Genomic DNA, 70,185 nt, shown 5'->3' on the forward strand with positions numbered 1-70,185 from the left:
GACGCCGGGGGCAAACAGTGGGAAGTGACGGCCAGACAGGGCCGCCTTAGAGCAGAGCCCAGGGCTGCCGTGCTGCCACAGGCTCAGGCTCTGAGACAGACTGGCCCTGCGTCCCTCCCCCGGGAGACTTAAGTCTACCGCACTGGTCCGTTAGGTAGCTTAAGGTGGGATCTGTCTAGGTATCTTCAGCTGCTTGCTTACACGAAGGCTACTTGGCCTGATTAAGGTGTGAAATGAACACTCTTCTTCTTGTCCAAGCAGATGAGCAAAGAAACAAAAATATAATTGATATAAAACATGACAGAAGGACTCGCATGATGAAGTCGGATGGAAATGACACTAGGCACAATGTCCTCTCAGTCGGATGGGTGGTCTGGGGAGGGGACCAAGCCCCTTCCTCTGACCCCTGCCCCTGCTGGGGCCCAGCCAGCCCCCCTCGTGCCTGCCTCGCCTGTGGCCGGGAAAGCCGGGGGACCACAGTGGGAAGGGCCTTGGGGTTTTGTTGTGTGTGTGCGCGCAAACAAATGAAGTTGAGGTTTGGGGTTCAGAACTTGGGGACACCCGGCCCCCTTGAAGGGTTTGTGCTTGGGGCCGGGGCACGGACGGGAGCGCGTGGCGGGGAGGGGTCAGAGAGGCCGGGTGGCCCTGCTTACCCGTTTGGCCTTTGGCCGCGTGGGCGTGTCCTGCGAGCAGTGGGATGGCACGTCGGACAGGTAGACCTCCACATCATCAGGCACCTCTTCCAGGAAGTTGGAGGGCACCAGGCCTTTCTGCCCGTTCAGCTCCCCCTACACACAGGGCAGAGGCAGGGGCTGGTCACCCACGCACGCTACCCACTGGGCTGAAATGTGCAGCGCGGGGGGGCCCACAGCCAGTCAACTCTGCTTCGGAACTGGTCAGCCTAGAGAGGGCTGTGTGCTGTGTGCTGTGTGCAGGGCTGCAGTGGGGAGAGGGCTGTGTGCTGTGTGCTGTGTGCAGGGCTGCAGTGGGGAGAGGGCTGTGTGCTGTGTGCTGTGTGCAGGGCTGCGGTGGGGAGAGGGCTGTGTGCTGTGTGCAGGGCTGCAGTGGGGAGAGGGCTGTGTGCTGTGTGCTGTGTGCAGGGCTGCGGTGGGGAGAGGGCTGTGTGCTGTGTGCAGGGCTGCGGTGGGGAGAGGGCTGTGTGCTGTGTGCTGTGTGCAGGGCTGCGGTGGGGAGAGGGCTGTGTGCTGTGTGCAGGCTGCGGTGGGGAGGGCTGTGCTGTGTGCAGGGCTGCGGTGGGGAGAGGGCTGTGTGCCGTGTGCTGTGTGCAGGGCTGCGGTGGGGAGAGGGCTGTGTGCTGTGTGCTGTGTGCAGGGCTGCGGTGGGGAGAGGGCTGTGTGCCGTGTGCAGGGCTGCGGTGGGGAGAGGGCTGTGTGCCATGTGCAGGGCTGCGGTGGGGAGAGGGCTGTGTGCCATGTGCAGGGCTGCGGTGGGGAGAGGGCTGTGTGCCGTGTGCAGGGCTGCGGTGGGGAGAGGGCTGTGTGCTGTGTGCTGTGTGCAGGGCTGCGGTGGGGAGAGGGCTGTGTGCTGTGTGCTGTGTGCAGGGCTGCGGTGGGGAGAGGGCTGTGTGCCGTGTGCTGTGTGCAGGGCTGCGGTGGGGAGAGGGCTGTGTGCATGTGCAGGGCTGCGGTGGGAGGGCTGTGTGCCGTGTGCAGGGCTGCGGTGGGGAGAGGGCTGTGTGCTGTGTGCTGTGTGCAGGGCTGCGGTGGGGAGAGGGCTGTGTGCTGTGTGCCGTGTGCAGGGCTGCGGTGGGGAGAGGGCTGTGTGCTGTGTGCTGTGTGCAGGGCTGCGGTGGGGAGAGGGCTGTGTGCTGTGTGCAGGGCTGCGGTGGGGAGAGGGCTGTGTGCCGTGTGCAGGGCTGCGGTGGGGAGAGGCTGTGTGCCATGTGCAGGGCTGCGGTGGGGAGAGGGCTGTGTGCTGTGTGCTGTGTGCAGGGCTGCGGTGGGGAGAGGGCTGTGTGCCGTGTGCAGGGCTGCGGTGGGGAGAGGGCTGTGTGCCATGTGCAGGGCTGCAGTATGGAGAGGGCTGTGTGCCGTGTGCAGGGCTGCGGTGGGGAGAGGGCTGTGTGCCGTGTGCAGGGCTGCGGTGGGGAGAGGCTGTGTGCCATGTGCAGGGCTGCGGTGGGGAGAGGGCTGTGTGCCATGTGCAGGGCTGCAGTATGGAGAGGGCTGTGTGCCATGTGCAGGGCTGCGATGGGGAGAGGCTGTGTGCCGTGTGCAGGGCTGCGATGGGGAGAGGGCTGTGTGCCATGTGCAGGGCTGCGGTGGGGAGAGGGCTGTGTGCCATGTGCAGGGCTGCAGTATGGAGAGGCTGTGTGCCGTGTGTAGGGCTGCGGTGGGGAGAGGCTGCGTGCCATGTGAGGGCTGCTGTGAGCCTGTAGTGAGCTGGCAGTGGAAGAAGTAGCCATGGGTGAAGTGGCATTTGGCGCAGGAGGGCGGCCTGGCAGGGAAGGGTTCCTGCTGCTGCCAGTGGCTCGGGGGGCGGGGGAGCAGGAAGCACTAATGAGTCTACACAGCTGATTTTACTTACTTTAGTGCATGTTTGAATTTCTTTCTTCCTATATGAAAATGTTAGCTGGACAATTAATTTTACTCAATATATAGGGTAAAGCCCATTGTCTTGTAACTGTTTGGACATGGCAGTTTTGAAACAGAGCATCAGAATGTGTTAGTTTGGGGCAGTTTTATCCATGGGAAATCTCCCCAGTGGAAACAGTGCAGGCGGCGGAGGGGTCCCCGTCCAGCCAGGCACTGTGCACACACCACGTCCTGCAGCGCCCCAGTACTCACGTAGTAAAACCCGTCTTCGTCAATCTCCCCAAAGACGGCGATGATGTCGCCTGTGCAGAAGGTGAGCTCGGCCTGCGGAGAGAGGCGTGCGGCTGAGCAGCTGTGTTCTGGACCGTGCCCTCTGGGGTTACCCGAGGCTCCGGCCTGTCCTTTCCGTGGAGGAACAAAGGCACAAGGCTGGCGGCCGGCTCTGCTCAGAGCAAGGGGAGCTGCCTCACACAGGGTCTCCCTGCCCAGCAGCAAAGCCTGCTGCCCAGGGCTGGCCGCAGGGCGTGAGCTGATGCCAAAGGCACAGGCCATCAGGATGTGGGTGCCCACACAGCTGTGGCACCACCACCTCCTGGGATTCTGCTTGGTGCTCAACCCAGCCCCAGCAGCTGCAGCAGCACACAGCACTTCCCACTGCCCAACCCAAGAGGGGCGCCGCCCCTGGGCAGCTGCCTGCGGAGCACAGGTCTGAAGTTGCTGCTCCCGCCCGGGCGGCAGCGGCCGCAGTCCTGGGCTGATGGCTTCTCGGGCAGGCAGCATGATGAGGAGGTACGGGTGGTCGCCGAGGAGAGGCACATCCGCAGATGGGACCTCCACGGGGCTGTGTGAGGGGAACGCTGGGAGGGCACAGGGCAGTGTGTGGGGGAGGCTGTGAGGGCACGGGGCTGTGTGAGGGCACGGGCTGTGTGAGGGCATGGGCTGTGTGAGGGGAACGCTGGGAGGGCACGGGCTGTGTGAGGGAGGCTGAGGGCACGGGCCTATGTGAGGGCACGGGCTGTGTGAGGGGGAGGCTGGGAGGGCACGGGGCTGTGTGAGGGGGAGGCTGTGAGGGCACAGGGCAGTGTGAGGGCACGGGGCTGTGTGAGGGAGGCTGAGGGCACGGGGCTGTGTGAGGGCACGGGACTATGTGAGGGCATGGGGCTGTGTGAGGGGGAGGCTGGGAGGGCACAGGGCAGTGTGAGGGCACGGGCTGTGTGAGGGAGGCTGAGGGCACAGGGCAGTGTGTGGTGAGGCTGTGAGGGCACGGGCTGTGTGAGGGAGGCTGAGGGCACCGGCTGGGCCTGTCAGCAGTGAGGTTTCCAGAGGCACGCTGCGTGGTACAGGGAATACTGGCTGCCGTACCTCTGCGTCCACATTGGGCGAGCTCTCTCTGGGGTCGTAGTCATACACGGCCACCATCCTGCGTGTGGACACAGAACGCTGCCTGCCGCTCCTTCTGCTTCTCTCTGTGGGTCACAGGCAAGAAGACGCCGAGTTACGCAGGCAGCAGCCGTGGCACTGAGCCCCTTATAGAGCAGCCACAGGGAGACACGTGTGACCAGGACTGGCAGCCTGTGGCTGGTTGGCTTCAGCATGGGACCATGCAGCCAGTTGAAGGCTGTGACTGTCCTTGGGCGAGGCCCGTCTCAGGGCTCCGAGAAGACAATAGTCGCGTTACTGTTGAGACGGAGGGCAGGCTGCTCACCAGAGGTGCCAGCTGAGGTGAACACTGCTCTAAGTGGGTCTCCCACACGGGCGCAGGGCCCAAGCACTTGGACCATCTCCCTGCTTGCCCAGGCACATTAGCAGGGAACTGGATTGAGAGTGGAGCAGCTGGGACTAGACCTGGTGCCCAGAGGGGATGCCAGCACTTGCAGGTGGAGGATTAGCCTTTTGAGCCCCAGCATAACTGTTTAAACTTTGGACAATGCTTCATGTGACTTTAGTTTGTTATGGGGAGAGTGTGACCCAGGGTAACTCAGGGGTCACTCATGGGGAGGCTGCCCTTTTCTCTGCTGAGCTGCCTTCTTGCCTCACTCAGGAGCCACTGGCCCTGTCCCTGACCAGGCACCATGTGGCCTGTGTCCATGTCTCCTAAACACAGTTCATCTCCCCGCAACAGTCACCTTGGCCATTCTTGCTCCGTACACACTGTGGAATGTGCTTCCTGGGGATGCATGAGCCCACGCCACATTCTGATGGCATCTAGTTACTGCAGAGCCTGTTCACTGGCCACACTGTGCTGGGCACACCTAGCATGAGGGCAGGAGGGACCACAGGCAGCTCCTGCCTCCTGCCCAGTCCAACGGGGCAGTGTTTGGTGGTTGCGCTTCAGGGGTGATATCCCAGGCACTGATGGGCAGAGGCCCCTGTGCCCTCTGGCATTCCACCAAACAGGAGAATCTGCCTGATGCCCAGCCCTGCCCAGGGGCCTCCAGCAGCCGGAGAGCACAAGACGGCCCAAGGCACGAGAACAGAGAGGTCACAGGCCGAAGGCTGGCCGTGGCCTCACTGCCAGGTGTCCAGCACTGTGTCCTTGATGCTGCCTGTGGCGGCTGACGTGGGCCTTGTGTTAGGCCCTAACTAGGAGCAGCCTTCCCCACAACGGTGCAGGGGAGAGGGGAGCTCAGTGTCTTGCACCTGGCAGAAATGGGAGCCCCCAATGCAAAATTTCTTTGGAGTTTGCTCACTGGAGCCCATGAACGGGCCGTGGATGGACCAAAGCACCCCATGCTGTCCATCACAAAGGGCAGAGGGCACCCATGCCAGGACCCTTCACCCGAGATGCTTCTCTGGGTAGTCAGGCTTCCAAGCAGAGAATAGATGGTGACATGGCCAGGGACCCAGGGGCATCTCTCCTGCGGGAAGCCGCAGCTGTCTCGGGGCCTTAGGCTGGGCAGGCCAGCTCGCACCTGCTCTCTGCACGGGTGTGCTCAGAGGCAGGAAGCCTTGCCGCAGCAGCTGCTCCATGGTTTCCTCGTCGTCCGCCTGGATCTCCGAGACCATGTTGCACGGGATGAGGCCCAGCCGGGCACAGGTTTCCCCACGGTAGAAGCCATCGGCGTCTTTATCACCATAGACCTAGAGCCGTGGGGCCAAAGTGAAGCCGAGATGGGCCGGGTCAGAAAGGGGCACGGGACCCGCTTCTGCGTGCTCGGTCGTCCTCATGTGTGCCCCACCATTCCCTGAACCCTCCCCACTGTCCCCACCTTGATGACCTGTCCCTCTTTGAAGGGAAGCTCCTCCTCCGCAGCGTCCGGGTTGGGGGACATGGTCAGCGGGTCGTAGTCAAAAAGAGCCACAAAGATGCGGGCTGGGAGCTCGTCGGTGCCGGGGTCCGTCTCTGACTCCTCGCACAAGTCGGGGGAGAGGCGGCTCCTCCCTGCGTACTCGTCTGGCACATGTAGGAGAAAGGACGGGGCAGTGAGTCTGCAGGCAGCCGGGGAGCCCACACGCGCGTCAGAGCACCGAGCACAGGCCCGGATGCGTGGACGCACATGTTCTCACGCAGCCCCTCCCAGGAAACAGGACAGGCGCTGGGGAAAACAGAATGTAAGACTTCCAACTAGAGCTGGGAGGCGCTGTGGCTGCGGGGAGCCTGTCTGGGACATAACTCCCCAGGCCCTGCATGTCCATGCTCACGTCTTCGCTGGGAGCCCACAGGAAGCCCCAGTTTCTCTTTGCCCCCATTCCCATCAAGTGGTTGCAGCTAAGCAGCCATAGGAGTCCCCTGCATTGCCATGTGCTGGCTGTGTGCACCCCAAGAAGATGGTGTTGAGTGAGGGGGAGTTACTGGGCACCCAAGGGACAACGGCTGGCAGTTACCCCCAGCACTCAGCACTCCACAGCCATGTCTGAGGGTGAGACTGGGGGCACCTGAGGGCCATGTGTCCCCTGCTGCCCCTGTCCCACCCTCACTTCCTGTTTAGGGCGAGGGCAGGCTGAGTGTGGCAGACCACTGCGCTTTCTCAGCCGGTGCCCTGTGGGCCAGGGCAGCAGGGCGGGCGGGGAGGCTGAAGGCAGTGCCCTCGCCGTGGCTGGGAGGGGGTCAACCCTCTGTGATGGCGGCCTCTCCTGACCACCACCAAGTGCCCAGAGAACCACCAAAGCTTGGGCACTTCTCGGGAGTTGTGGGCGCGAGGCTTAGTCAACAGTGTGGTGTCCAGGCTGCGTCCCGCTCACAGAGGCTTGTGGGAGGCCGGCTTCTGAGCTGTTAGAGTGCTGCTGCTCACCAGACAGGGCACCGTGAGGGCAGACACGTGCATGCCAGCGCCTTGGGGCCCTCCTCACCCTGCTCTCCCATCTCCTGAAGCAGCAGGCGGTGCGGGGGGAGTGCACACACAAGGACCTTGACGTTAGCCGCGTCTTTCACGTGGCTTGTTGGGCTGCTGAGAAGTCAGCAGAGCGAGGTCTCCCGTGCGCTTCTCAGCACGTGCGCAGGGCCGCGTCAAGAGGCCAGATCTCTGTGAAGGTCCTGGCACAGAACCGCGCTGCCCCCTGCACGTGTCATGGACCCGGAGAACCCCACCCAGTGTGCTTCCTGAGCCCTGCCAGCTGGCTGCCCTGCAAGTCTGTGTGGGGAGGGCGGGGAAGGGAGTGTTTGCCCCTTGGTGGCTGTGGCGAGTGTGTTCAGTCTTGGTCATAGGAGGTGGGAACCTCCAGAGGACCCATCCCACACCTGCAGTGCACTGAACAGGACAAGCTGCCCTGCCAGAGCTGCTCAGACACTGGAAGCGGGGTGCTGGGCCAGGAACCCCATCAGCTGGCTCCTCCATCATACGTGTCCAGCCATCCCGCCACAGACCCATGTGTGTCCTAAGGCTTGCTCAGTACAGGCGCACAGCCTCCTCTCCCTGCTGTCGGCACGTTCGGTGGCTTGCGGCACACAGCTGTCTGAGCCGCCTAAGGCCCACAGGCCGCTGCCTCTCCTGACGCACCATGTGTGTGTCACTGGGCCTGCCTGCATGCGTGGCAGCCCGTGGCAGCCGAGCAGGACGACCCACCCCTGGCTCTGCCAGGCCCTCTGCATCCAGGCGAAGGGCACCAGGCTGGCCTCGGTGGGGCGCCCTGGCCTTGGGCATACTTACAGAGGGATGCGTGGACCTGGTGCTGTCCTGAAATGGTATTCCCAAGGGCCACGCGGTCACACGGGGCGGGAGAGAGGGGGGAGAGCGCGGCAGGACACTAACCGATGGGCGAGGCCGCCACGGGCCGCGGCCTGGGAGGACCCACACCACCTGCGGGGAAGCGCCGCCCGCCGTGGGCCGCCCGCCCAGTGGACGCTGGGTTTCCTAGGATCTGGAGAGGAAAGAGGGCAGTGAGCACCCCGTGTGGGCACGCGTGCGGGAGCGGGTGGCGGCGTGGCCAGGCCGATGGAGTCCAGTCAGAAGCAGAAGCTCTAAAGGCAATGAAACTAAACTTTTAACTGAAAGGTTAGCTGAGCGAGCGGAAGAGAGGCCCACGTCCTGGCCCCGGGCTCAAGGCCTCGCTGCCGGCTGCTGGAGCCAGACGCGGGACCCCGCCGCAGCCCCCACCACGCCAAGCATCACTCTGGGCTGGAACGCGGGCAGCAGGCCAGCCCACACCTGGACCCCTGGACAGGTCCCCGCTCTGTAATTTAAAGTTGGCTAGGAGGCCTCACAAAGGCGTGAGGCAACCCTGGAGCCGGGGGCCTGCCACAAAGTGCCGGAGCGCAGGGCCAGGTCAGGCTCCCCTGCGTGCTCGGTGAGGCGTGCCACAAGCCAGTGTCCCGGAGAGGAGTCCGCCCAGAGCGGTGCCTGCGCTGGGCACCCCACGGCTGGCAACATGGCCCCCGCTGCCAGCAGCAGGCTCGGGCACAAGCCCGGGGGGAACCCTCAGACAGTAAGTAAAGATGGGCTATTTTCTAACCCTTAAGGATGAGGGGTGAAGGCTGAAGTGCCAACTGGAAGGACCCCCGGGGCGAGGGGATGCCTTCGCCGACTCACAGTCGTGGAGGGAGTCCCCAGTTGCCAGGCTCGGGGCGAGGGAGATCGTGGTTCAGCTAACCCTTAATTAAAATTTAGGCTCAGTTGTCCTTTAAGCCAAGCAGCCATGACCCTCGTCGATTCTGGGGGGCGTCATTGCAGCAGGGGACGGAGGACGGGGTGCAGGGTGGAGGGCGAGCAGTGGCAGAGGCCCCGGCCGCAGACACCAAACCCGAGCCAGGGAGAAGCCAGCAAGAGGCTGCAGGCGGGGAGGGGGCCCGCGCACCCAGGGGTCCCCTTGCGAGCGGCCGTCGTCGGGTTCCGTGGGCTCGGCCCAGCCCTGTTCCTGGGGCTGGGCTCGCGCGGGCTGGGCCGGGGCCCACCTGCTCCTCGGAGTCCTCCTCGACACTGCTCTGCCGGGTCAGCGTCCGCCGCCGGGCCAGCAGGGGCCGCGGGCTCCTCCTGCAGGGGCAGCGGCCGGGGCCAGGGCTGCACGGGGCCGAGGCATTCCCAAAACTGAACCGCAGCTCTTCCTCTTCGCTGCCGCAGTCCAGGCCGCTGTCCGGGCTCCGAGTGGCCCAGCGGCTGAAGCGGCAGCCCCTGTCCTCCAGCAGGAAGTCCTCCAGGGGCTGCCCGGGGAGCCTGGAGCCCTGCGGAGCCCGGGGGCGAGGCCTGGGGCCACAACGCAGCCCCTGTCTGCGTGGCAGCTCGCAGGGCTCTGGGTCCTCCTCGGCCACTTCGGGGATACTGAAGAGCCGCTTACGGAGGTGCGGCTGTGCGGGGAGCTCGGCCGGCTCCGACAGGGCGCCGTCTGCCATCCTAGGCTTAGAATGTTCCTTGGGGGGAACCAGACGGTGCCCAGCGAGCAGTGTGCAACCACACGTGATGTGGGGTGGAGAGGAGAGAAAACACAGGGTTAGTGTTGGTGGCCACGGGGCCACGAGCGGGGACGGAGGCGGCCATGCAGGCGGACTGCGGGAGAGGCAGCAGCGGGAGGGGCTGTCCCAGGAGACCCACGCTGCTGGCCATGTCCTGGGAAACCCCAAGGATTGCCAGCCGGCGATGGCAACAAGCCCTTGCCCAGGAGGGGCTCCCAGCCTGACCCTGCCAGTGGCTCTGGACTCCACTCCTGGTTGAGCACCTCAGACAGAACTCACCGTCCTGCCCCTCCGTAACACTGACCGTGTGAAGCCAGCCCCCTGGCACAGTGCCCGGATGCCACGGGCATCGGCCAAGGGCCCAGGCTGCCACTCTGCCTCCTGTCCTGAGCCAGCCTGGTCTGTGGGGCTTGCACAATGCTGGCCACACACAGGGCTGCTTGGTTAGCCGACACGGAGTCTGCCCCTGCACAGCTGGCCAGGCTCCCCTCCCCAGGCAGGCCGCTGGCCAGCCTCCCCTGTGCTTGGGCTCCGTGGCTGCTCCAGGGGACACGTGCCACTGCTGCCCCCTGCTGGGAGGCTGCGGGAGCCGCAGGCATGGGCACCAGGGCAGCGTTTCCTGCTGCCTGCAAGCTGGAGGGGCGTGCAGGGCCAGGCACACCGACCGCCAAGGCCACATTCTGGGGCACCTGCCCTCAGGAACCCAAGCCCATCTGTGGGAGGTGCTAGAGGGGCCTGGAGCTGCCTGTTCCGGAAGAAGGAATGTTTGGAGCAAGTGCAGTGGGCTGGCAGGGGCTCCCTGGGCCACTGAAGCCCCTGGCTGGCGGAACCCGGTGGACCATTCCCTGCTGGCCAAGGTGGTGCCGGTCCACTCTTCACTGGACTCAGCAGGACAAGTGCCCCAGCTCTCCCAGTGAGTAGGAGAACCAGGGGAAGGGGGGACAAGCCCGTTCAATCAACTCTCATCTAGGGGCACAGCCTGAGGGTCATGGGGACCCAACAGGACCACTCGGGAACAGCCAGTCAGCAGCCCCCAGTGGCCCAGGAGCCACGCCATGTGAAGTTCACACAGCAATGTGCCACGTTCCTCCGTGCCAGGGCATCACAGGTGCCCTCGCCGAACGTGGATCCGCCTTAGGGTGCTGAGCGGCCACTCCAGTGTGCAGAGCTGCACCTGAGCCCACAACTGCTTACAGATACTGCTCATCCAGGAAGCCCACGGAGGGCTGCCCAGCCACCTGTCCTGCCCCCGCTGGGCCCACGCAGGCCTTGCACGTGCTGGTGGGCAGCTCAGCCACACTTCCTGGGACAGAGCAGCAGCTCCGGCCAGCAGCGGGACGCTCCCTGCTAGACCCCGGGATGGGCTCCAGCTCGAGTCCCATGAAGTGACCTCTCCTGGAGCCCGAGGGCACAGCTGGGAGCCCCCAGCCTGTCCCAGCGGGAAGAGCCTGGGGTCAGCACCCTCTGTCGCCTCTCCACGCTCCAGCTTGGCAGCGGAGCCACCAAACCCCACCCCCAACTCCTCCAGGCACAGCAGGAGCAGCTCTCAGCGCTCACCTTGAGGGTGCCGTGGGAGGGACCGCCGGGCCGCCTGCGGCCTCCGTCCTCCAGCTGCATCTCCGAGTGGAGCTCCTCCTCGTCCTCCTCCGTGATGTCGGACAGGTCGGAGCCCCGGCTGCTCTCGGTGGGGTACTCATCGCCGTGGCAGCAGTGGGGCTGGGGACCAAGGGCAGGGGCGCTTGCTGACAGGAAGGGCCCTCCACCAGAGCCCCTGGGCCTCAGGAGGGGTACTGCTGTGTGCGGGCACACCATAGGTGTGCCATGAGGCCAGGCAGAGACGGCCCCACTGCAGGTGTGTCAGCTCCACTGCCAGGAATGCCAAGGCTTGTTGGCTGGGAGGGGCTCTAGCCAGAGGTTGCACACCTGGCTGACCTCTGCAGGGTCACAAGGCTGGGACAGCACATCCTTGTATGTCTGGATCTCAGGATGGCCGACATGGAGCAGAGAGCAGCAACTGCCTCAGTGGAGACTAGGGGTTCTCCATGGCCAGACACCAGGGCAGGAAGTGGGAGCCCCGGGCAGCTCTGAGTGGGCTCGGTCCCCTACAAGCCTGAGGCCCTGCAGGCATCAAGTGGTGCAGGGTCCCTCAGTCTCCAGGCTTGCCAGGGACCTGCCCAGAGCCCCCTGCACACACTCACCCATGCCGGGCCACCCCTGCATGCACTCACCCGTCCATAGCCACCCCTGCCCCTCACCTGCTTGCCGAGCTCAGAGCCTTTCAGAAAGTCCTCCACGGAGGCGCCTCTCCTGCGGAGGTCAGGGGAGGTGTAGCCGTCCTCATCGTCGGAGTTGGCGCACGGCCCCATGCTGCCCCGCCCCAGGAATATGCTCCTTTTCTCTAACTTGGAAAGAAAGACCAGCGGCTGAGTGGGCACTGTCGCGTGTGTCACCCCAAGCTTGCGCCTGGACCAGACCCTGCAGCCACCCTCGGGGCACATGCACAGGCCTAGGGCAGGGTGAGTTGGAAGGCAGCTCAGTCCTGCCACAGTGGCCACTGGGGCAGAGGCGACCGACGCCTCTTCCTCTCCCACCTCTGGGGGCCCCGGCTTGCCTCCTGGCCCTCGAGGCTCCGTGTTCAGGACATGGGAGCCCCCGGGGGCTCCTTCACCCAGAGGCCACAGGGTGACGGGGGGTCCACAGAAAACTGGGTTTCCTGTTTCTCAGAAGGTGCTAAGTCAGGGCAGGTCCATGAGCTGGTGAGGACAGGAATGGCGACTGACCCCAGAGGTCACCTTCCAGGCACCATGCTTGCTTTGCCTGCCAGGCCCCTAGCCCAGAGGCTGGCCGATGTGAGGTCCCTGTGCCGACACTCTCTGGGTTTGCCTGCCAGGCCCCTAGCCCAGAGGCTGGCCGATGGGAGGTCCCTGTGCGGACAGTCTCCGGGTTTGCCAGCTGGGATGCCCATTGCTGACCCTGCAGTGCTGACCAGGGACAGCGCAGGTGCACCTGAGGCAGGTGGGGTGGAATGGACCAGATCGCCCAGCACCACGTGGTAAGGATCACTCCTAGGACTCCCTGTCCCAGTGCCTGTGCACCCTGGAGCACAAGCCAGTCCCCACCCGCAGACTGAGCGCACCCACGCGTCCCTCTGCATGCAGTCCTGTCTGCCCACACCCACGTGGTACCCCAGGACAGAGATGGCATCCTGTACCTGTCTCATCACTGCCAGCCTAGTGGCCTGGCTACCCACATGCAGCACAGACCCAGAGCCTGACATTCTGAGCCTGAGCCGTGGTCCCGCAGGGTGGCAGCACCTCCTCCCACTGGGCCGGGAAGGCAGGGCACCCTTGGCGCAAAGCCCCAGCTTACCCGGCTGCTCTCGGCCACCCTCTGTGCAGCCTCCCGGGCCATGGCCTTGGCGGCGGTGCTGGACACAGGGGCGCCCTGCGGCTGTGGCAGGATGCGGCTGGGTGAGGGCGAGCGTCGCCCACTGCCTTGCAGGCTGGGTGGCTCCAGCATGTGCCCGTGTCCCAGGGCAGGCACCCGGCCCTGCTCCCAGACCTCGTCCGTTCTGATGTGGGTACCCAGGGACTCATCTTTGGTATCGGGGACACCCGTAGGAGGCTTCGCTGGGGGGACAGTTCTTGGGTGGGGGGTCGGAGGCACCAGGAGTTCAGGGGGGACGGCAGCAGCGGAGGAGTCCACGGACTCGCCCTGGACGGAGAAAGTGCGCACAGTCACAGCCTGGGCCTCCAGGCTCCTCAGTCGCACGAGCTCCACGGCAGTGCCATCCGCTGTGGGGAAGATGACCTCGGCCACCTGTACAGGGAGAGTGCCACTCACAGGCTGCCCGGGCCCTCGCCGGCCCTCCCCCGCTCCCTGCCTGCTGCCAGGCTCACCGCCCACACGCACCCTCTGCCCTTTGGCATACACGCCGTAGCCGGTGACATTGGCACCGTTGGAGAGCCCAGCAGCAGTCAGCATGGGGGGCTTCCAGGACACCTGGACTGTGGCCGTGCTGAGCCCAGCCTGGACAGTGACGTCTTGTGGGGGTGCCGGAGGGCCTGCAAAAGGAGACAAGGGACAGAAGCTTCCAAGCTGGCCCTGTGTGACCAGATGGGGCGTTGCTGGGCGCAGCCCATCTCACCTGGATCCAGGCGCCTTCCCACAAGCCACCAGGGGGGAACAGACCCTCCCCCGGGCACGGCTGCACACACACACCCCTGCCCTATGTGCACGCCACCTCCCCCATGGTCCCCGGCCCATGGAACCGCCTCTGCTGGGTGCCTCGGGCGGCCACTTGGTCCCTCACTGACTTGAGCCAAAAGGGAGATGAGTGGCCAGGTTCCTGCGATGTCAGGTGCCTGAGGAGCAGGACTCGGGAGCCCATCTCACCCACCTCTTCCCTGGCTTGCTCATTCCCAGAAGCCCCAGCTGCTGCCCACAGCCGGACCTGTCCCGGGAACCGCCTGGCCACAAGTGCCAGCCCTGTAACTGCGTGACCGCCTCCCCAATTGCCAGTGGTCTACCAGATGGCCAGAAACAACAGGCCACTCAGCTCACAGGGCGCAGGATGCCAGTAGGCCCTATTCCTGGATGCCTCAATGACAGCCCAGGGTTAGGGTTCGTCCCCGACACCGTGAGCAACAGACTGAGTTCTGGTTTCTAGCTTCGGAGCCAGCCAGCAACCACTGTGCACATCTGAGGAGTGAACCAACAGACATGAGACAGACCTCTGTCTAAGCAAAAAACCTGAAATCCATGAATGAGTTTTTCATAATAGCCATTTCCACGAACTTTCTGAAAGTCTTAGAAACAAATTCCAACATGTTTTTGCACCAAAATACGCGATCTTTGAATTCTATTTTCCATGGACTTTTTGAAGCACCCTGATGGATTTGTAACATCTAAGACTTGTGACAGCATTTCCTGGAGAACTGAGCCTGCACAGGAGAGAGAGAGGCGAGCACAGTGTCGCCCTGCAGTCCTCCTGCCGCCGGCAGAGGAGGCCACGAGCCCAGGGGCGCACGGTGTGCTGCAAAGAATGTGCCCACGTGTCATGCGTGTGTCCAGTCCGCTGACTTCACACTCGGAGAAGAAGCTCCTGGTGCCACCTTCGCCCACTCTGGCTTAGAGACCCTCAGCAAACCAGGAGCCTGGGAGAGGATACCCAGACTGCCCAACCCCACCACAGCTACGAGCTGGAACACACTGGGAGCCCCAGAGTGGACCCCACCACAGCCACACAGAACGCCTGGGACGCCCTCAACAGGAGAGCCCTTCCCGGCGGACAGGGCAACATCCTGGCAGCACAGGGGACGCGGCTCACCTGCGGGCAGGGTGGAGAACTCGACGAAGGCCTCCTTCTTCTCCCTCTGCTCCAGCGGCAGCTGCCAGGGCATCTGGTGGGGCTGAGCCCGGACCCGCACCTTGTACGCCATGTTGGGCCTGAGGTTGAGGAACTGGTACTTGTATCTGGCGGCCCGGACAATGTCGAACTCCTCCTCGTTGAGGAAGATGACGTGGCTGTAGTTGCTGTTGGTGGGCAGCCAGGAGAGCTGGGCAGAGATCTGAGTGATGTTGTCCACCCGCAGTTGCGAGGGGGCCACCACCACGTCCTTGCCCACCAGCAGCGTGCACTGCAGTTCGTCCGAGCTGCCCCGGCTCGTGACGCACTGCACGGAGATGCGGTAGGTGCAGGCGGCCATGTTGAGCTTCTCGACCAGGGCCTTAGTTCTGCTGCCCAGTGCGAGGTTCACGCGGGGCTCCTTGTCCACCAGGACGTTGTAGCTGCTCACAGTCCCCCAGCCCGGGGGCACCGCCGGGGGCTCCCAGCCCACGATCACACTCTTGGCCAACTGCTTGATGAGGGTGATTTTCCGAGGGTAAGGCACAGTGTCTTCTCCGATGTCATCGAGGTCCACGTCCAGCGTCCCCGCGCCGTTGCTGGGGAGGTCGGAGTCCACGTGGGTCGGGGAGTGGAGGTCGAGGATGTCGGCCCGCTCCAAGCCGAGACCGGGCTGGTTGGCGAGGTTTTGCTCGCTCCCCAGGGTGCTCGTCAGCCGCGACTCGCTGTCCTGAATGAAGTCCACAAAGTTGGAGGGCACCAAGCCCCTCTGCCCGTCCAGGAGCTCCCCTGTCAGAAACAAGGACAGGGTCACCCAGCCGCTGTCCGGCCCTCAGCACCACCCCCTGCAGGGCAGGCACCACCCAGCTGTCCCACCAGGTCCGTGTTCCCTGCAGCAGACTCGACATGGCTTCCTCACAGGGCGCAGCAACAAGCCTGTCCCAGGAACCCACTCTGATGCCCTGTCAGTCCCCTGCCACCACTCTGTCTGGGCTCGCCAGGTGCCCACCCCTTCCCTGTAGGGTGGGCCTGCACTTGCGCCTCCAAGCCAGGATGCTTCCTGAGGGCAAGGCCCTCTCACTGACTGAATGACCAGCTCTGCAGCCTCCTGCCTGTGGCAGGTGCTTAACGACCTGTTAGAAGGACGACCGTGGCCGTGGCTCTGAGACCACAGAAAAAAGCCTACTGTGGTTTTCACAAACCCTTGCAAGATACAAGGTCCATCATAGCAGCCAGAGTGCAGCTGACACTACAGGACACTGTGAATGGTGTCAGGCCCTCCTTGGGTGAACCGAGTCATCCCAGAAGCTCCTGTGGCTGGCCAAGGGAGGGGGTCTCACCCCCAAAACCTGCTGACTCCCAGCAGGAAAGCGAGAGCACAATAGACAGGCTCCCAGGCTGGTGCCTGCGTCTCCAACATAGAGCTGGGAAAAACCATTACCTGGGGTCCCTTGCAGAGGCTGAGTGGCCCAGGAGGCCAGGGGGAGGGGACCTGTGATGTGACCTGACACCATAAAGTCTGTTAACATAGGGAAATGAGGGCATTGGTGACAGCAATGGCATTAGGGGGTGCTGGTGGGATGTGGGGTGATGGTGGTGATGGGATGTGGGGTGATGGTGATGGGATGTGGGGTGATGGTGGTGGGAATGTGGGGTAATGGTGATGGGATGTGGGGTGATGGTGGTGATGGGATGTGGGGTGATGGTGGTGGGATGTGGGGTGATGGTGGTGGGATGTGGGGTGATGGTGGTGATGGGATGTGGGGTGATGGTGGTGATGGGATATGGGTTGATGGTGGTGGGATGTGGGGTGATGGTGGTGGGATGTGGGGTGATGGTGGTGATGGGATGTGGGGTGATGGTGGTGGGATGTGGGGTGATGGTGGTGGGATGTGGGGTGATGGTGGTGATGGGATGTGGGGTGATGGTGGTGATGGGATGTGGGGTGATGGTGGTGATGGGATGTGGGGTGATGGTGGTGATGGGATGTGGGGTGATGGTGGTGATGGGAGGTGGGGTGATGGTGGTGATGGGAGGTGGGGTGATGGTGGTGGGATGTGAGGTGATGGTGGTGATGGGATGTGGGGTGATGGTGATGGGATGTGGGGTGATGGTGGTGGGATGTGGGGTGATGGTGATGGGATGTGGGGTGATGGTGGTGGGATGTGGGGTGATGGTGGTGGGTGTGGGGTGATGGTGGTGGTGGGATGTGGGGTGATGGTGGGTGGGTGTGGGGGGTGTGGTGGTGGGATGTGGGGTGTGGTGGTGGGATGTGGGGGTGATGGTGGTGGGTGTGGGGTGATGGTGATGGGTGTGGGGTGATGGTGGTGGGATGTGGGGTGATGGTGGTGGGATGTGGGGTGATGGTGGTGGTGGGTGTGGGGTGATGGTGGTGGGTGTGGGGTGTGGTGGTGGGATGTGGGGTGATGGTGGTGGGTGTGGGGTGATGGTGATGGGTGTGGGGTGATGGTGGTGATGGGATGTGGGGTGTGGTGGTGGGTGTGGGGTGATGGTGGTGATGGGTATGGGGTGGTGGTGGTGGGTGTGGGGTGTGGTGGTGGGATGTGGGGTGATGGTGGTGGGGTGTGGGGTGGTGGTGGTGGGATGTGGGGTGGTGGTGGTGGGGTGTGGGGTGATGGTGGTGGGATGTGGGGTGATGGTGGTGATGGGTGTGTGGGGTGATGGTGGTGGGATGTGGGGTGTGGTGGTGGGATGTGGGGTGGTGGTGGTGGGTGTGGTGGTGATGGTGGTGTGGGATGTGGGGTGATGGTGGTGATGGGATGTGGGGTGGTGGTGGGATGTGGGGTGATGGTGGTGGGATGTGGGGTGGTGGTGGTGGGATGTGGGGTGATGGTGATGGGATGTGGGGTGATGGTGATGGGATGTGGGGTGATGGTGGTGATGGGATGTGGGGTGATGGTGGTGTGGGATGTGGGGTGATGGTGGTGGGAGGGGGGGTGATGGTGGTGGGTGGGTGTGGGGTGTGGTGATGGGGTGTGGGGTGTGGTGGGTGATGGGTGTGGGGGTGGTGGTGATGGGATGTGGGGTGATGGTGATGGGGTGTGGGGTGTGGTGGTGATGGGATGTGGGGTGATGGTGGTGTGGGATGTGGGGTGATGGTGGTGGGTGTGGGGTGTGGTGATGGGATGTGGGGTGATGGTGTGGGATGTGGGGTGATGGTGGTGGGATGTGGGGTGATGGTGATGGGATGTGGGGGTGTGGTGGGTGATGGGATGTGGGGTGATGGTGGTGTGGGTGTGGGGTGATGGTGTGGGATGTGGGGTGATGGTGTGGGTGTGGGGTGTGGTGGTGGGATGTGGGGTGTGGTGATGGGTGTGGGGTGATGGTGGTGATGGGATGTGGGGTGATGGTGGGTGGTGGTGATGGTGGGGTGATGGTGGTGGGATGTGGGGTGATGGTGATGGGATGTGGGGTGATGGTGATGGGATGTGGGGTGATGGTGGTGGGATGTGGGGTGATGGTGGTGGTGTGGGGTGATGGTGATGGGATGTGGGGTGATGGTGGTGATGGGATGTGGGGTGATGGTGGTGATGGGATGTGGGGTGATGGTGGTGATGGGATATGGGTTGATGGTGGTGGGATGTGGGGTGGTGATGGTGATGGGATGTGGGGTGATGGTGGTGATGGGATGTGGGGTGATGGTGGTGGGATGTGGGGTGATGGTGATGGTGGTGGGATGTGGGGTGATGGTGGTGGGAATGTGGGGTAATGGTGATGGGATATGGGGTGATGGTGATGGGATGTGGGGTGATGGTGGTGGGATGTGGGGTGATGGTGGTGGGATGTGGGGTAATGGTGATGGGATATGGGGTGATGGTGATGGGATGTGGGGTGATGGTGGTGGGATGTGGGGTGATGGTGGTGGGATGTGGGGTGATGGTGATGGGATGTGGGGTGATGGTGGTGGGATGTGGGGTGATGGTGATGGGATGTGGGGTGATGGTGATGGTGAGATGTGGGGTGATGGTGGTGGGATGTGGGGTGATGGTGGTGGGATGTGGGGTGATGGTGGTGATGGGATGTGGGGACAGAGGCATCACGCAGCCCTGAATGCTCCATGCTGGTGCCCAACCCACAGCACTTCCAGCCCTGCCACTTGAGGACCCACCTCCCTGACCCCACCTGTGGGAGGGGGTGTTCTGCGGGAGGCAGGTGAGGGCCTGTGGGGCTCACAGGCCATCGTGCATGAGGCCACCTAGAAGGACCCTGGCCCTGCTAGCAGGGACACCAGCTGGGGACCTGTGGGTGCTGGGGCAAGAAGATTGGAAGGGGGGAACCCCTCTGGGAGGAACATGGCAGCTTCTTATATCCTCGGCAAGAAACGGGACTGCGTCCCAACCAGACAGCTTGGGACAGCTCTGCCACACTGGGTCATGGGTCACCCAGGGGCCTCACCAAGGAGCCACGACAGTGCAGGCCAGTGCCAGCACCACACCCTTGTCCAACAGGGCCAGATGCACCACGGACCAGTCTCTTGTGGGGACCGGGGGCTGGCTGGCGGGGCCCTTCCACCATGCGTGGGGACACAGAGCAGCAGGGAGCTGACGCTGCCTGGCTTCCCCGACAGAGACCACAAGGACCTTGTGCCTCCAAGGAGGGGGCTGGCCCACATGGGCGAGCTGGAGCCCTGAGGTGGCAGAGGCAGAGACCTTCATAGAACCCGTCCTCGTCCATGTCTCCGTAGATGTAGAGGTACTTCCCAGCCGTGAGGGGCAGCTCGGCTTCTGGGTTCTCATTGGGGCCATCGAAGGGGTTGTAACTAGGGGGAGACACGCAGATAGCTCGTTAGTGGTCTGTGGGGAGATGGCAGCCCCCAGCCCTGCCACCGGGCACCAGGAGCCACCCCAACTCCCAGCTCTGGAGTGGGAGTCTGAAGGAGCCTGACTCGGTGCTCCTGCCCGCCTCGTCCCAGCAAGATGAGAAAGCCAGCACTGTAGCCTAATCACAGTGAGACCATGGTCCCTGTTCCTGCGCCCGCCCAGGCTGCAGGCCCCTGCCTGTGGGTGACAGGCGGCCCCTGCTCCTTCTCCCGCCCTGGCTGTTGTGGCCACCTAGGCTATGAACCAGTGGATGGAAGATCTGTGTGTCTCTTCCTCTCTGTGACTGCCAAAAAAATACATTTTCAAAATGACACAATCTGGAGGTGGTAGCCAGATGCAGCAAAATGACAACAATGGGTCAGCAGCCACAGCACCACGGATCTGCCTGTGGTGGCCAAGGTGAGGGTCAGGACGAGCCGGGTCCTGCTCCGTTACCTGGGCGACACCATCAGGGACATGCCGAGCGGCTGCAGCCTGGCCTGCTCCGTTACCTGGGATATGCCAAGTGGCTGCAGCCTGGCCTGCTCGTTACCTGGGATATGCCAAGTGGCTGCAGCCTGGCCTGCAGGGCCTCTTGAGAAAGCCCGGGGCACTCAGAAGGGCTCTCCTGTGGCTGGCCAGCCAGCATGGGACACATAGCCCCTTAGGGTTGATTTGGCTTCAGGGAGGGGAGGCAGTGAGGAGCAGGCAGGGCCAGCTCTGGCCTGGCTCCAACACTTGATGCCAATTCACGGGGCACCACTGCCCGCATCGGGTACTGCCTGTGTCCAGTGCCGCCTGCATCTGGCGCTGCCCGCATCTGGCACTGTGTTTGGCTCTGAAGCCAGAGGGGTGTCTTGGCTCAGGTGCGCTGTGGCCCTGCGTGCTCACCTGTAACGGGCCACACATAAGTGGACCCTGCCTGAGTAGCTGTGCTTCGAGGTGTTGGACTTCCTCTCATTGTCCATCTGCGAACGACACAGGTACATCAAGGTCATCAGCCTCGGCAGCTGTCCCAGCCGTGCCACCCACGGCTGCCTCAGGACACGGGAGGGACCCGGGTACGGAAACCGCTCCCTGCCCCATGTGACCTGCTGGGGCCCCACTCGAGTCCTGCGCCCTTGGCAGCTAGTCCTGCGAGAAGCCCACCTTCTGACACGTGGGAGCTGCTCAGGGCTTCCAGAAAACTCTCAATATGGCTGAGAGCCCTGCCCCCTCCCCAGTGCCTCACTCCCACCCACTCCGGGTGGCACTGGGTCCAGTGAGCTGCCTCTGGCCCCCTGCTTTCTGCCCAGTGGGGGGGGGGGTCCTTACTTGCTCCCCACTTTGGACACATCTTTGTGGTATTACCTCCATCGGGACTCCCCATGACCTCGCAATGCTAATGCTGACCAAGCCCCAGGGGCCCCCATACCCCAGCAGCCCCTCACCTTGGATTCAAACCTGCATCTCGGGGCCCCAGGCGGCGACGGGCAGGTGGGCTTGTCAGCTTCAGTGGTGAGCGGCAGAGGCCAGGCCCCTCCTCCGGTCACAGGGCAACCTCCAGCTGTGCCCTCCTGACCTGGCAGCAGGCAGAGCAGGCAGGAAGTTCAAGGCCAAATGTCACCTGCCCTCTAGTTGCCTCCTGTCAGGGTCCCCACTCTTGCTCCTCCTCCCATCCCTCACTGTGAGGCTCCTGGCCTTGGACGTGGCCACCACCAGGAAGAGGAGCCATGAGGAGCAGCACAGGGCCTGCCCACGCCACCAGAGGTTGGCTCTGCTGTCACCCACAGCTGGGAGAGCCCTAACCAGCCATGGGGCCTCGTTTACTGCTAAAACCTGCCGTAGTGTTAGAGGGAGAAAGTAGAAGTAGCTTGCCCACCCTGCTCCCTGTGTGACCCCAGCACTGTGGCCCGCACCGGGCTGAGCCGTGGGCCCAGTCCCGGGGAGGGAGCCCCATGAAGACCACCAGCTGCAGACACTGCCCGAACTTGGTGACACGGGGGCTTTGTGAGGCCAAAGCCACGGAGACGGGGTAGAGAGGGAGGGAGGCGTGGACCAGCAGGCCCGGGCACAGCAGGCACTGTGGCAGGCAGCTCTCACACTCCGCCCAAGGCTCCTGTGTGGCAAGACAGCTCAGCCACGGCTGTCACACCAGAGGCTGTGCACGTGCTAATTACAGCAAAGAGGTGCCAATGTAGAGGGCCAGCTTAGAAAATGCACAACGCACAGTGGGGGAGCCCTGAGCAGGCACCCTCAGGAGGGCCCTGTGAGGTCACTCGGTGTGGCAGCAGCCCACTGTCAGGTGCTCTTCCCGGGCCACGCCCACTGTCAGGTGCTCCCCCCAGACTTGCCCTGCTGGCTGACTAACCCTCAGCAGTCACACACCCAGAGGGCAGGCACAGGAGCCTTGTCCCCCATGTCTGGGAAGGCCGCTGTGACTGCCACTGCCTGCACGTGGGGGGAAGGGGAGCAGGGACAGTTGGGAGACCATCCTCCCGCCACAGAAGACACAGCACGTGGCCTGTCTCACAGAACCCCCAGGGGAGGGCCTGACACCACCGCCAGCTCTGCACTAACGGACTCTCAGCCCACAGAACCTCCATCCTGCCACTCACATGGCCCCTGCCCCAAGGACCCACGAGACCTGGGCAAGGGCTGAGACCCACTGTGGCTCATCAGTGCCCTGGGGAGGGCAGAAGCTCCAGGCTCTCCGTGCCCAGGCTGTCGGGAAGGAGGAGGCAACTGAACCACACCCGAGCCTCGCTGGGAGCCCGTGCTGGTGTAGACGCCGCAGCCACACTGGCTTCAGAGTTCTAACTCCAGTCTGAGGCTTATCAGCTGTGTGCCCCGCCCCACGCCTCAGGTGCTCCACACAGCAGCCACCTGTGGGCCCCTGCTCACCTCTGCCGATGGGCGGGGCCAGTCCATTCATGAGCTTCGGGAAAGGCTTGCGGGCGGCCGGGGGGCTGCTGCCCAGCAGGTGGATGTGCCCGGCGTGCTGGCGGAACTTCTCCAGGTCCCGCGACAGCAGGTCGAACTGCTCGCTCTGCGCCCGGCACTTCTGCTCCAGCTCACGGACCTTGGACTGCGTGGTGGAGGTAGACACAGATCAGCGGGCGGGGTGGGTGTGCGCACACGTGTGTGGACGGCGTACATGTGTGCACACACGTGCTATGTGAAGATGCCTCTAAAAGCTTGTGGAAAGGGACGTTAAAGGTGCTTGTTTTGGCACACGTGTACAAGGGGTTTTCCAAAGGTCTCTGGAAAACACAGCTGATGGGAGGCCTCTCATGCATGTTAACACATCTTCATGTCAAGGTGAACTCTTCATCCTGTTCTTCCATCAGTGCTTTGGACAGGCACGTGTGTGTGCCTGCACGTGTATGTACACACATGCACACACTAGTGCTACGGAGGGCCGTGTGAGTGCATGGGGCGTGCACGCACACACACACCTGTGTGAGAGGGCTGTGTGTGCATGGGGCCTGGGTGGGAGGGCCGTGCACACACACACACACACACACACACACGGCATGCACACACACCTGGGTGTGTGCATGGGCACACAAACACATACACACACATGTGTGAGAGGGCTGTGTGTGCATAGGGACACACACACCTGTCCAGGAGGGCCGTGTGTGTGCATTGAGGGGGTGCCCAGGAGCTGCCTCCCAGCCCTTCCTCTCTGTGGCAAAGGTGCCAGGAGAACCAGCATCCCAAGCAGCTTGGCTGGTGGCCACAAATGGGCACAGGAGTCCTGCACACACTTGGCTCCCAGCCAAGCACACACTGCTCTGGGGCCCACGTGCAGTTGGCACGTCATGGCTGGCAGCTGGCAGGGGCTGCAGCAGCCCAGCTCGGGACGGCACGGGCCCACGACCCTCCTGGTCCAGGACAGGAGAACTCCAAGGAACACTCATCTTGGGGAACTGAGGTCAGCAACAGGACCACCTCACTGACATCACAGACACATCCCAGGACCCACAGAGGGAAGGGGGATGCAGCAAGCTCTCTCCGGGACAGTCAGGCAAATCCTGGTTGTGGCCCAGGGCATCTGAGGTGCCCTCCTGTCACAGGTGCCGCACACAGCGGGCAGCCAAGCCTCCTGGCCCGCCCCCCCATGCTTGCTCCAGCACCTCACAGCTGAAAACTCCCCATCACCACTGGACCCTCAGAGCATGACACAGAATCAGACACCCAAAGGTGCTCCAGACATGCCACGTAGGCTGCAGAGGGGTGCTCACCTCCCCTGCCCCGGGCCCGGCCACCTGCTCCCCCAGTGAGGGCGAGCTCGGTCCCAGCATGCTCATGTGCCCTGCCTTCGTCCCAGCACTTGCAACAGGCTTGGTGCGCGAGTGCAGGGACAGCTGGGAGGTGGCACGCTTGGCTCCACCACGGGCGCTGGCCCTTGCAGCCTCACCCGCCAGAAGGAAGCAGTATTTATGTCTGAGAGCACAGATTCCCCAAAATAAACCTAACAACACCCATGCCTGTAATTAATTTCTTCAGTTCATGAAAGAAAACCAGCAGTTTCTTTTAGAAAAAGCTGAATGATCTTGGCCAAAAAAAGCCATCTCCAGCAAGGAAGGTGCCAGTGCTGGGAACTGCAGGCACAGCAGGCCAACACCCACAGCCCCAGGAACAGGCCCAGCCCAGCAGTAGGGTCCCCTGGGCCAAGCAAGGGCACTGCCTAAGCCCACATGAACCCTGGGACCCTTGGCCAAGGAGCAGGGCCAGAGGCCACCATGGGCCAACATGGGGGCAGGCAGAGCCCCAGACATGCCTGCACTACCCACAATGAGCTGCAGGTGTCTCTGGTGGCAGGGGAGATAGGTGCTGGTGGGGAGGAGCCAGAATGGCCCAGCAGCAGTCTGCATGTGACCTGTACATGTCCCTGAGATGGCCCAGTGACGGTCTGTGTGTGTCCTGAGTGTGTCCCTGAGATGGCCCAGTGACGGTCTGTGCGTGTCCTGCACATGTCCCTGAGATGGCCCAGTGACGGTCTGTGCGTGTCCTGCACATGTCCCTGAGATGGCCCAGTGACGGTCTGTGCGTGTCCTGCACATGTCCCTGAGATGGCCCAGTGACGGTCTGTGTGTGTCCCGAGTGTGTCCCTGAGGTGGCCCAGTGACAGTCTGTGCATGTCCTGAGTGTGTCCTGCACATGTCCCTGAGATGGCCCAGTGACGGTCTGCGCGTGTCCCGAGTGTGTCCCTGAGATGGCCCAGTGACGGTCTGTGCGTGTCCTGCACATGTCCCTGAGATGGCCCAGTGACGGTCTGTGTGTGTCCCGAGTGTGTCCCTGAGATGGCCCAGTGACGGTCTGTGCGTGTCCTGCACATGTCCCTGAGATGGCCCAGTGACGGTCTGTGCGTGTCCTGCACATGTCCCTGAGATGGCCCAGTGACAGTCTGCGCGTGTCCCGAGTGTGTTCTGTGTTTGTCCCTTGACAGCCCAGCGATGCTGTGCGCCTACCCTGCAGCCCTGGCAGATGCACAGGGGACAGCACCCACAGGTGTGATAACACACAGCTCTTCATTCACATCAGACCTGATATGACAGCCACAGTGACAGGGAGCAGGCCCAGGGGCGTCAGGCACGTGGGCCTGAGGAGCGGTGGTATTTAAGGGGTGCCAGAACTGTCTGTAGCCTTGATAGTGCTGGAGGCACCCCAACTCAGAGCGGCACCCGATCAAACGAGCATAACGCCAAGTCAGCCTGCAGCAGGGCTGTCAGCCTCATGCCGGTGCCAGCTTCCTAAACCTTCGGCAGAAAGAGGGGCTGGTGGAGCTAAGTGCTTAGCTGGCTGGGCGAGGCTGAAGCCAGGAGCTTCTTGCTGGTCTCCCATGTGGGTGCAGGGGCCCACGCGCCGGCCCCTCCTCTGCTACCTTCCCACGCTGGATCGGAAGCAGAGCAGCCAGGACTCAGATCCACATTCCAGAATGAGATGCTATTTTCACAAGCTGAGGACACAGCAGACAAGCTCCTGAGTGCCTGGCTGCACCCAGCCTGTGCTCATGGGAAGAGGGCAGCGGGGCAGAAAACATGGCCCTGGGGCAGTAGGAGCTGCCGACTGTGGGCCCTCCACACTACAAGGCACACAGCGAAGCAGTGAGGGGGTGGCCTTGCTAAAGACACCCCCAGAGACGCATACCGCACAGGCAGGGTGCCCAGCACCCACGGCGCCACAGCACGCTCACGGGCAGCAGGGCCCGGCCACCCTGGCTCTGAGAACCTCCTGGCACACGGCTTCCTGACAGAACTGGGCTCCGTGTGTCGGGTGACCAGACCAGGCGCACTGCGTCCTCAGGATCTGACTCTGCCTCTAACAGCTGCATTAACCACTGGGCTCGCCTTACAGGTCACCGCACAGCAGGTGTGCTCGGGCACCAGGGCCACCCCCTCGGAGTCCAAACCCTCTCATCAGGGCGATGAGGAGGGGGCGGCCCTGAGGACACAGTCCACCACATCAGCAAGTGTCTAGACACAAGAGCCCACCAGCGTGCCAATGGGCGGCTGAGGGCTGCTCGGCCGGTGCCCCCCAGGGCCGCAGGAACTGAGCCAGAGTGACAGTTTTGCAGCAAGAGAACCGTCCCCACCCTGCCCAAGGAGACAATGGGAAGCGTCTGGTGGATCTCGTCCCTTCTCGAGACAGCCCGAGCAAAGTCAGTCGGCCCATTGTGCCTCAGTTTGCCCTGGACTGGGAGCCATGCCCCTTCTCAGGCATTCCCACGAGGCTCAGCTCTGCTCCGTCCCCGGGCCTGGACGAGGCCTGGCCGGGGCTGCCACCCTGCCCTGGAGAAACTTGCTACATGTGGGGCAGACAGGGACAGAGCAGCAAGGGCTGCAACGAAGGCGGGCATGAACTCCAGTGTCCACACCCACCTCCGGGATGGCCCCAGGGTGGCATCAGACCCAGCCCCGGTTCTTCCCACGGTCCGTGCCACCAAGTGAGCTCATAGCCCAGGCAAAGGACGTGCAGCCGTGTGCCCCGGGCCTGCTCAGCATCCCTCACCAGGCAGCCCAAGCAGGCCCTGGGGCTCACAGCTGTCCCAGGCAGCTGGGAAGGGTAGGCACCAGCATGTACGGGCAGGGAGCACGGTTCTCGAATACCTGCATGCTGTCCAGGGTGCTCTGGGCAAAGGCAAAGCAAGATGGGCAGAGAGATGCACGTCAGAGGGAGGCTCCTCCCAGCACGCCCACACCACCCCAGAGCTCCGCAGCCACCAGAGCTGGAAGCGTGCAGAGGTCTCTCGCAGGACACTCTGTGACCACACACAGGACCAGCAGGCTCTGGGCAATGAGAGTCCCAGCAGGCAGACCCCAGCCCCGCGAGGGCAAGCCTCCACTCTGCCAGGGCACACGTTCTGTCTCTCCCATGGCACATTCCCCACTAGACAGACAGTAACTCATGGGCATCTTCAGAGCACTCCCGGAGCACGCGTGGTGGTGCGTGATGGGGAGCAGGAGGGCAGTGTTGAGACCCACATTCCACGTCTCTAAATGGACACTGCTCCCTGGGGTCAACGGACAAGGGCTCCTCACCTGGACCTGGAGACCTCAGTCCTCCAGGATGGGGCATGGCCCCAGGCTGGGTCATACACAGTCCCCTGTCCCTGCCACCAGGAGCCAATGAAGGCCACAGCAGGCGGCAGGCCCAGCTGCTTGCTGCTGCCCACTGACTGGGCACAAAGGACATGGGCAGCACAGACCCACAGGATGAACCCAAGGTCTTCCCCTCCCTGCCCGTCCACCCTCTTCCAAGGACCCTGATATTGGACCAGAAGCAGCCACTCCCAGCACGCTACACAAGCTGGTAGAACATAGCAGCTCTCCCTTCCAAGCCCCCCTGGCTAGGGTTGGCACCCATTCCATCCTGGCCTCTTGGCTGCCCCTAGGACCTCTTGCCTCTGGATCTGCCTCAGCCAGGTGCCCCTGTGCCATGGAAGGAGGGCAATGTACCCCCAGGCCCCGGGCAGCCACCCCTCCTCGGACTCGCCCCGTGGCCTGTGGCAGAGAGCACACCGTGTGTGAGAACACGTGGCCGGGGCTTGGGGCATGAACTGCTCGTGTGCGAGAGGACGCTGCAAGGACAGCACTGACACACGCAGCAGGGGCCAGGGCAGCAGGCACCCCGGGGCCCTGGTCTGCAGGGTCACTCACCTCTAGTAGCCGCACAGCACCTTCGTGCTCCTTCTTGGCTTCCACCTGAGCCTTTTGTATGCGAGAAAGACAAACAGGTACAGCGTTAGGAGAAAGAACGAGGGGCTGCTGCGAGCTGGAACCATCAGAGGCTGCATCACTGAGCCCCCAACGAGCCCTTCAACTTGAGGCTTCTCACCTTCTGGCCCCTCCAGGCTGCAGGGAAATGCTGAGCCCGGGCTGCAGCAAGCTGCAGAGCCCAGAGGAACCTGCCCATCCACAGGGCTGTGAGAGAGCGCAGGACAGGCTGCAGGGCTGCAGGGGTGGGGAGGCCCTGCCCCCTCGGGGAGGGACCTGAAGGTGAGGGCAGAGTCAGGTACAGCAGACCACACACATGCCCACAGGTGAGGGGCACAGCCGAGCCCTACAAACCTCTCCCCACATAGACCGAGGGTCTCCTGGTCTTCCCAGGCCCTGCCAGGGTGGGAATGCCCAGAGTACACAGCACGCTCTGCACCTCCTCCTTGGGGGGGCGTCCTGGGCACCCCAGGCCCTTCCACCTCCAGCCTTGGGGGCGTCCTGAGCACCCCAGGCTCCTCCACCTCCTCCTTGGGGGGCGTCCTGGGCACCCCAGGCTCCCCCACCTCCTCCTTGGGGGCGTCCTGGGCACCCCAGGCTCCTCTACCTCCTCCTTGGGGGGCGCCCTGGGCACCCCAGGCTCCTCCACTTCCAGCCTGTGCGGGAAGGGCAGCATCTTGCAGGATCTCATGCCCAGGTCCAAGGGCAAATTCATACAAAACTGAACTGCAGCATTAGTACGTGGTCCTCTCCCAGCCTGAAGTGTCTAACCTGCTGCTGTGCCTGCCCCAGAAGAACCCCGGGTGTGCCAGGGTGCATGCTCCCCCATGTGGAGTGGGTGAGTATGGCTCCAGGCCACTTGGGTAGCTGGAAGCACAAGCAGATTTAAGCCTTTGCCTGAGAACGCTGAGACAGAGAGGTGCCTGTCCTAGGGACTCTGGCCTAAGAGAAACAAAGGCTGGAGCTGTGGCAACTATCTTGGCACCATGAGGCAGGCCTCCACCTGAAACAAGAGAATAAGGCACCCAGAGGCCACGACAGTTGTGGGGCCTGGCTGCAGCTGTGTCTCAAGTCAGACTGTGTCAGGGTCCTGTCCCATGAAAGCTCCCTCTAAAGGGACACCTGAAACCCAGAAGCCTCACCCACATACCATCCCATTTAAAGACAGCGAGACCACGGTCAGCAGCAGCTTGGGGTGTGCTGCAGGGAGAGGAGAGGGGATGCCTTGGACCCTGCACACCCTGTCCAGGCGCCCCATCTCCCCAGAGGATAGTGCCCTCCGCTCCAAGCACCTGCTGGGCAGCTGCTGAGTGGAGTGAGGTGCCCTGGAGCAAGGCCATTTGTTTAGCATGGGCATGGGCAACTGAGTGTTACCTGGGCAGTGCCACTTCCTGCCCACAAGGGGGGGTAGAGGCTGGGAGAGAGCCTGGGTGGGAGCTGGGGGACCAGGAGAACAGGAGGGGGGCTTGGGAGAGACAAGGCTGGGGTTTGGAGGGGAGAATGGGAAGGGAGCGGGAGGATAGAGACTGGGGGCCTGGGAGGGAGGGAGCCCAGGTGGGGGTGGGAGGGAGCAGAGGGTGAGGTGGGGGCTGGGAGGGAGGGAGCCCGCGTGGGGGTGGGAGGGAGCAGAGGGTGGGGTGGGGGCTGGGAGGGAGGGAGCCCAGGTGGGGGTGGGAGGGAGCAGAGGGTGGGGTGGGGGCTGGGAGGGAGGGAGCCCGCGTGGGGGTGGGAGGGAGCAGAGGGTGGGGTGGGGGCTGGGAGGGAGGGAGCCCGCGTGGGGGTGGGAGGGAGCAGAGGGTGGGGTGGGGGTTGGAAGGAGGCCAGGTGGAGGGTGGGGCTGGGAGGAGCTTGGCTTCCGCAACAGACCAAACGTGAGAAGCCAGCGTAAGACCAGGGTTGGCCCCGCATGCTGCCCTCCGTGGTCCCTCCCGAGAGCCAGGCAAGAAAACAGACACTGCACGATAATGACAATGTTCTTGGATTCAGCTCCATTGCCCCAAGCTTCCAACCGCCCCTTTCAAAGCAAAACTAGCCAGAGGGGCACTCAGGAGCCAGGAAGCCCAGCAGTGGGAGGACACACAGGGACCGCACACACAAGGCCCGCGCTGATCTGGCTGATGGATGAAAAGCCCTCCCAGAACCTGCCTGGGGCCCCGGCAGCAGCCAAGCTGGCAGCAGCAGCCAAGCTGGCAGCAGCAATGCCAGTCGGCAGGCGGCGTTCGCAGCCTGCTTGCAAGCGGGGCCATTTGGGCGACTGGAATAGACGGTTAAAATTAGCAGTGAAACGGGCAGAGCCAAGTTCTTATAGAATCTCAGCCATCCCAAGCCAGGCTCCTGTCAGGCCACTGGCAGTGTGTGGGAGGCGTGATCATCACGCTGACGCCCCGGTGTGATGGGCTAGGCGACAGGAGTGCCCACAGGGGGGCACATTTCCGTGCTGGCCTCTTGAACAGGAGCCATGTGGGCACCATGGTAACTGGGGCTGGAATGGAGCAGGGTAGCGGGTGGTATCTTTCTGGTTGGCACCGTGGTAGAGCAGCTGAGGGGACCCCTTAATTCACAGCCCTAACATGGTAGAGATGGCAGAGTCCTCCTGGGACGCTATGGAAGTGGGGACCAGCCTGGGGGCTGCCAGGAAGAGCAGAGGTGCCGCCCGATGGAGTGTGGTGGGTGGGGGCGCACACCTGCTGTCCACACAACCAAAGTCAGAACCGCCAAGGACACAGTGGAACCTTCGGCTGGCTTTGCCCGGCGCCATCCACCTCAGGAGCAGCCTGGGGGGGGGGGTGCCAGCAGCTCCCACCAGCAGTGAAGCCACAGGCCTGCAGATGGCCACAGGCCTTCTCTCCTGTCCCTGGGTTGCTGTCACTGCCCCTCAGCAAGCTGACCGACCTTGAAGCACAGGGGAGTAATCCGGGGGCGTGGGGGGACTCAAGGGCAGAGCTCTCATCGGCAGGCAGAGGGCAGCCCTGCAGCCCAGCAGGTGCAGGCCCTGGGTACACGTCTGTGCAGTGCTCAGAGTTCATGGTCACTTAATTACCAGTAGTGTCTGTAAGCTGCGTCCATCAGTGGGATCGTTCAGCAGCCCAGGACCCTCATCCCACAGTGGGACAACCAGCCAGAGGGCCGGCAACACCCGGCCAGTGCCAACACCCCTTCCCAGATGTGCCCACTGACGTCTGTGCCCCGGGGGCTCAGTAGACCCACATCAGCCCCAAATCCCCTTCCCTCCCTCCTTCCTCCTCTCATCTTTTCTCCCTCTCGTCCCTCCGCAGTGGGTCAGGCTGTGGGCTGTGTGTACACCCAGATCTGCTCACTCAATCATGGGCAGCCTCAGGCCAACAGATGCAAGCCACCGCTTCTCCTCCCCGACATCCTGCATGCTACAGGTCATGGAAGCATCTCCTCTGGGGGGATCAGGCCATCCTGAGCCCCTCCCCAGCCCCACACAAAGAAGGACCCTCTGGCCTGGCCCCCAGCCCCTGGGGCCCCCTTCGCAGAGGCAGCTGCAGGGTCCACTTTCAGGTCAGGCTGCTTCCCACATAGCATGTCACCACGGCCTGGTGCGAAGGCATCTTACTCACACGTCTCACATTACAGGCCATGGCGCGGGCAACCTAGGAAAACCTACGGTGCCTCACCCTGCAGGAGATGCCAACCCCCAACCTCTGGACCTGAGAGAGGCACCCAGCCCACCTACTCACCCCCTGAAGATGAGGACCCGCCCTGCCCACTCACCCCTGCAGACGGGGAGCCCAGCCCGCCTACTCATCCCTGCAGATGGGGACCTGGCCCGCCCACTCACCCCTGCAGACAGGGACCCTGCCCGCCCACTCACCCCTGCAGACAGGGACCCAGCCCACCCACTCACCCTCTGAAGACTAGGGGCTCCAACCCGCCCACTCACCCCTGCAGACAGGGACCCGGCCCGCCCACTCACCCCTGCAGACAGGGACCCGGCCCGCCCACTCACCCCTGCAGACAGGGACCCGGCCCGCCCACTCACCCTCTGCAGAAGGTCAATTTCCTGCTGCTTGGCGTTGAGGATGGCCAGGGCTTGCTCATGCTCCAGTTCCAGCTGTTGCCGCCGGTCAGCAGCCTCTCGCATGTGCTGGGGAACAGGGGTGTCCACTGAGCCAGTGGCGTGTACCATGAGCCCAGCTCCCAGTAGCAGCCATTAGCACAGGGTGCCACCTCCCCCTGCTCCCGGGCTTCTCCAGCGGCCACAAGGACGGTAGGGTGGGAAGGGCACCTGCGTGCAGTGGACCTGCCCCTCCCCTGTCCTGAGCAAGCCAGCTCCCTCCACGGGCATTCTACAGAGAGCAGCCCTGGTTTATCAGCCTTCTAGGGATGCAGGCCTGCTGAGCCACACGGTGCTCAATACGAGAGCAGGAGGCAGGTCTTCCAACTGTCACCATCTTGAGAGGACATGGAGGCAGAGAAGTGGTCCTAGCCCATTACACAGCTGTGAGCAGATGTCCATCCAGGACTAGAACCCAGAGTCCATGCCTGTGCCCCCTTCACCCCCGGGTTCTAACTGTGACTCCAGGAAACCCCCCGGGGAGCCAGGAGGCCTTGGCAGCCAGACCTGTGCACAGAGGCAGAGTGGACAGACCAAGAGGAGGGGCTCTGTCCATGTTCCCATATTCCCAGGAGCTGGACACGCCTTCCTGTGCCACCAGGTGGGACGCTGGCAGGGCCAGCCCAGCGGGTGCACACACCCTCCTGTGCCACCAGGTGGGACGCTGGCAGGGCCAGCCCAGCGGGTGCACACGCCCTCCTGTGCCACCAGGTGGGACGCTGGCAGGGCCAGCCCAGCGGGTGCACACGCCCTCCTGTGCCTTCCCCTGGGTCATGCTCTGGCCCAGTACTGCCTGTACTATGCAGAAACAACCTCCAGGCCTCGCCCCTCTCCAGTTAACCCAGAGGCTGGTCACTGCACTCGGCTGCAGGCAATGCCAGTTCTGCTATTGCTATGGAAACTCACAAGAACGTAGTAACCCCAAACTGTGACCAAGCCCCATAAAACAGACTGCCACTGCATTCCAACAGCCTGCTCTCACTGACATAGGAGCAGGGCACGCACACGGTCCCCGAGTTCGCCGGGCAGGCTCCAGGAACAGCAGCCCATGCCTGTCCTGCAAAGGGCAGAGAATGTGCAAGAGCCCACACAGCCTCAGTCACCCCACAAGATTCAGAGAGCAACAGAGAAGCAGTGGCTCAGCGGGTAATGCTGCTCACAGCAGCATCCCACATGGACACCAGTTCAGGGCCCGGCTGCTCCACTTCAGCTCCGTTAACAGTCTCAGAAAAGCAGGGAAAGACAGGCCAAGTGCTTGGGGCCTCTGCTACCCAAGTGGGAGACTCAGCAGAAGCGCGTGGCTCAGCCCCAACCACTGTGACCATCTGGAGAGTAAACAGCGGATGGAGACCGCTCTCTCCGTGTCTCCCTCTCTCTCTGTAACTCCTTCAAATAAAGGAATCCTTTAAAAAGCAAAGCGGGCATGAAGGCAGACTTTGCTCAGTCTGAGTGTGACCCCTTCCTTGTGGCTGAGCTGGACCTGCCAGCTGAGGCCCTGCACCTTCCAGCGGTCTCTCCCTGCCAGCCTCAGCCTGCCCGACCCACCCCCAGTGCAGGAGAGCACCCAGTGACGGCACATGGGCCGAGGCATCTGGGCCATGGTGGACACAGGCCGGAAAGACAGCAGGAATTCCCTGCGCTCCCAGGACCTTGGGGAATTCTCCCAGCACCTGCCCAAGATGGCGGTACTGAGACGAGGACGGCTGGCAGCTACCAAGCACCTAGTAGGCTCCAGAGGTCTACCAAGCCTGTTCATGAGGGTCCTATATTAAGTGCCTACTATATGCCAGCTCCCTGCCATGCACCAGGCCCTTGACAAGCCTACGCAGGTAGCATCTGCTGCTGGAAGTGGGGCCGTGGTCACTGCTCCACACCAGGCTGGCAGGCCCAGGGAAGGCAGCCCCAGCCGGTGCACACCTCCACTGGGGGCAGCTGACAACAGCCGAAAGCAGACTCGGGCAGGCAAGCACTGCCCATCACAGCTGCCTCATTACAACACTTTTTGTGTGTCTTTATTTTGGAAGTGGGCGTGGCCAAGCGCAGCCCGAGAGGTCTCTATTTAGCTCTGGGAAGGAAGCTGTTAGTGGCCAGAAGAGCCGTGACAGCCGCGAGACCACAGGCCTCCTGCAACCTCCCGCGTGGCGGCCAAGCAGGTGCACACCCCAACGGCAACGTCTGCTTTGCCAAGCTGATGAGTCAGTGTGGGGGCACCGACAGAACAGCAGAGGCCTGAGGAACAAGCCGTGCCTGCAAGGCCTCTCTCTAACTCTGCCTTTCAAATAAATATCTTTAAAATGCACCAGAGTTTTGCTGATTCCTGGCCAGCATTTAATCCACTACTCTTCTTAAAAAATATTTGAGCGACACAACAAGAGGAAAAAAAGAGCATCTATCCACTGAGGTCCATTTCACATGCACACACCAGCTGGGCTGGACCAGGGCCTCCAAGGACCCCTCAGACAGGGGGCTGGACCAGGGCCTCCAAGAGGACCCCTCAGACAGGGGGCAGTGGCTGGTCCAGGGCCTCCAAGGACCCCTCAGATGGGGGCAGTGGCTGGTCCAGGGCCTCCAGGGACCCCTCAGACAGGGGGCAGTGGCTGGTCCAGGGCCTCCAGGGACCCCTCAGACAGGGGGCAGTGGCTGGTCCAGGGCCTCCAGGGACCCCTCAGACAGGGGGCAGTGGCTGGTCCAGGGCCTCCAGGGACCCCTCAGACAGGGGGCAGTGGCTGGTCCAGGGCCTCCAGGGACCCCTCAGACAGGGGGCAGTGGCTGGTCCAGGGCCTCCAGGGACCCCTCAGACAGGGGCAGTGGCTGGACCCAGGGTCTGCATGACGGGAAGCTGGATGGGACCCAGGCACTCCGGCTCTGGGGTCTGCGCTGTACACTCCCTTCCTCGGGCCTTGGCACAGCCTTCCCCCGTCTGTAACATGTGTCCCCCCTCGGGTCATCCACAGACAAGCGTCAGTGTCACACCCCTCCCTGGCTCCCCGCACAGAGCGAGTGCTCTTGTCTATCACTGCACCCTGGCGTGGCTCCGAGCTGTGCAGAGCAGCAGTGGGATCATGGCCCAGCTTCAGGGTGCCTGATTTGATTCCCATCACCTCTGCTTCTGGTCCAGCTTCCCACTCAGGCACACCCTGGGACACAGCAGGTGACAGGCAAGCACTTGGGCGCTGCGCCCTGCCCGGGAGAGCTGGAGTACTGGGCTCAGCCTTGCCTCTGGTTGGCTGCCCGCCTGTTGCAGTCAGAGTGCAAGAGAGGACGGCAGGTCTCCCTCCCTCCAGCCAGCTCCTTCTCAACATCCCCTCCTCCTCCCTCCCTCTCTCGCCCTTCCAATCAAAGTGAAAACAAAGACTGGAAAACCAGCAAAGCAGGGAAGGATGGAACATGGGAAAGCCTGCAGTTAATGGCCAGCTTGAGGGACTCCGTAAGGTATTACAAATGAAACAGTTCATCAATGGGCTTTGCAGTCCAGCACTGGGTCAGGAATTTCTGTGCTGGGTTCCCACGGACGTGCTCCTCCAGTCCCCTCCTGGCGTGGGCGCACTGGCTGTCACTGAAGGCTCACTTCACTGGCATGCCAGACAGCCTGTGCTGTCAGCTCTGCCCCAGAGAGAGACCAGGCACCCTCCACTCGCTGGGAGGGTGTTCCTGGAGCTGGTCTCCCGGCACTGCTCCCGCCCTCACACCCAAGCCGCGGGCTCCCAGCAGGTGCAGCCACATTCCCAATGGATGGAAACACTCGAGCCGGGTCAGGCTGCTCTCACTAAACACACCACACCAGGATGGAGGCCAGCGGGCCCCTCTACCCATGTCCCAGTCCAGGGCTGCCGTGGCTGGCCGAGGGTCAGGACCGGGAGCTGGCCTTGCCCCTAGGGACGTGCTCTTTGTCCACTCCCACATGGTCACATTCAGGCTCTGAGGGAGAACAGGAGTCTCCATGGGGACACAGTGTGGCTGGTCTTGGTATACATGGCCACGTGTGCCTTCAACTCTGTGGATGGGGCAGGCGCCAGGTACAGCACCCTGGATAATCCCTGCGTGGCAGAGGCCAGGCACAGCAAGGTCCATGATGTGACACCCGAGCCTGGCCTGCACGCTCAGATCCTGCTTAGGGGCACCACCCACCATCCCCAGAACTGACGAGGCACACCCACTGCTATTTATTGCATGTATTCAGCCAAGTGGGGGATGCGGCCCCCAGGGCTCTGGGCACCAATGGTGGGTGGAGCCGGTGGCAGTGCATCCCTCCAGTCCCAGGTCGCTGAGCCTATCAACTCACCTTCAGGACCTGTTCCAGGTTCTCCAGCTTGGCTCCGGCTGGCGTTTCTCCCTTGAGGCCAGTTGCACTCTGCGGTCACCACGGCGAGCGTGTGTTCTGGCCACGCATGCTCCGCCTCACCTGCGGAGGAAGGAAGGTTATTGCATGGTCAACTCTGTTCCCAGCTAGCACCTGCTGCCTGCTCCCCAGGGGCACACTCGCCCATCCCTCCCTGCCCACCATAGACAGAGCTGGTGGGGTGGACCCAGAGTCAGGACCACTCAGAGAAAAGCAGGCTCCAGGAGGTCCTACCCAAGCATCTTGATCAAGCAGAGCCTGAAGCCCAGATGAGTGCTGGTGCCAGTCTGGACTGCTTTCTGTCCCTGATAATTACCAAGTCCCCACAGACCGCCCTCCCAGGATCTCCAGGCAGACCCACTGTTCCCACCTAAACACTCCACCCCGCTTGAAGGGGTGCAGCCGAACTCCAGATGAATTTGCATGGATTCCTCAGTAAGCTCTGAGCCCCTCCTTGGCCCACACCCCCCACAGCCACCCACTGAGCTCGCCTGCCACTCCCCCAACCCCCAGCACCTTCACTGCCTTCACAGCCAGGGCCTGCTGTGGGCGCCCGCCCAGTCAGAAGGGCCTGCCAGCCCCGGTCAGAAGGGCCTGCCGTGGGCGCCCGCCCGGTCAGAAGGGTCATGCTGCAATTTATTCCTGCTAATTTGCGTCCAAGGACACACTTCCATTAAATGCTGCCATATAAATTACAACTTCAATAACAGGTTACCAGAACACCAGTGTCAGCCACTGAAGCCCTTTGTTCCAAGACTCTGTGTACTGCCTGTCCAGGACTCAGCAGCAGCTGAAGGCAGGCGGGCAGGTGGCCCTTGGTGCTCTGGGGAGAGGGGCAGGTGCTGAAGCTGCGAGCAAAGATCGCAGGGAAGCCAACTCACAGGGCTGCGGGCCCACGACTGTGCTGCCGCAGGAGGCACCAGGCGGGGAGCTACATGCAAGTGAGCCCGGTGGACATGTCACACCCACTTGGACTCAACATGCAGGCCGTGGGCTGGCTGACAGCTATCGCATCTCATGTCCTTGCTGCTTGAGAGCACAGGACTTGGACTGACGGCCGCGTGCCCCAAGCCATCTCACACGGGCTCAGCGTGCGATTCCAAAAGCTGCGAGTGCATCTGCCTCCCCCTGCACAGCTGTGCACACAAAGCCCTGTCTCCTTGGTGGGCCACAAGGCTCCGTGGGATCTGCCCGGCGGCCCTTCAGCCCCACCCACTGGCCAGCCCCAGCCTGGCCTTCGCCCCAGCCTCTGATGAACCAACCACTTGCTGGTTCCACTGCCCAGGACCTCCCGCTCCATTCCAGTCCTGCTACAACTCACAGGTCTGGCTTCACAGCAGTTCCATGGCCTCAGCCAGGCCACCCCAACCCGCCACAGCACTGTCAAAAGTCATCCTACATCGCCATGCACCTGGTCCGCATCCCAACAACAGTTCCAGCTGACTGGGTGTGTTCCCCGAATGCCTCTTGCCAGGGCCCAGCAGTGTGGCAGCAGGATCAGGGTCAAGGTTGGGAACTGTCCCCAGGGGTGATAGGAAGATGGCTGTGCCCATGGGGTTAACGGCCTGGCCCTTGCAGAGACAACCCCACTCATCCATGCTGCGTACCAAGGCCCACAGCTTCGATCTGCAGGTCTTAGCTGGAAACCCCAGAGTCTTGGAGAGCAGCCCGGGCCCCCTGCCTGGCCCACCGCCGGCCCACCGCTGGCCCACCGCCGCCCACTGCCGCCCACTGCTGACAAGGCTGGGTACCAGGCCCTGAGTGGTCAGGCAGAGGTGCCGAGTCCCTCAGGAACTTCAAGCAGGCTTCCATGCAGGTGGCCAAGCTTCTCTTCGGGGACTGAGCGTACGCCAAGATTGCTCTGGAGCCGAAATGGGGGCCTGGCTTCGCCCCAGGCCGTCAGTTCCATGCAACCTCGGCTGTGACACCTCCCAACCTGAGGACAACCACATACTGAGTCCTGTGAGAGGTCCCGGGGAGCCCCCCAACTCAGGGCGATGTGCTCCCCAGTCGCTGCCTGTGCCAGCACTGTTCATGCTCCCTGGCTGTGCTGGGCCCTGCTTCCCAGCACACACTCAGTTCATCCTCGTCTTAAGCCCCGCCCTGTCTCCCAGCTTGCAATGTACTTTATCTGACCCAGGACTCTGACAGGCAAAATCTCTTGAAAAAACATCAGCTAATACAACAGCGACAGAACTCAGAGGCTGCCCACGCTAGCAGCTCCTGGAAGCGTGCTGCTCAGGTTGGAAGGTGTTCCTGCAAGAGTGGGTCCCCCAGGAATAGGAGGTGCCAAGAGCAAAGACCGTCCCCACAGGCTTCTGTGCCCTGCGGGTCCCTGGCAGCGCTGCCCTCCGGAATGCACCAGCTCCCCCTCCCAACCCCTAGCGCCCCAGTCGCCACGGGAAACAGGCTGGACCCCAGCGCGGAGTTGGGGAGCTGCTGCCTGCTGGTCCTGTGTGCATGCTCAGCCCCCCAGGCCCAGTGCAGCCCAGTGGGCTGGCCGCCACGTTCGCCACCACGTTCCCCACCACCACCACCAGAGCTCCACTGTCCCGGGCTGTGCCCGATGAGTCAGCGGCACCGCACACGCCCCCGCACTGCAGAGTAATGGTGCACCTCCCAGCTTGGCACCCCAGCCTAAGGGAACAGGCTGAGAAGGCAGCAGGGAGGAAGATGCAGGCCTGAGCCAGAAAAGGGAGCTGAGGCCAGAAGCCCAGGGCCAGGGTGAGCAGCCTGCAGGGCCAGCACCGGCCTCGCCCCTAGGCTCTACCTGACTCTGCCCAGGCGAGGCTCCCTGGGCCGCTGTGGCAGCTCGTCGGAAGACACACCCAGGAGAGGTCGGTGGGGCAGAGGCCATCCTGGGACTCACCCACCATACTCAGGGATCACCCCCCACACACAGGGATCATTTCACACCCAGGGATCACCTCATACCCAGGGATCACCTCACACACAGGGATCACCTCACACACAGGGATCACCTCACACACATGGATCACCTCACACACATGGATCACCTCACACAGGGATCACCTCACACCCAGGGATCACCTCACACCCAGGGATCACCTCACACACATGGATCACCTCACACCCAGGGATCACCTCACACCCAGGGATCACCTCACACCCAGGGATCACCTCACACACATGGATCACCTCACACACATGGATCACCTCATACCCAGGGATCACCTCACACAGGGATCACCTCACACCCAGGGATCACCTCACACACATGGATCACCTCACACACATGGATCACCTCACACACATGGATCACCTCACACCCAGGGATCACCTCACACCCAGGGATCACCTCACACACATGGATCACCTCACACAGGGATCACCTCACAGGGATCACCTCACACACAGGGATCACCTCACACACAGGGATCACCTCACACAGGGATCACCTCACACACAGGGATCACCTCACACACAGGGATCACCTCACACACAGGGATCACCTCACACACAGGGATCACCTCACACACAGGGATCACCTCACACCCAGGGATCACCTCACACACAGGGATCACCTCACACATGGATCACCTCACACAGGGATCACCTCACACACAGGGATCACCTCACACACAGAAATCACCTCACACACAGGGATCACCTCACACACAGGGATCACCTCACACAGGGATCACCTCACACCCAGGGATCACCTCACACCCAGGGATCACCTCACACACAGCAATCACCTCACACACAGGGATCACCTCACACACAGAAATCACCTCACACACAGGGATCACCCCACACCCAAGGATCACCTCACACAGGGATAACTGCCCCCACACAGGGGTCACTACCCACACACAGGGGTCACTACCCACACACAGGGGCCACTACCCACACACAGGGATCACCCCATAAAAAGCACCCACGCTGGCACCTCCATGTCCCACAGACGCCCCGTGCCATCACAATCTGACTCCCACTTCTTGCTCTGAATGTCAGCAGTCCTCGCCCCGGGAACTGCGCTACCCACTGAACGCAATGGCCCAGCTTTCACTCCTGCTGGCCTGAGCAGAACCGCTCCTCCTTGCGAGGTGAAGTAGCAGATGCTGCAATGGGCCACCATCCACACAGCGCCCACCAGCTGACCCCTAGGCCTGTGGCCGCTCCCTCTGCATGCCCTCGTTTGCAGCTCTCTCAGCCCATCCCTCCCCCACTGCACGCTTCTGCATCCAAGGAGTCACAGCAAGGCAGGAAAATGTTCTTGAACAAAGTTGTCTGAGTAGTCTGCTGATCCCCCTCTCGGAGATGTGTCCCGGAGCCAGCAGTCATGGCAGGACGGCAGACTGTGGCGTGTCGAGGCAGGGACACCTGAAGCTGTCAGTGATGCCGAGCAGAGCATCATAACACTCGTCTGAGACAAATAAAGGCAGCAAAACGGGAGACGCTTCCAACAGGGGCCAGGACTGACTGCTGTCTCCAGTAAGAACACCCGGTGAGTGCTGGCTCCACGGCCAGCGCCCCACTTCCAAGCCTGCCTCCTGCCAGGCTTCCAGTGCCCCACTTCCAAGCCTGCCTCCTGCCAGGCTTCCAGCGCAGTGGGTGGGTCCTTGCTCTCTCCATCCACACCAGCCTGTGTGTCAATGACTTCCAAGTGAAACAAAAGACATTTGTTTGTTCAAAAGCACATGGGTGTTCCAACACAAACTGGAGCTCTCGCTGCCCCTGCCTTGCCTGGTGGCCTGGGACCCTCCACTCTGGAGTTTTGATTTCATTTTGGGTTTTTGGTGGCGGGGAGCAGTGAGGGGAAGGCAGAACACCAGATAATGTCATGGAGATAGATTCTCTGTGCAACGGTTCATTCCTCAAATGCCCACAGTGGCCGGGCTGCGGCCAAGCCAGGAGCTGGCACGTGTTATGGGATGCTGGCGTCACAGTGGCGGCGAGCATTCCACCAGCCCCTGGCTGCTTTCTTGGCATAAGAGCTTCAGTCACATTGGACACTGGAGTGAAAGGAGACAGTTCCCACAGGGCACGACCAGGTTCCAATGGCAACCTCATCATCCATGCTCCACACCCAGAAGCCAAACTGCTTGCCACCACTCACTCTGCTGAAGCCGGCTGTGAGAACAAGCGGACATGGCAGCCGTTTCTCCCCCAGCGATCTGGCAGCTGCAGCAAAGCTTACACCTGTTTGCTCTGTTGACTTGGCACTTCTAAAAGCTTGCAGGCACACCCGAAAGGTCCATCTACTCGGAGCTCCACGCACACGGGGATCCACGCACACGGGGCTCCACGCACACAGGGCTCCCCAAGCTGGGCTCCACGCACATGGGGCTCCATGCACACGGGGTTCCACGCACACAGGGCTCCCCAAGCCAGGCTCCACGCACATGGGGCTCCACACACAGGGCTCCCCAAGCCAGGCTCTACGCACACAGGGCTCCCCAAGCCGGGCTCCACGCACACAGGGTTCCATACACACGGGGCTCCCCAAGATGCTCAAGACACTGTGCCACCAAAGGGTTATGCATAGATGTCAGCTTTGGTTTTTTTTGCACCAAAATAATTGACTTTTCAATTCAATTTTCCATAAAGTTTTGAAGTGCCCTCATATAATCTATCTCAATGAATTAAGGTCAGTTACTTCACCTGACAAAATCAATCCTTCCAAGAAGGAAAACAAGACCCAGGTCTAAATTCAGGCTGCAATGCCACCTACGAGACACCACCAAGTCTCAATGTGACCCACTGCCCACTACACTGCCTGCCCCCAGCACGCACGCACGCACGCGCACACACACACACAGCTAGGAACAAGCAAGGAGGACGCTGACCTGAGGCTGCACAGCACGCGCGGCCCGGCCACCACACTGTAAGAACCTTGCTTTGCCCATGGGCACAGGTGTGGTTAAACACGGGCTGCAGCCAGAGCAGGTCACGGCCTGTGTTGGTTGCTTCTGCGGGCCAGGCATAATGCAGCCCGCACAGGCCTTGGCAGAGCTCAGTCGGGGCCGTCGGCTCCTACCCTGAAATGTCTCATGGGTTGATACCTGCGGGCTCAGAGCTGTGCACAGGGCAGTGGCAGGGGGCGGGGTCACAGCTGATGCTCCTCTAGCCAAAAGCAGAGGCCCAACAGGAGAAAGACAGCCCTGGGAACGGCTGACTGCGGGAGCCCAGTGACGCCAGCGTCTGGGCTCACCACCACACCACAGCGCGGAAGGCACCAGCAGAGGCGGCAGCAGGAGGTGGCGGATGGGGAGCGACTAGACTCTGACCCTGCTGTCCGAGTTCCCAGGGTGAGGCACCCGCAGGCATGCAAGCCACAGGGGGACAGGTCCCACCCACACGGAGGACACCGACTCACTGTCCTGGACAGGGCGTGTGACTCACCACCCAGCATCTCGCGGCCCGAGATCTCAGCGTGAGCAGAGCCTTCCCAGAGCAGTGAGAAGCTGGCAGCACCCTCCCAGCTTCTCACTGCTCTGGGAAGGCTCCAGCTCGTCCCCGCAGCAGGTGGCGGGGGCGGAGCCTTAAACTGTGGAAACCCCATCGCAGTCACAGCCGTGGGAAGTTCCCAGTTTGGAAGTCTGCTCAGGAGATGCGTCACACGTGGGCGACAGACAGTGCTGCCTCGAGTCTCATCGTGCTTAACCTGAGAAGAAAGGTGGGAGGCTTTCCCGCCCCTCACAGATGGACACCCGGGACGCCTGTGTCCAGCCTGCTCACCAGAGGCCAGGCAGCTACAGAGAAGGCTAGTGGGTGATGTCTCGGAGCCAATGACACAACTGTGGCCTTCCACAAGCCACCTCCTGCTTAGCAAAATGATGAGCAAAACATCAACTGTGACAAAAATGGGGGGTGGGGGGACAGACGTCCACGGGGAGAGTAGGTGACCCTGAGGATGACGCCAGACACCAGAGCATCCTGGACCTTGCCCTTTCCAGAGCTCAGCTGGATGTGGCTCCAGCTCGGGCCTGGGCATTGGGCAGGAGGGGACCTTGCATGGCATGTCCGGGTGTGTCGGAGATGCCCATTTGGCTCTCAGAGTCACGCAACTCCCGGCAGCCCCACAACACAAACACATCTTCAGGCCGACGTGTTGACTGAATCAGACCCCCTCAAAGCCGAGGTGCTCCGGAAAGGCGGCCGCTCCTCTGATTTCCAGAACTAAAAATCGGACAACTCCATTTAAGGGGAATACAGCGCCTTTTCAATTCTGGTCGTTTTTCTCTGCATTTGTCCCGGGTTTAGCACCTGTTCCCCTGGGGCTGCCTACAACTGCCCGGTGCAAATGCCCTCAAGTCCATCATCGATGCCCAGCTAGCACTGGCCACGGGGACTTCAGAACACACACGTGCCCTAAGGAGGCCTCACCACCCTTGGGCCTCTGTCCCCTGGGGCCTGAGTCCCACTCGGGCCCATCCCCCACTCAGCAGCAGAGGACGGCCACAGCCTGCACACCGCAGGCCCCTGCTGCGGGGGCTGCACTACACAGTTCTGCTTAACGCATGAGCAGCTTGGGCAGTCGTTGAGTGGCAGTGAGGCGACTTCCGCGTGCAGCTAGTTAACTCATCAAGGCTGCATCCTGTGGTGACATATGAGGGAGAGGCCCAGAACATCACAATTCAAAGAACCATCCAAGGAATAACCTAGTCAACATGAGACCCTTGCTGCATGTGGGAATCCATGAGGAGGCAGGGGCGGCCGGGCCGGCGGGGACCAGGGTGCCATGAGGAGGCCAGGGTGGCTGGGACCAGGGCCCCCTGAGGAGGTCGGGTGGCTGGGCCAGCGGGTACCAGGGCCCCACCAGGAGGCCAGGGCCACCAGGCTGGCAGGGAGAGGGATGAGAGCCAGAAAAGGCAGGGGTGCGCACAGGAGTGGGCGCTGAGGGATGGAGAGCCGAAGGTCTTCCCCGGCCTCCTGCCTACAGCAAGGATCTGGGTTGAGAAGCCATTTTCTAGCAGCTTCCATCTGGAAGCCCAGGAGTGACACCGGGCTGCCAAGGCCAGGGAGGGACCCTGGGCTCCTGCGGCCGCCCGAATCTCCCACGCCCACGCCACAGCGGCCCAGGGCCGGCCCTGAGTCAGTGGAACCGCGTTCCTTTACCACATCTCAGGCCAAGCACAGAGCCCCGCTGGGGGTCCTCCAAGGCGGCCTCTGGCTCAAGGAAAAGCAGAGGCCATGGACACGGGCGTTCGGGAGCCTGGGACCTGCCCAGCAGCACGTGAATGGCACCACACGACTGACACAGGCTTGCAGCAGGATGGCATGGTCAGGCTGCTTGGCAACCCACACTCCCCGACCACGTGCCTGCTGGCGTCTGCGCCACCTACAGACGCCAGCAGAGGAGGGGCCACCAGAAGGAGGGTCCCAGGCAGAGCCCCAGGTCTGTCCCAGCCACTTGGCTTGCAATCGTGGCCAGCTGGCCCAGCTAGTCCCCTCTGTGGAGGTCAGAGAACAGAGCCTGCGTCAGCCATGGAGGGGCAGAGGGGCTGACGGGCCGACCATCTCACGGCCCCGACCTCATGAGTAGCCCTTCTCCGTGCACCTGCTCCCAAGGGAGTGTCCTCACACCCTCCGTCACGAGCCCTCAGATGTTGAACAGGTGAGAAACACTCATTTAACACACAAGCTTAGGTGATAGAAAGCCAACAAGGACAGCTTTGTTCTTTTTTGCCTGTTTTTAATGTGGAGGCCATCACTGCCCCATTATACAAGACAGAAACTGAGGCAAGACGAGAAGTGACTTCAAGAGCTTGCTAGAGGCAGAGCTGGGATCTGAGCAGGGGTCTAGGCCCTGGGCTGCAGGCTGTCAGACCCCACCTCCGCTCCTGGGGGCATCTAGGGGGAGCAGGAAGCCATCTGACCCAGCACAGATGCACCAGGGACCAGCCAATGGTGTCCCCGGGCCCATCAGCCCCATGGCTGGGCAGCAGCCGTCAGCCATTCACCATCCAGACACCCAGGACCCATGCTGACATCTGGCCCCTGGAGCCAACTCCCCTAGACACAGCACCCCTGCTGTGTCACTCACAGCACGAGGCCCTGGGTGGAGAGGCATTGCTGCTGCAGGTATAGACATTGCATCTCCCTGAGCAAAGCATGGCCCATCTCAGGGTCTGACGCGCTCCCCGCCTCAGGCACTCCACAGCAGGTGTCCCTGCTGCGTGCTGAGACAGGAAACCACTCACATGAAAGCCAGAGGTGGTGACCGCTGGAGACCCTGGACTCCTGCTGGCCTCCCACCACCAAGGGGGGACCGAATGGTTGTCATGGCAACCGCAGGGCACAGCAGGTGAGGCTGTGGGGTGGAGGAGAGCTGTGAAGAGATGGTGGGGGATCTTGCAACTTGCCTCTGTGCTTGGGTTCTTGGCTCTGAGCAACTGTGTCTCTTAAGTGCAGTTTTGTTCTTTTAATACCCCACAGGAAGCATACCTGGCTGGCCCATCTGACAGGGTCGCAGGGCCTTGGCCCACTTCAGGGGTCAGGATCGTGACCTGGGCATTAAAGCACACCCACACGGTCCAAGGGCTTGTAATCCATTTTGACACTTGCACAATGCTTCTGTCACCCCGCACTTCACACATGAGACTGGAATGTAGGAAGGGACATGAGGTGGGGCTGCTGGGACCTCAGAGGAGCCACGGAGCCATGTGGGGGCACGGAGAAGCCACAGAGCCATGTGGGGGCCTCAGAGGAGCCACGGAGCCATGTGGGACCTCAGAGGAGCCACGGAGCCATGTGGGACCTCAGAGAAGCCACGGAGCCATGTGGGGACAAGGAGAAGCCACAGAGCCATGTGGGACCTCAGAGGAGCCACGGAGCCGCTAGGGGCACAGAGGAGCCATGGAGCCATGTGGGGCATAGAGGAGCCGCTGGGGGCACAGAGGAGCCATGGAGCCATGTGGGGCATAGAGGAGCCGCTGGGGGCATGGAGGAGCCACGGAGCCGCTGGGGACAAGGAGAAGCTATGAAGCCATTGTGGGACCTCAGAGGAGCCACGGAGCCACTAGGGGCACAGAGGGGGCACTGTGGGACCTCAGAGGAGCCACAGAGCCACTGTGGGGGCACTGTGGTGAGCTGGAGCCAGGAAGGAGACACACACGCCCTGCTTGTGCCCTGGCCACATCTCCAAGTGTAGGAGGGCATCGCCCACAGGCCAGCCCAACAGGAAGGCAAAGGGCTTAAGCCCAGGACTGTGTATCCCTGGGGAGGGGAGGGCAGCGTCCACCCAATGCCCCAGCTCACTGGCCCAGACCCAGAGGGGGCAGGGCAGCACGACAGGGGCGTGCTCAAGGCCTCACCCCACCTGGAGACAGCATCATGACCGAAGTACACCCACAGCGGGTGAACCCTAGGCAGCAGGGGGCACTGTGGGTGGGGCTCCAATGCCCCGACGCCATCTGTCCCAGGATGGCCAGCTGGGAGACAGACAGCCAAGTGAGTGCCGGACAGAACTGCCCACAAAGATGCCCAGTTCAAGGGGGCTCTGAATGCACAGCCTGCGAACCACCCAGCCACAGTAGGGGGCAGACCCCCGACACCTGGACAGAGGAGCTCCTGGCCACACTTTCCTGCCCGCTCCAGCCCAAGGCACTGCGAGCGAGGCAGGCAACCCCGGTCCAGCCGCCTGCACTGCAGGATTTGGCACAGTGGCCCCAGATGCCCGCAGCTCCCCACAGCTTCTCTGAAACCCGATGAGGCCCATTCACAGCCTGGGGCATGGACCAGGACATGTCACCCCCAGGCTGCGTGGGAGGCACAGGCCGCTTCTGGATGCCCACACAGCCAGGCAGAGGCAATGGCTGAGCCACACACACTGAGGCTCCCGTGGGAGGCTAATCAGCAGAGTCTGGCTCCACTTGGCTCACTCGGCCGCCCCCGTGTGGGACAGGGTCTCAGGCTCCAGAGCTGAACCGTCCCCTTCCTTCTTCCCTTCCCACCTCTGCCCTGCAGAGCGGCCCTCAGCAGGCGCTCAGCCTCCCAGGACTCAGACACAGGCAAGGAGAGCAGGCAGGCAGCAAGACAGCAACACCCCATCCTGGGTGGCGGCTGGGAGAAACAAACAGGATGGAGCACTCCAAGTGGCACGGAGCACGTGGTCCCTGTGCCAGCGGCTGCCGCTCTTGCTGTTGTTATGACAACAGCGACCAGTGTCATCCGCCCCGGAAGGAAGCAGGCAAGCCGGGGGGCGGGGCACGCTGCACAGTCCTGCGCCCACGTCAGGGGGCAGCATCCACCCAATGCCCCAGCTCACTGGCCCGGGGAGTGGCTGCCAATGATACACAGTGCCTGGCATCACTGAGGAGCCACACTGCCGGCAAGCAGACATGATCAGAACACCGGGGGATGAGAACTATCCTGTAGACACGGCTGCCGATGGGGCCTGCTGCCCAGACACAGCAGACAGAACAGCTCTCGGTGGGCAGGCAGTTCCCAAACACCGCCTCTGGGAAGCAGGAATCGTCCACCGCCCAGCAGGGGCCCCCACAGCCCCTCCCAGCTCAACTGCCTGGTTAAGCAGGCTTATCCCACTCCTGCTGCCTTGGTCAAACACAAGCAGTCAGGGAAACAAGCAGTCCCTGGCTGCCCACGCACAGTTCCCACCGGCCCGGGGCTCTGGCCGCGTGGCACTGCCAGGGGGCTCTGGCCGCGTGGCACTGCCAGGGGGCTCTGGCCGCATGGCACTGCCAGAGCTGCCTCGTGCCAGTGCAGTATTATACTCACACCCAGAGAGGCCACCCAGCACTGACCGAGGACGCCAGCCGATGGGGCACTGCCCGGCCGTGAGCCGCTGCCAGTGGGCCCCAAGCTGCCTTGCCTTACCATAGCTTCCGTGGAGCAGAAGTGGGACGCAGCACTGCACCTGCCCCAGGCCTGTCCCCAGCCCACCTGGGAAGAGCACAGGTTGTAGCCAGTCACTCTGCCTCCACTTAGGGCAGTGAGCTGCTGAAGGGCAAGCAGTGGGACACACAGGGCAGGACTGCCCAACCCAGGAGCTGCAGCTGCTCCAAAGGAAGGTGTTTTTAAAAAACAGGATTTATTTATTCACTTGAAGAATTACACAGAGAGGAAGAGACTACGAGAGAATCTTTGATTTGCTGACTCACTCTCCAAATGGCTGCAAAGCCAGGGCGGGGAAGGACTCAGGCCAGAGCCAGGAGCTTCCTGCAGGTCTCCTGTGTGGGTGCAGGAGCTCCCGGGCCGACCTCCACCGGTTAGCAGGGAGCTGATTGGAAGTAGGGCAGCAGAGTCACACACCGGTACCTGTACGGGCTGCTGGTGCCAGAGCAGCTTTCCTGCCACGCCGTGACGCCGACCCGGCAGTCTTCTGGCACAGGCATTCTGTTTTACCACATTCAGTCCATGGTTCTCACCACACCTGCCCCATAAGGTTCTCTCCTTTCTCTGCCTGGAGTGGCATGTCACTCACAGAAAACGGAAGACCTCTTTAAAACAGTTTCACCAGAAAGGAAACACCTTCAGGACTGGCTTCAATGACCAGGGAGCCCACCAGCCAGGCAGCGAGCCCACGGGCTTCATGCCACAGGAGCTGGGCCTGACGGAGGGAAAGGAAAGCCCTCTCCCACCTCCCGTGGAGCACAGGGCCACATCCCCTCCCAGGACCAGCCGCGCAGCAGTGGCAGCCTCTGGGCTGGGGGCGCGAGGACAGGGAGAGAAGAGGCGAACTGGCCCCAGGTGGCCACGCGTCCCCTCACTGGGGGAGCTGCCCATCTCACAGCTTGCCAAGATGCCAGGCACAGAGAGGAGAGAAGTTGAAAGGCAGAGAAAAAACACTGGGTCAGGAGTGATTCACTGTGTTAAATAAAATCTAAGCAGAAGCACCAACACTGAGCCGGTGACAGCTCTGCGCTCGCTGACGGAATCGCTCTTCCAGCCCAAGCCTACACTCAGAGCCGGGCACCACTCACACCACAGAACCTGCCAGAGAAAGCTGTCCTGGCTTGCTCATCTCAGGGTTCCATGGAAACCACTTCAAAACGTGCAGAGTCGGGGCTGGCACCGGAGCACCACGTGCGACACCACGATCCTATGTGGGCACTGGCTCAACTCCTGCACGCTCCACTTCCAACCCAGCTCTTGCTGGAAGTCTGGGAAAGCAGAAGATGGCTCAAGGCCTTGGGATCCTGCACCCATGTGAGAAACCTGGAGCACGCTCCTGGCTCCTGGCTCCAGACCAGCTCAGCTCTGCTCATTGCAGCCATTTGGGGAGTGAAACAGCACAAGAAAAGTCTGTGTGTGTGTGTGTGTGTGTGAGAGAGAGAGAGAGAGAGAGAGAGAGAGAGAGAAATAAGTAGAGACAGAAAAAAGAACCTTGCACCCACTGGTCCACTCCCTGCCAGATTTAAAGTGACTCCCAAGGCTGGACCCACAGCCACGCCCAGGCTCACATAGCACATCTGCCACCCACCGCTTCCACTGATGGGCAGATGTCCAAAAGGCTGGCACAGGGAACCCGCAGGCCCACCTCCAAGGACCCCCATTTTCTCCTTCCCTTTCCCTGCCCAGCTAGAATTCTCACCACCACACACACACATGCAAGTCCTAGTCCACAGCACACCCATGCTGGTACGAGTCCCTGAGCCACCACACTGCCCCAGAAACCTTGTGAGCTGTGCTCCTGCCTAGCAGGGGTCTGCACTGGACCTCTTGACCAGCATGGAGCACAGGGCACAGGGCCTGGCTCCTCCTGACCGGCATGTCCCTCTTAAGGCTTACTGCAGAGCTGCCCAGGAATAAACCAGCATGGCTGGCCATCAGATGAAGTGGGCAGGGGAGAGGAGTGAGGTGTACAGCTAGTGTGGAGGCAAAGCCAGTCCCCACGGGGACAGGGGTGACAAGGTCCCAAGTGATCGAGAAGTGTCTTGAGGAGGGACATCCGTTGGGGCACAGAGAGGGCTCGGCTCTTTGGAGACCACAATGCCAACCAACCCTGGCATGCAGAGGAGTGGGAATTCAAGCAGGTGTGAGCTGCCAGACCTGTTTCATCCTGACTGTCCCCAGTAGGAATTGTCACAGCGCAGGGGCACATGTGCAGTGAGGGACAGACATGGTGCCCGGGGGCACATGTGCAGTGAGGGATAGACATGGTGTCCAGGGGGCACGGGTACAGTGAGGGACAAGCATGGTGCCCAGGGGGCATGTGTGCAGTGAGGGACAGACATGGTGTCCAGGGGGCATGTGTGCAGTGAGGGACAGACATGGTGTCCAGGGGCACGTGTGCAGTGAGGGACAGACATGGTGTCCAGGGGGCACGTGTGCAGTGAGGGACAGACATGTGCCCAGGGGCACGGGTACAGTGAGGGACAGACATGGTGTCCAGGGGCACATGTGCAGTGAGGGACAGACATGTGCCCAGGGGCACGTGTGCAGTGAGGGACAGACATGGTGCCCAGGGGCACGGGTACAGTGAGGGACAGACATGGTGTCCTGGGGCATGTGTGCAGTGAGGGACAGACATGGTGTCCAGGGGGCACGTGTGCAGTGAGGGACAGACATGGTGCCCAGGGGCACGGGTACAGTGAGGGACAGACATGGTGCCCAGGGGCACGGGTACAGTGAGGGACAGACATGGTGCCTAGGGGCATGTGTACAGTGAGGGACAGACATGGTGCCCAGGGGCACGGGTACAGTGAGGGACAGACATGGTGCCCAGGGGCACGGGTACAGTGAGGGACAGACATGTGCCAGGGGACACGGGTACAGTGAGGGGGCACGTGCACTTTGTGGTCTGGCTTCTCTCCCAGTTCAGAGCTTAACATTTAAACATAACAAGGAAGACAGGAAAATGATGGGGACGTCTCTGGAGGGGTTATAAGAACAGCCTGCATAAACACCATATTGTTCCTGGAGGAAGACAAATACAGCCAAATGCGGTGCTAGGAAAGCAAACCAGGCAAGGCACAGGTGGCGGGCAGGGTGCAGGGGGACGATGTCCTGGGGACCCGACACGGTGTGAGGGAGCATCTATGCCCATTTCACCCCGGAGGGCCTGCGGACCCCTGGGTGGGGAGGGCTGCGTTAGACAGGGATGGCAGGGGCAGCGTGCATCCTTCGAGAACCACAACTCTGCCTGATTTCCCGGTACGTGTGTAGACTGCAGAGCAGGTGGGGACCCCAAGCCACAGCTTGAGTGATCCTCCAGGGCAGCCTCACAGCCATCATCCTTCCCAGTGGGGCCCGGCGGCGGTGCCATCCTTCCCAGTGGGGCCCAGTGGCGGTGGTATTAACACCTTCAGCTCCCCAGGCACGGGCTCTGGAACTTTCTAGATGGAGAGAGACTGTGTGTGTGTGTGTGTGTGTGTGTGTGTGTGTGTGTGTGTGTCCTTCTCTCTAACTTTGCCTTCCAAATCAATAAATCAATGTTTAAAAATAAAAAGAAATGATATACACACAATTTGAGTGCAGTCTGTGGTCTCAGGAGACTACACAAGCCCACCCCTTCCCCAGCTCAAAGAGCTCAGCAGGTGCCAGCCACAGGGCAGGCTGTGGCACCCGTCCCTCTCAGGGAAAAGCAGGGGTCCCCATATGTGTGCCCATGAGCACTTGCTCGTGCCAAGTCCCAAGCAAGCACCCAGCACAGGGAAACAGCCCAACTGCTGCCTCCCGCTAGCCAAGTGTCTTGCTGGGCTGCAAAATGGCAGTGAGGAAGATGAAGACAGAGCTGGCGCACAAGGGACCAGCAGTGGAGAGCCATGAGTGTCGTGTGTACCACATGCCCAGACAACTCTCAGCTGGAGAGAAACAGCAGGTTCTACCACAGCCGGGCTGGTGCGGGCCTGGATGCAAAGAACTTGGTGGGCACATCTGCCAGGAATGTGGTGAGGGGTGGCGGGCAACACAGGCGCCTTGCCTGGAGATGAGCTGGCAGGACAGCCACCAGCCCTCGCTCCTGCCCCAGCTCTATCCCAGCAGCAGGACCCACAGCCAAAGGGCCCGGCTCCATCCCAGCTCCATCCCAGCAGCAGGACCCACAGCCAAAGGCCCGGCCCCGTCCCGGCTCCATCCCGGCTCTCTCCCAGCGGCAGGGCCCAGTGGGATCTTTCAGGCTTTTCTGACTGGTGAACAGCTGGCCTTGCACTCCGTGGGTCAGAGCTCTCAGCACCCCTTCTCCCAGCTGTCACACAGTGGCAGGGATCAGGGACTGAGTAGGTGTCCTGTCATTGAAGCACTCAGCAGTGTCCATGGCACCACAAGTGGAAAACCACCTCTGCTCCGTCTGCTTCAAGATTGGGTCCACCTGCCTTACAGAGCAATGTCTGCCTTCAAGAAGAGTGTCACAGCAGCACACACAATGGATGGACAGCTGCGTGACAAGCAACGTGACCTCAATAATCCCCTCACAGTCGCACACATGCAGTTTGTAAGGTGCTTCACAGCCGCGACACGACGGCTCAGTAGCTAAATCCTTGCCCTGCAAGCACCAGGATCCCATGTGGGCAATGGTTCCAGTCCTTGCTGTTCCACTTCCCATCCAGCTCCCTACTTGTATCCTGGGAAAGCAATAGACATTGGTCCAAAACCTTGAGACCCCGACCTGCATGGGAGACCCAGGAGAGGCTCTGGCTCCTGGCTTCAGATCGGTTCAGCTCCAGCTGTTGCGGCCACTGGGGGAGTGAACCAGTGGATGCAAAATGTTTATCTCCGTCTCTCCTCTCTATAAATCTGCCTTTCCAGTAAAAATAAATGAATTAAAAAAAAAACTTATCTGAAAGAGCATGAGAGCTCCATCTTCCAGGTTATCTCCCCACATCCTGTATCAACCATGGGAAACACAGCACGGGGCCCACCTGAGCACGCCACGGGCCAACCCCACAGGAGACACAGCACGGGGCCCACCCGAGCACGCCACGGGCCAACCCCACAGGAGACACAGCACGGGGCCCACCTGGGCACAGCTTCATCTCAATTGACAGCTGATCTGTCACACTTGCCCTCACAAATGGCACCCAAGGCTTCCTGCAGAACCCACACAGACATTTAGGGACAAAACACCCCTTCAACACAGGTTCTTCCCAAAGAGGAAGAGCGACAAACACGGCTCAAGTCACCTGCAGAGGCCACTGCTGCCCAGCACACAAGCCAAGCACGGCTGTCCGAGGAATGCCACAGGACAACAGGCCCTAGGAGCAGACACAAAGTCGTAAATGCTATTCTAGCCAAGTGAGCCCCATGCTAAGTAGAAAGGGAACATCCCTAAGCAAGGACTGCATGTTCAATAAACATTGGCAAGATCAGTTGGTGTAGGACACGAAAGAGGGAACCCGCCTGGTCATCGGGGTGGACGGTCACACAGCACTGGACAATGGGCCGAGGCTGGGCACAGCGGGTGACCTGGCCACGGCCGAGGCTGCACACAGCAGGTGACCTGGCCACGGCTGAGGCTGGGCACAGCGGGTGACCTGGCCACGGCCGAGGCTGCACACAGCGGGTAACCTGGCCACGGCCGAGGCTGCGCACAGCGGGTGACCTGGCCACGGCTGAGGCTGGGCACAGCGGGTGACCTGGCCACGGCTGAGGCTGGGCACAGCGGGTGACCTGGCCACGGGCCGAGGCCAGGCACAGCTGACCTACGACCCACAAGACAAATCCAACTGAGCCGGGCTCCTTCAGGTCTCCTGCACGGCGGGCCAAGCACTTGAGCCATTGCAGGCTGCCTGCGTGAGTCAGAAGCCGCAGCCAGGGGCCAGGCACAGCGCCTCAATGCCAGCCCCTTCACAGTTCTTTGAAAACGTGGAAGTAGCAGAATCAAACCTGACTCCCAGGAAGGAATTTAAATGTTCCTGCAATTAAAAAATTACACAGCACAGCTGAGACACCAGCAGGGACACTCACCTGGATCGCTCCCTACCGGGTTTACCTGGCTCCCCTGGAGTCACTGCTCCCCCTGCAGCGCCCACACAACCTTCCCTGGCACACCTGCCATCCCCAGACCCAAGAGGGAGCGACACGGCAGCCTCAAGGCCCGGGATACCTACAGGCACACACTGTCCCAGTGGGGAAGGAACGCTCTGCTCCCTACGCTCGGGAGCCCCACCCAGAGGCACCACCGACTCCCCAGGTTCTAGCACGCCGCCACACTCTGATTTGTCCCTTGGTGGCCCCTGCCAGGGGCACCTCTGCAGTGCCAGCAGGTGGTGGGCACGGCCTACTGGAAGGCCGAGCCTGCTGTGGGACAGGGGCTCAGCCACCCCCTCTTAGGATCAAAGCTAACTCTGCACATGACCCAGCCAGGAGGACCAGCAGTTCTCACGCAGCACGTGCCAGCGTGGAGCTGGCCCCACCACCAAGACTCCTGCCAGGAGGCCGGAGGCTGGGAGGGGCAGAAGAGGACAGAGGCAACCTGGCTGGCGGACATGATTATCTCCCTATTGCTTGTAGGACTGGCGGCCACATCCATCACACTGACAAATGCACTACGGCCATGGATTAAAAATTAATTTACTGCCCAGGCTGGCTTCCGGCTTGACGCCTTAATTGAGTTCGTTATGACAGTGCTGCTGGGTTCTGAGGCACAGCGTAGCCACTGTGAGGCCTTGAGCTCAGGGAGGGAGCTACAAGCCCCAAGGAGGCAGTGAGCCCCCCCAACAAAGGTCCCGCACCCACAGACCCCCAAACACACAGGCCCCACACATGGGCCTTGCACCCATGGACCCTGCACAATCAGACCCCACACACAGACTCCCTGTCACTCTGGCTCCACCTGGGGCCTGTGAACACGGGCAGGGCCGCTGCCCATCCTGCTGTCAAAGACGGCAACGGAAGCAGGAAGACCTGACCTGCTTTGGAGGAGCACACTCAGTAATTACATGCAGCACGTACTGATGGCGTGCTTATGTGCAGATTGCAAACTAGCGCCTGGTCGCCAGGGAAATGCACTCCGCACCTTGCAACTGGACAGAGAGCTGCAGAGGACAGCCCCTGCAGGCAGGTCCTGCAGGCCTCGGCCAAGGAGTTCCTCCAGGGCCTTCACGGGCGCTAGCTTGTGCACAGCCCACAGCAAACACAAACCTTCCAGTCACAGAGGAACCCCGCTGGCTGTTCTCAGGTTGGCACTTTGCCCATGGGAACGGAGGCTCCCGCCCATTGCTCCTGCAACCCTGACACCTCAGAGGCACCCGGGGAACCAGAACCCAGACCCACATGGAGCCCCAAGTCCTGCGATGCCCCCTTCCATCCTAAAACCCCCGCATTTCCAAGGACCAGGGGACACGGTGCCCCAGGAGCTATCTCTGAGGAACCCACCACCTGGGGGTTCCTCTGCGGGCACCATGCCTCCTTCCTGGGTACCCAGGGATGCACTGCCCTGATGTCCTTGGTTTTGCTCTGGGTGACAAGCATACATCTGTGGCCACCATCTGATGCATGTACAAGTAACAAGAATGGAACTGCCATCTGCAGACAGCCACATGGGGAAGAACTGGCAAAGGGATCGGGTCATCCCACAAACACGCCAAGGACACGTGTCCATGCCCAACAAACACACCAATGACATGTGTCCATGCCCAACAAACACGCCAAGGACATGTGTCCACACCCAACAAACACACCAAGGACACGTGTCCACACCCAACAAACACACCAATGACATGTGTCCATGCCCAACAAACACGCCAAGGACATATGTCCACACCCAACAAACACACCAATGACATGTGTCCATGCCCAACAAACACGCCAAGGACATATGTCCACACCCAACAAACACACCAAGGGGTTCTGGTTCCCAAGGACACGTGTCCACGCCCAACAAACACGCCAAGGACACGTGTCCACGCCCAACAAACATGCCAAGGACACGTTCCAAGTCCATCAGCAAACAAGCCCCAGGTTCCAGCCTTCTCTGGCAGAGCCCAGGGGCTGCTAAGGGACATGAGAGCCTGCAAACACTGCCCGCAAGCGGCCTCTGGCCTGACCTCCACAGAGCACCAGCCAAAGGGCACAGCCGGGCAGCAGACAGGATGAAAGACAGAGGCAAAGACACAAGCGCCCTGTGCGGGACAGAAGGATCTTAGGTGCCCGTTGTGTGGACAGCAGGGCAGCTGACGTGGTATGCTGGGCCCTGCTGCCCTGCGAGACGATCCACCAATCTCACCTCTCACGGCCAGCTCAGTTCTGGGAGCTTCCTGGGGCCACCTTAATGCTGTGTCCTCTTCCCAACACGTCTGCCCATGGAGCACGCGGCCTGGAGATGTGGAAAATCCCAGGACAGGTCTCTTCTCATGGCTGGGGTGACAGAGCCAGGACTGGACCCGGACGCTGCCTGTGTCTGCTCACCTCCAAGCCTTTGCCTCTCACTGCTCCAAGGCAGCTGCAGGGACACGCAGTCACCCCTCTAGGCTCCAGCTGCAGCCGCAGCCACAGACAGCACTGAGCCCCATCCTTCCAGGCAGGCCAGGGTGCTGGGTGCTCAGGGTACTCAGGGTGCTCAGGGTGCTCAGCTGAGGGCCAGAGCAGCACGCAGTCGCATGCACTGGCCAGGCTCCAGGGTCTGCAGCTGGACGTGTGCGTGAGCTCACCGAGTGAGGCAAGGCAGCAGGACACATCGGCCACGAAGGCTGTGCCAGATTCCTAGGTGTTCCAGACACTCCTGGAGGCTCCTGGGGCCCCAGGGCGCCCTTGCCCAGGGAGTGTGACCAACCCTCTCCAGACCTTGCCGAGCTGCCCTGTCTGCCCCCACCAATTCCAGGGTGCCACGCAGGTCCTTTCCAGATGGAGTGCAGCCCTTGTTCCACACCAACGCCCCTCTTTCCATAAATGCAGGTCGGCTCCTCAGAGCCCACAGCTGGTTCCTGCTAACAAAGACAGGGAGCAGGTGCCCTTCACCGCTCACAGGTGTCCCAGCGTAGGAACTGTGAGGAGAGCGGGGCAGGGAGACGTGGCTCTCCCTCCATCCAGCCCTGGGGCCCCCTCTCCCTGCAGCTCTCCTCAGAAAGAGGCTGGAGCAAAGTGCCCTCTTCACGGGGGCTGCGAAGAACGCAGCCTGTACCTTGTCAGGGGCCTGATCCTGGGGTGAGCCGACGGCGGCCTGGGCACGGAGCAGGCAGACACTCACGCATCCCAGGGCCCCAGTTCCTACTAATTATGCAAGCCGTGGCTCACTTAGAGGAAGGGAGGAAGGAGGTGAAAGGGGAGGGGGCTGGACTTCCGCCCAGGCTGGATTCAGAGTCTTCATGTAAAAGGCAGAAGTTAACAGCTTTCTTGCTGGTGAAATTTCCATGTTAAAAACACCACTTGCAAGCTACCTTCAAGTTATCACACCAAGTAGGCAAAAATGGGGGTGGGGTGCCTCCCCACACGAGCACAGGCCTTCCCTGAGCGATGCACGGCTGGGTTCAGCACTGCATTGGCTCCTGATGGCCAGGTGTCTCCCTGGCGCGGCCGTTCCTGCTCATCTCGTCTGCCCCTCCAGGCCTGCCCATGTCTTCACCAAGCCTTCCCTCCAGCCCTTCACCCCACAGGTGCACAGCTCCACACTCAGGGGCAGGGCTCAGCTGGGATCCGCTCACTGGAAACAGGAAACACTTGTGTCCGGCTCAGCCCCTTCCCATCCCCGCCCCATGGCAGCACGTTGCCATGGGAATGAACACAGTCCGAGGCTCCAAGTTAAAAATTAAGCTCCACTTGGCAGATGTTTCCCGCCCCACAGCCCTCTGTTGGGGAACCACATCGACGGTGGGGCGAAGGACAGTAACTGAGGCTGGAGACTCTGCAGGGTCAGGGAGGAAGCTGGGAAGGACACGGTGAGGGTGCCCCACTCCACCAGGCTTGTGAAGGCTCGATTCAGGACGTGAGGGCAGGTGCATCTTGGGTCTGTCCCCAGAACTCCAAGCTCCTGGGCCTTCCCGTGGGTTCTCTGGGTCTGTCCCCAGAACGCCGAGCTCCTGGGCCTCCCCCATGGGTTCTCCTGAGTTAAGTCAGGCTGCTGGTCACGACAGAACTCAGGTGAGTCTGCCGAGGTGTTCTCTGGAGAGTCCTGGAGGCTCAGGGTCAGAGGCCTGGGAGACCCTGCCCTCGTCTCCCTACAGCTTCTGGCGTACTATGTGGTCCCTGTCGCCCCAAGCCTCTGCATACCACTGTGCCATGCTTCCCCGGGGCCCCCCGACACACCACCGTGCCGTGCCTCTGGGCCTGGCCCCTACCAAAAGAATGCACCATGGGGACCACCCAGAGGTACCTGGGAGCATCCTTGGGAGCCCTAGCCAAGGCCCACCAGCCACACTGAACACACAGTGGCCCCAGCAGTACACTGGGCGTGCTGCTGCCAGTAGGCAGGCAATGACTGCAGGGAGAGACCCAGCCAGGCAGAAGCACAGGTGGACAAGGGCAGAGGTCATCTCACAGTGAAGGACCTCTCCCTCAGCCCCATGGGTAGTGCGGCTACTGTAGGGATGGCCATCGTGACAGTGTGGCCTCTGTGGGGGTGTGGCCTTTGACTGACAGCCTTGGTGGGAGTGTGGCCATTCTGCCACAGGAACAACTTGAGTTGAGCTTGGATATCCCTGAGCCGGACCCTTGACATGGGAGATGGCCTTCCTGGAAGATAAGCATTAGAGGGGTAGACCCAGGGTGGACTCTGCCCAGGAGTGAAATTCATAGTGCCCAGGTAATGACTAGAAATGCCACAGAAATGCGTGTCACATGTGGAGCCAGCACTGACCTGGCCACATGTGCAAGCCAAGGCGATTCATACACTCACGCTTCAGCCAAGTAACGTCCTCTCCTCTTACTGAGTCTGGGCTGGCTCTGTGACAGCTGTGAGCCAGGGAATCTGTGTGCTACCAGGGACCAGGGCAGGCCCAAGACCACGCCCGGGCAGACCCCGTGGCAGAGCCCAAGTGCAGAGCGCAAGGAGCAGGGGGACAAGCTCCAGGGGCCAGCAGGAAGCAGACGGTACGAGCCACGTGCAGTCCAGTGACCGCGGCCCTCGCCATGCACATCACCATCCTGTGCTTTTCACAGCCCTGGCCACAAACGTGGAGCCCTTGTGCACCTGGCCTGGCATCTAGAATAGAAGCTTGCTGGAAGTCTCCTGGAAGTGTCCCACCTATGGCCAACAAAGGGCATTCCATTTTGATTTGTCTACTTTCAAAAATAAATCTAATTGAAGTTGCATAATTGCTAAAGCTGGGAAGATAAACACATTAGGGCCAATGTGACTGGACATTTCTGCCCAAATTGCATTATGCCAAGCCATCAGCCCTGGGGTCTTTACCAAAACCAGGCCCAGCAGCTTCCAGAGCTGCAGCATCAGACTTCACCCAGCAAGTGCCTGCTGCTGTCATGAGCTCCCCAACAGGCTCCAGGGCCCCCAAACACCCCAAGCCCCACGTCTCCACGCCAGTGTGTTGCAACAGGACCCTCCCTCTATCACATGACTACTGGAAGCCAGCACTAACGTGCTGCTCGCAACCACCAACTCCACAGCCTTCCCCTACTGCAAGGTTGCTTTCTGCGGGTTCTACAACCCATGGTTAGCCACAATCCAAAAGTAGTGTGACCAATCTCCCAGTGTGCCCGACTTACCAACCCAGGGAAACATGACATGGTCAAAGCCCATGCTGGCCTCAGTGGCCAGCATCCTCTGGGGTCACATCCCACAGCTGAGGGGGCGTGGTACATGGTGCAGTCAGCTGCAGCTGGGAGTTGTGGAGAATTCCTGCTATTTTGTCACCTGAGGAACAACCAGGGATATACCATGGGCTCCTCGACAGCTTCTGCCAGCTGGGAGCCACAGAGGTGCAACCCCTCCCTGGCCCTGCTCAGTGCTGGCATCAGCTTGTAGCACTGCTGAGCAGTTTCGCCCACCACACCTGACGAATGAACAGATAACGTGGACAAAGTTCCCAGACACACAGGAACTATGTGCTGACTCCCTACCGGACAAACATGAACCACACACTTCAATGACGCACAACGCAGGTCTGGTCTCTGCACACCAACCTCAAGGCAGACTGGATCCCTGGCAGCCTGGAGTCACGCCCCTGGGCCTGATTCACAGGCCAGCGACGTGGGCACACGCCCCCTCCTGCGTCCAGAGCCTGAGGCCAGCGACGTGGGCACACGCCCCCTCCTGCGTCCAGAGCCTGAGGCCGGCGACGTGGGCACACGCCCTGTCCTACATCCAGAGTGTGAGCTCTCTCCTCAAGCACTCCCACAGATGCACACACATCTACACACTCCCTAGAGCAGTGTGCACTTCATGCAGAAGCTGGTACAGCTCCGCCCGGCGATCAGGGCAGTCAGAGAGCAGGTGACGGTGAACCTGTGACCACATGAAGTGAGCTTGCTGATAACAAGCACTGTTAGCCAGACACGGACCGACCACCCAACACCCTCGGACTCCAACTGCACACAACACTTGCCTCCAATACTTGAGGCAGGCATGTGATGGGGCAGGCGTATGACGGAGGCAGGCATGTGACAGAGGCAGGAATGTGATGGGGCAGGCATGTGACGGAGGCAGGCATGTGATGGGGCAGGCACTGCCTGTTAAGGAGCATGGCATGTAGAAGGGGAGGGACCGAGGCCACCGACGGGGCAGGCCTCCTGCTCTAGGGACACGTGTGGCCCTGCAGCCTCCAGCCAATCCCTGTTTTCCAAGGTCCCGGGGATCTATTTTCCCATTGCCTTACCCTGGTGGTAAGATACTTTAAACATTCCATTCCCTTCCAAAGTGAGAACAAGAGCTAAATTTAAATGCAATAACTTAATGCTGCATCTGCAATTCCAAGCTGCCAACAATCTATCAAAGAAAAAAAAAATCAGCCCATTCCAAATATAGGAAAGATTCTCACATGCATCTCACTCCATCCTGGAACTTCCAACACCAGAATGACTGAGATTAAAACACACAAAAAGCCATCAGGCCGGAGAGAACATGGCAGCTTCTGCACCCCACAGACCATGTGAGGGACACAGTGATGACCCAGTCCACAACACCAAGCCTGCATCCGAGACAGGTGGACTTCTCTCTTCCAGGAAAAATGAATGCAATTCAGAAAACAGAGAGCTGCATGGAAATTTAAGGCTATAGAACACATATTGCTGCATCCATTCCCACCACCACCACCATCATCACTATTACCACCACCACCATCATCACCATCATCATCATCACCACCATTATCACCATCACCATCATCATCATCACCATCACCATCACCACCATCATAACCATCACCATTATCACCATCATCATCACCACCATCATCACCATTGCCACCATCACCATCATCACCACCATCATCACCATTGCCACCATCACCATCATCATCATCATCACCACCATCATCATCATCACCATCATCATCACCATCATCACCATCATCATCACCATCACCACCATCATCATCATCACCATCATCATCACCATCACCATCATCACCATCATCACCACCATCACCATCATCATCACCATCATCATCACCATCATCACCACCATCATCACCATTGCCACCATCACCATCATCATCATCATCATCACCATCATCACCACCATCATCACCTCCAGCTCCACAGTAGCCATCATCATCGCATCCATCCTCACCATGGCAGCACCACCATGGTAGAGTCCACTCGGGCTCCTCTTCTGCCGTCAGAAGTCTCTGCTGCCTTTGCTTTATGATCAAAATGCAGATGGGACACCACTTGCAGGCTGAAAACCTGTCCCTCTTTTCATCCATGATCCACAAGCATTCCTGGCTGGTGCTCCAACCATGCATCTGCCCAGAAACTATCAAACTAAGCAGTGTAACTCTAGTTCTCAGCTGAGCTCTGGCCAGCTTCCTGCTGACTGCCCCATGCTCTAGGACCTGACTCAGAGCTGAGCTTTGGTACAGATGGGAACGCCAAGCCCCTCACTGTTGGCCTCTCCAATCTTGAATCTCATCTCGGAAAACGACACTGTCCATCTGCGTGCTGCCCCCAATAGTGCCTTATGTCCCTCAGCCTAGTCCATCACAATGCCCAGCAGGTCCAACAGTCCCAGTGCAGCTTGGGATGCTCTGAGAACAGCCCAAGGTCTGGCTCTGCCACAGAGCTGAGTTAGGGCCTGCTACAAGTTAGACACCAGTGGCAGGGCTAGAACTGAGCCACATGTCAGCCTGCAGGACAGACAGGGCATAACACCAACCATTCTTAGGGGTCAAGCCAACTAGCAAGGGTCAATGTGCAAACCAACAGGCAAGCTACACACAGCCAGCTCAGAGTTTCCCCCGCTGACGAGTCCTTGCAAAGACCCCGGAACACCAGCAGCTTCCAGTTGACACCAGCCAACGGGATATCCACTTCTCTAACGTCTCTTTCGTTACAAAAAGAAAGGAGGGGTGTAGTTAAATGCCTCAGAATCACAGAATAAGATAAATGGAATCTCCCTGGTCTTACCAAGCACACAGGCTGGGAGGACAGTGGCACCTGGTGACCACTGTGCAGGGCACCTGCCCCTGCAGACCCCTGCGGCTATCAGGCCAAAGAAGCACCACGAGGGAGGCCTCTCAGGACCCACGGTCCAGCAAGGAGGGGCAGGACACGCGCATGCCATTTTAATTCAAGTTGGACTTTAATAAGATTGAGACGACGCACAGGGAAGATGTCTAGACAGCAGACACGAGCTGTCTCCTGGAGACGTCCCTGACCAGAGGCAGCAGCGAGGTCCCAAGGGTCAAGGGCATCTGCTCCATGGGCACAGCAGGTGGAATCCACTCTCCACCAGCTGCAACCGCGGCAGGAGACTGCAAGCACTCAGGCACCACCTTCCTGTGGCCCAAGACCCTCCAGCACCGACAGTGGGAGCAACATGCAGTTCCCTCAGGGCCAAAGCGAGCCCACCACCAGCACTGCCAAGATTTGCCCCACAACCAAACGCTGCACACTGGGGTGCCCCATACATTCTTACCAAACCACCAATGTGCAGAGCTAAAATCAAAGGCCTCATGCAGAAGAGGTCAGAAACAACCTAATGAACTTTTGAAACTGCAGCAAGCGTCTCAGACATCACGAGAGCCCAGAGCTGAGCTGGACACCTGCAGAGGGTTGAGAAACACGCAGTGCACATGCAGACTGAATCATCATTGGGCATCATTCGGGAGATGCCCAAGGTGACAGGAAATATTAAAGAAAACAATCCAGGAAACCCAGTGTCTGCCACCAAGATGCTGAGGGGGAGTGGTCAGAGAAGCAGAGGGAGGCTTCCCTGCAGACAGACCGACCCAGGGCAGAGGGTGCGGGGACCTGGGACATGACCCTAAACACTCCCCGGGACCACTGAGAGGGGTGCAGCTTCCACTGGCAACAAGCGGCGTGTGGCCTGGGGTTTCTCAGCAGAATGCCAAGGAAACTTCACTTCCAGCTTCAAATTCCATTCCCAAACTAATTGCCACTCATGTGCAAGGGCGAGGGAGACACCTCGAAAAATCACTCCCAGCCCGCCGGGCTCCTGCAAAACCTCTGGAACACACCACGCAGCAAAACACGAGGAACAAACAAGGGGGAGGGAAGCCCCTCTGGGGCGGGGGGCACTCGGAGGAGGGCAGGGGGGCCTAGAGCAAGCTTCCGGTACCAGGAACTGGGCTGCTTCAAGAGGACTACACCGGACACAACGCAGCACGGGGCAGCCAATAACCCCAGGCTAACCAAAGTGCTCTGCACAGCCAACACATACACACGGAACACGAACTCCTGGCTGGATGCCAGCAGCAATGAGCCATGGGTGCAAGCTTGGGAGGGGCCCCGAGTACACCAAGTCTCCACCCACCCCAAGGCCTCTCGCCCTCGCACAGTGACGCCCTGAACCAGCCCCAGGGTGCCCTGCCAATCACCTGGCCAAGAACCACTTGCCTACACTGACAGCAAGCTGTCCAGTTGAACAGCAGCGATGGCTGCTCTTCAGCATTGCTAGGATGACATCACAAAGAAACCACAAGGAGGATTCAAAGTGAGTTAAGGCACTCTGGGGCTCCGGGAGGGAAGGCAGAAACCAGCATGCGCACTTGCGAGTTGAAAAGTCATTGGTATGCAAGAGACAAGCGTGTTCACATCAAGCCAGAGACTCGCCAGGTCTTCACGGGGACCGTGCTCCGTGTGTGTCCCCTGAACACACACGACACCCTGCGCTCCGTGCTAAACAACACAAAGCCAATGCTTCCAGATACCAACATGTTCACAAATCGCATCCTATGAAACCTTCTCATGTCACACCCCTGGCAGAGACGCTCTGAGGCGGGTAGGGCTGCAGAGAGCAGGCATGGACGCTGGGAGCATGGTGGACATAGCTGAAGGTCCTCCTGTGACGACCCTGCCCACAGCCACCCTGTGAGAGCCTGCCCGTGCCCACAGCCACCCTGTGAGAGCCTGCCCGTGCCCACAGCTACCCTGTGAGAGCCCTGCCCGTGCCCACAGCCACCCTGTGAGAGCCTGCCCGTGCCCACAGCCACCCTGTGAGAGCTGCCCGTGCCCACAGCCACCCTGTGAGGTTCCTGCTCACAGCCACCCTGTGAGAGCCTGCCCGTGCCCACAGCTACCCTGTGAGGTCCCTGCCCACAGCCACCCTGTGAGAGCCCTGCCCCTGCCCACAGCCACCCTGTGAGAGCCTGCCCATGCCCACAGCTACCCTGTGAGGTCCCTGCCCACAGCCACCCTGTGAGAGCCCTGCCCCTGCCCACAGCCACCCTGTGAGAGCCTGCCCGTGCCCACAGCTACCCTGTGAGAGCCCTGCCCACAGCCACCCTGTGAGAGCCTGCCCGTGCCCACAGCTACCCTGTGAGAGCCTGCCCGTGCCCACAGCTACCCTGTGAGAGCCTGCCCATGCCCACAGCCATCCTGTGAGAGCCTGCCCGTGCCCACAGCTACCCTGTGAGAGCCTGCCCGTGCCCACAGCCACCCTGTGAGAGCCTGCCCGTGCCCACAGCTACCCTGTGAGAGCCCTGCCCGTGCCCACAGCCACCCTGTGAGAGCCTGCCCGTGCCCACAGCCACCCTGTGAGAGCCTGCCCGTGCCCACAGCCACCCTGTGAGAGCTGCCCGTGCCCACAGCCACCCTGTGAGGTTCCTGCTCACAGCCACCCTGTGAGAGCCTGCCTGTGCCCACAGCCACCCTGTGAGAGCCTGCCCATGCCCACAGCCACCCTGTGAGGTTCCTGCTCACAGCCACCCTGTGAGAGCCTGCCCGTGCCCACAGCCACCCTGTGAGAGCCCTGCCCACAGCCACCCTGTGAGAGCCTGCCCGTGCCCACAGCTACCCTGTGAGAGCCTGCCCGTGCCCACAGCCACCCTGTGAGGTCCCTGCCCACAGCCACCCTGTGAGGTCCCTGCCCACAGCCACTCTGGTGACAAGCCACCCGCAGCACACAGTCCCGTCTGCTCCTCCAGGTATCACCTGCTCTCAGGAAGCCCTGACAACCTGCAGGTCAGGGGAATTCTTCCTAATTCTACAAAGGGAAAAGCGTTTCCAGCAGGACCATCCTTCCCAGCTTTTCTGCGGGGACCCCTGCCTGTGCCCCGACCCCACTGGACCCCGGCGGCTGCGCCTCCCCACCCCTCACAGCCTCAGCCCAGGCTGACCACAGCGCTCCTCGGTCCCTGGCTGGGCTACTGCTCGGCGAGGCTGGTGTCGGCGTGGGCCATTACTAATTCACCAGTGGCCGGCGAGACGACGCCCTTGAGGGCCGTGCCCAAGTCAGCCTAGCAACTCCTAGGCAGGACGGGCCAGGGAGCTCACGTCACTTCATACAAGGTTTCAATTAACAGAGCTGTTCAGGCAGGGAGGGGGTGGCAATGATTAACCAAAGTGCGTTTACTGCCGCCATCAAACGGCAGGCAGCATGACACGCAGGCCACCTGCTCCTCCTCACCGGCACACTCACCTCGGAGCTCAGCATCAACTCGGCTGCCACAGGGGAGAGCTGGTGGCCACTCTCACTGCCCAGGGAACCTCCCGGTCCTCAGCCAGCGTCCCTCACACAGATCCCGCCCACTGATTCGGCGTGCATGCCAGCACACTCCGTCTGACCACATTTGGCATCTGAAACCACAGGCCGTGCACCCATCTGCCAGCCGGAGGGGCTGCAACATGCTGCCCCGAAAGCAACGACACAGCGAGACATAGCTCTCCGAACCGGCGTCACAAAGCTCAGTCCCCAAGGAAGGACCAGGAATGACCCAAGGCCAGGCCGGGCGGCCTCCCTCCCGGAGTGTCCAGGCCACTGTTCACCGATGCAGCTCACCTGGGGACAGGGCTGACTGGGCAGTGGAGCGACAAGCGGGAAGATCCCGAGGCGCAAAGCCAGGGTTAGCACTGGATTTCTCTCTCCCCCCTCCCTCTGTCTCTCTCTCTCACACACACACATCCTTCCATCCCAGGGTCCTCAACACCGCTCACGTTCCAACCCGTAGCTCCCAGGGGCAGCATTTCCCAGCTCAGTGTCTAAGCCACAACCTCACCCGACACCTCTCACCCCACAGCAGGTCCTCACAGGCGCTGTCAGGGGTCCCAGGTGGGGTCGCCAGCCAGCTGAGCTCCGGCTATCTCCCAGCTCTGGTGGCGCGGGGAGCCTGCTTACTTATGCATGGACTGGCCTGGCGGCCAGGAGTCGCTTGAGTCAGCTGAGCAGGGCGGTAACTGGAGCTGCTGGGCAGGGAGGGCTGGTCTCCAGGAGTCACACAGTCACAGACGGGCTGCCGGGAAGACTCGCTGGCACACGAGTTGTGTCCAGGACACTGCCCTCCCACTCCATGACCCTCCAATAGCTCCCTTGGGTGCACGACACAGAATGGCACACAGGGCTAAACCTAGGGAGAAGCAGTGAGGTCACCAGCAATGCCTCTCACACTGCAGGGAGAGAAGATGCAGCGCCTGGGAGCCCCTCACGCATAGGGGGGCACCTGGGAACCCACGAGAAACACACACGGGTGGGGGACGCCTGGGAACCCACGAGAAACACACACGGGTGGGGGGACGCCTGGGAACCCACAAGAAACACACACGGGTGGGGGCATCAGGGGAAGTTGCAGCCACAGGCAGGGACTGCACCATGCCTCCCAAAGTCCTGGCCAAGGCCCTCAGTCACATGACCCAGAGCCTCCATCTCCGACCACTGGTCTGCTCACCCCACTGGCCACAAGCAGGCCCAGGGCACAGCAGCCCTGGTGCTCATCCCCTCGTCACATCTTCCCCAAGCTACGCCTGAGATCTCATACAGGAGGGCTCTTCCTGTCTACCAACAAACCACTCTAACTTCCCATTGACAACAGGGCCTCTTGCACCTGGAAGGGAATGGGTAAAGAGAGGCTATAGGACAAGCCCCCAAACAGCCCCACGCGTGCCCCAGGTCTCCCACGCAGGTGCAGGGTCCCCGTGCGTGCCCCAGGTCTCCCGTGTGGGTTCAGGGTCCCCACGCGTGCCCCAGGTCTCCTGTGTGGGTTCAGGGTCCCCACACGGGCCCCAGGTCTCCTGTGTGGGTTCAGGGTCCCCACACGGGCCCCAGGTCTCCCGTGTGGGTTCAGGGTCCTGTGTGTGCCCCAGGTCTCCCACATGGGCGCAGGGACCCAAGACTTTGGGCAGTCCTCCACTGCTTTCCCAGGCCACAGGCAGGGAGCTGGATGGGAAATGGGATCCTGGTGCTTGCAAGGGGACAGTTAGCTAATCGAGCCATCGCACCAGGCCAGAAAATGGTCCTCTTCTTGGGTGGCTTCAATCAGTACCTTGACATTGACCAGCCCCTCCAGGAAAGCATGTTTCCAGCAAGAAGCCCGGGTGGACACGGGTTCCATGGTCTGACACCCACAACTCCCTGGAGATAAGGATGCTGCCAGCATCATTTGGTACAATGTTTCCAGCAAGAAGCCCGGGTGGACACGGGTTCCATGGTCTGACACCCACAACTCCCTGGAGATAAGGATGCTGCCAGCATCATTTGGCACAATGCAACAGCACTGGATGAATAACTGACCCACTTCAGCTGTGGCTACGGCACAGAATTGCCTCATGTTCTTCCCTGCTGCTGTCGCCAGGGTCTCCCCACTCCAACACATCTGGGGCTGTACTGTTCAGGAAAGCACACTCAACAGGTTCTGCTAAGAAGCTCTTTCCTGAAGTCCAGCCTGTGACAGGTTAAGCCACAGCCTGGGAGCTGGCATCCCACACAGACATGCTGGCTTGAATCCCGGCTGCTCCACTTCCAACCCAGCTCCCTGCTAATGCACCTGGGAAAGCAGCAGAGGACAGCTCTAGCACGTGGCCCTTGCCACCCAGCAGGAGATGCACAGAGCTCCACCCAGCACAGCTGTGCAGGCACTCTCTAACTCTGCCCATCATTGTGCTTTTAAAATGCATAAATAAATCTTGAATGAAACTGCTTACCTGTGTAATCCTGTTGTCCTTTGATGCGGAAACAGATAAACTATGCTACAGTCACACAATGGAACAATTCAGTACCAAAAAAAAAAAAGGCTTTTTAAAAAAAACTATTGGGCCCTGTGCCGTGGCCTAGCGGCTAAAGTCCTCGCCTTGAACGCACCGGGATCCCATATGGGCGCCGGTTCTAATCCTGGCAGCTCCACTTCCCATCCAGCTCCCTGCTTGTGGCCTGGGAAAGCAGTCAAGGACGGCCCAAAGCTTTGGGACCCTGCACCCGCGTGGGAGACCCGGAAGAGGCTCCTGGCTTCGGATCGGCATAGCATCAGCCGTTGTGCTCACTTGGGGAGTGAATCATTGGACGGAAGATCTTCCTCTCTGTCTCTCCTCCTCTCTGTATATCTGACTTTCCAATAAAGAGAGGAACCCCGACCACACACATTTAGAAGCGTCCGTCCAGGATCCGAGGTCCCCGGCAGGGTGGGGGCGAGGTTGAGGGCAGGGCAGCCACTCTGCCCGAGTCTGTGCTGGACGCCCCCTCGGCACCTTGGGCCCAACCCAGAGAACACCCAGCACAGGGCGAGTCCCAGAGTGAGCAGCAGCCAAGCATGGCTATCCAGTCACCACCTACACAGCTGGGAGCGACAGGGCCGGCCCTGCAGCACAGAGGGTGGGGCTGAGGCCTGCAGCTGGCATCCCACGCAAGTGCTGGTTCAAGGCCTGGGTGCTCCACTTCTGGTCCAGCTCCCCCAGACAGCAGCAGAGGATGGCCCAAGCACCGGGCTCCTGCCCTTCGGGGGAGACCAGTTCCTGACTTCGGTCAAGCCCAGCCCAGCTGCTGCAGCCAGCTGGGGAATCAACCAGCAGGTAGAAGATCTCTGTGTCCCCCTCTGTGGAACTGCCTTGAAACAAACACAAAGATTGTGAAAGACAATGTATGTGATGGGGAGACAGAGGGAGGCACAGCGATTCTGAACCCTTTGATCGTAAATGTCTTTTTAAAGTCCATTCACTTTTTTTTTATTGAGTACATTTAGTTTTGTCGCACAGTTTTATAGGCTCCGGATTCCCCTAACCCCTCCCCAGGCCCTCCCCCCATGGGAGTCTATTCATTTTTAAAACTGACCCAAAGGAACCTCTCTCCTTCAGCCACTGTTCTCTGCTGCAGGACCAGGGGTCACTCCAAGGCCCAGGGAGAATGGACACACCAGGGGGAGGCTGTGGACGGCCCCACCCCATGCCGTACTGCCTGCTGAACACGTGCTTTTCTTTGCTGTGTCCCCGGCCGGCCACGAATGACAGAGCAGTAATGAGAGCAAATTGAAAGGCAGGATAACACCTCCCCCAGGAGAAGAACCCGGGCGGCTCCGCTCCCCAGAGACATGCAATGAAATGACTGCAGCTCACGCGCACGCAGGAAGCATGGGAATGCTGCTCCTGCTGGGAGCTGAAGCCCCTGACCCACGGGGCCTGGCTGGCTTTGCAGGGGCCTCCACCCCACAGCCAAGCACTCCCCGCAGGGCCGCGCACACCAGGGAAGATGGGCAGGGCTCCAGCATCTGCTCAGAGGCCCACAGTGGGATCCCGGGGCGGGGGGGAGTCGGGGAGCAGCACGGGCTTGGGCACGAGTATGCTCCCAGCAACCCAGCCTGCTTCTCACAGACTTG

General features: G+C 61.2%; 1 protein-coding gene across 1 annotated transcript; it reads right to left on the minus strand.

Moving 5' to 3' along the window:
• Positions 1-221: 221 nt before the first annotated feature.
• Positions 222-36,220, minus strand: RIMBP2 (RIMS binding protein 2). Its single transcript, XM_040986865.1, has 21 exons — positions 36,113-36,220; positions 31,756-31,860; positions 27,693-27,743; positions 26,643-26,663; positions 22,276-22,612; positions 20,976-21,106; positions 20,437-20,513; positions 19,396-19,505; positions 14,708-15,514; positions 13,291-13,442; positions 12,748-13,197; positions 11,634-11,780; positions 10,936-11,094; positions 8,803-9,336; positions 7,745-7,973; positions 5,765-5,949; positions 5,468-5,636; positions 3,918-4,021; positions 2,808-2,879; positions 654-788; positions 222-248 (listed from the first exon to the last, which is right to left on the minus strand). Exons 2-21 carry the CDS (start codon positions 31,855-31,857, stop codon positions 222-224), a joined length of 3,999 nt encoding a protein of 1,332 aa, XP_040842799.1. The 5' UTR covers positions 31,858-31,860; positions 36,113-36,220.
• Between the last annotated feature and the right edge of the window lie 33,965 nt (positions 36,221-70,185).

The sequence above is a fragment of the Ochotona curzoniae genome, unplaced genomic scaffold, assembly GCF_017591425.1.
Source record: "Ochotona curzoniae isolate NIBS_2020 unplaced genomic scaffold, NIBS_Ocur_1.0 contig_46, whole genome shotgun sequence".
NCBI classification, from domain to species: Eukaryota; Metazoa; Chordata; class Mammalia; order Lagomorpha; family Ochotonidae; genus Ochotona; species Ochotona curzoniae.

Coding starts and splice junctions, on each gene's coding strand:
- RIMBP2 (XM_040986865.1), bottom strand. CDS start 31,857: ATGCGAGAGGCTGCTGACCGGCGGCAACAGCTGGAACTGGAGCATGAG. Junction 5,950..7,744: donor CGTGGCGGCCTCGCCCATCG/GTTAGTGTCCTG, acceptor TACATGTGCCAG/ACGAGTACGCAGGGAGGAGC. Junction 789..2,807: donor ACGAAGACGGGTTTTACTAC/GTGAGTACTGGG, acceptor CCCTGTGTGTAG/GGGGAGCTGAACGGGCAGAA.